Genomic DNA, 72089 nt, shown 5'->3' with positions numbered 1-72089 from the left:
TCCTCAATGTTATTTTGACAAAAGAGCGACCCAATGTCACAAAAGCGATCCAAACTTTAATTTTTAAGAAATTTATTTTTTATTCGTTTTTCAACTTTTTCGATTTCACACACTGACACCCAGTTGACCAAGTCCAAATTAATGACCCTGGACAGCTGTTTGACCTACCAAGTCCAAATTAATGGCCCTGGTTGATCATATTTATGAAGTACTTTGTCGTTTTGTTTCAAAAATAGTTCAAATTAATGAACTTTTCAACGTTTCAAACATTTGCACATTTTATCTTTCAAACATCATACCAGATCTATGTTTGCAATCACAGCTTACCCAACCCTCATCAGACATCAACATGATCTGCACACAGGCTTTGAACTTCCAATCCCCAGTATCAGTTGTCGAAACTAAAATGAGAAAAGAAAATCTTTTTGGGTTTAATGCTGTACAAACTGAAATATATACACACAATGTTTTTTTTTCGAGCGTGTTAGGGGATCATATCAGCTGCTGACAGAACACAAGCACCGTTAAGCTTATTTCATTTTACACATTTAAGCAATTCGCGTTGATTGTCGGTATATTGATCCACTTTAAATTCTCACAGAATTTTTAATCTGTTCGGGATACGTTATTTAGTGTTTTAGAGACTTAAACGTCAACGTGTGTTCCCACCTCAGTATATACTCCCGTATCCGGATCCCAGTATTCAGTCTTACAGGTGAATATACCACAGCTGATATCTGTTGGGGGTAGATGCGAAACCGTGAGAGCTCAGGTCAGAACTTCCGTTCAGAAGAGAGATGACGGCTCGACTTTTCGGTGGGTCCCCTTTAGAGGATCTTTTGCATTTCAACAGCAGCGACTATCAATTTTATTGTTTCATTAGCATGCTGAGGGTGAAGCTTATTTTTCAAAGCTTTTTGTGTAAAGTATTATCCGGGGACTAGGTCAGTATTTCCATACAGCAGAAGTCCCGGGATAATACCCCAGATATCACCGAGTATAAAGACCTAGTATCTCAGAATACGGGACCTTTCAAACAGGATTTCAGGGGTTACCTATATATCCTGGAGGTGTTCCCCACGAAAACGCAAGTTAAATTTAGTTTATATCCCAAACCAATCTACTAATTCTGTAAGAACCTACCGGCACATCTTTAGCGAGACTGCTTAATTGCATTTTTACATTACATATCACTAGCGTACTGTGCCCGTCTAGCTGATGTACTATCATTTCCCCTATACTACACAGCTCTTTTTGCATTTTTTAATGTTTTTGGATTTTTATGATTTTATCATGTTTTTGTATTTTTCTGCGAATATCTCCCCCTAAAACTAAAACATATTTTTGTGTTTTTGTTTTTAACGAAAAACAGGAAATACAACTGTACAAACAAAAGTTGACAACTCGATACGGTTCAAGTCAGATCGCCGCCCAATTCGGCTTCACACTCGATAACCCTCCCAGATTGCAGATTTTTTAACCCATTTAACCTTAAAAGATAATAAAATCTCTTTTTATCAAACGGTTTTGTGTAAAAATCAGCTTTCTGATCATCAGTGCCCACAAGTTAATCCGTATTAGTTTCTTTTCGTAACAATCTCGAATAAAATGGTGACGGATTTCTATGTGTTTCGTTTTTGAGTGGTGAACCGGATTTTTCGTAACATTGATGGCCGCTTCATTGTCCACAAATATTGGTGTATCCAAGAATTGCAGACCGAAATCGCGCATCTGCTGTTGGATCCAGAGGATCTGCGAGCAACAGCTAGAGGCTGAGACGTACTCAGCCTCACAAGTTGAGAGCGCGACTGCAGTTTGCTTCTTGCACTGCCAGGTAACGAGCCGAGTTCCGAAGAACTGGCACCCAGCAGTCGTGGACTTGGCGTTCTGCTTACAACTACCGAAGTCTGAATCAGCGAAACCAGATAATGTAAAATGACCCGAGCGAGGGTACCACAAGCCGATGATTGGGCATCCCGTCAAATACCGTAGAATTCGTTTGACGATTGTCAGATGTGATTGCTTCGGGTTTGACTGATATCGTGCGCACAAACATGTCAGATACATGATGTCGGGCCGGGAAGCTGTAAGATACATCAACGAGCCGATGATCGATCTGTATAACGTTTCATCCATCTTCACACCTTGTTCATCCGGACAGATACCATGATTTTGTGCGAGGGGGGTTGATGTAGGACTGCATTCTGTCATGTCAAACTTATCCAACACGTCCTTTACATACTTCGATTGATGAATGAAGATTCCGTCGGGTAGTTGTTCAACTTGTAACCCGAGGAAGAACTTCATCTCCCCCATAGAACTCATCTCGAATTTCTTCTTCATCACAACTTCAAACTCTTTGCATAGCTCGTCGTTGGTGGAACCAAAAATAATATCGTCGACATAGATCTGCACAATCAGCAAGTGGCCAGCTACTTCTTTCGTGAACAAGGTGCTATCTACTGTGCCTCTTGTGAACCCGTTGTCCAGCAAGTAAGTCGATAGCGTCTCATACCAGGCTCTCGGGGCCTGGTGGAGACCGTATAAAGCTTTATCCAGCAGATACACCTTATCTCTGTTTAGCGGATCTGCAAACCCCGGTGGTTGCCCCACATAAACTTCTTCTCGAATCTTGCCATACAGGAATGCCGATTTAACGTCGAGTTGATAGAATTTGAAATCTTTCCATGAAGCAAAGGCTAGAAAGATGCGGATTGCTTCAAGCCTTGCAACCGGCGCATAAACTTCTTCATAGTCTATTCCCTCCTGCTGGCTGAAGCCCTGGACCACGAGACGTGCTTTGTTCCTCACCACGACTCCTCTATCATCACGTTTACATTTAAACACCCATTTTGTCTTTATCAGCTTATGATTCTTTGGCAGATCGACCAGTCTCCAGACGCCCAGTTTTTCAAATTGTTGCAGCTCTTCCTGCATTGCATTAACCCAGCTGTCTTCGGTCAAAGCTTCTTTGTAAGTCCTGGGCTCTATCTGCGAAATAAAACATTTGAATGAGACTTCTTTCTACATATCAGCAATATCTGAATAAAAACATGTAAAAGCTTGGTCTATCTGATGTCTTGTTTTGACACCACTCTGTAAATCGCCGATAATTTGTTCTGAAGGATGGTAAGACAGTGTCCGTGGCATCACAGTATCAGGCACCACAACTTCCGATTCCAGATTTGAAATGTCGAGATCAACAATTTGATCAACAGCCTCCTCTGATGTCTCATTTGGTTCCTCGTCAAAGGTAGGAGCGGGTTCCTCCTCTGAGTCATCAGAAACGTCAAATGACGGAGCTGGTTCCTCTGGTTCCTCTGGTTCCTCTGGCGATATATGAACAGTTCCACTTGGTCCTGCTTCATCATCGTGAGTACCCACGGTGGGCGTAGGAATATCTAGCGGACTAGATAATGGCTCTTGCGACTGACTTTGTTGATACACGTACATAAGAGCAATTTCCTCCTCACTCGGCTCGGACGGCAGATGAAACGATTCCCAGAGTTTGTCGTAATCAAATAGGAATCTTTGTCCGGGAAGTTGTTGCGACTGTGTGTGCTTCTGACAATCCACATGAAGGACCTGAATCACCTTCCCCAGACACGGTACAAATACCCTCTTTAGTGGGCTGGCGTATCCTACGAAAAATCCTTCATTTGCTTTCGTTCCGAATTTACCATCAGCATCGATGAACGTACACGGAGAGCCAAAAGGTTCCGAGAACTCAAGATTTGGCTTATAGCGATGCAACAACTCAAAACAAGTCTTTTTATCTTTTTTCACTGTCAGAACTCTATTCAATGTATAGCAAGCCGCTGATACTACTTCACTCCAGAAGAAAATTGGAAGCTTTGAATCGGCCAACATAGTACGTGAAGTCTCGATTAGGGTTCTATTCTTTCGCTCAGCCACGCCGTTTTGTTGCGGTGTATATGGCGCACTGAATTCGTGAAGAATCCCTTTCTCATTGCAGAATTCGTACATTTTGTTGTTTTTGAACTCAGTTCCATTATCGCTTCGAATTCTTCTAATCGGCAGCTTATACACTGTTTCCATCTTTTTGAACAAAACCATTAAAGCCTCGAACGTTTCATCCTTCTTCTCCAAACAAACGACCCATCAAAATCTTGTATAATCATCCGTTACCACCAAACAGTAAGAATCTCCACTGATGCTTTTGACGTTGACCGGCCCAAAGAGATCTATATGCAATCTCTCGAGAGGTAACCGGATGGTGTTGAGCATCTTTGGCGGATGAGACTTCCGTACCTGTTTACCTTTCTTACACCCAACACAATCGTCAGGTAAATGAAAATTTTTAACATTCACACCTTCTACTAAATCGTTGTGCACAAGAAAGTTCATTTTACGAATGTGTATATGACCCATTTTTCTGTGCCACATAACCGACTCTTTTTCAGTTGCTTTAGATTTTGTCACAAAGCATTGTTTTTGAGGAGTTGTTGGTGTTGCAGCGCTCATGTCTAAAATGTAAAGATCATTAACCCTAGGGGCGCGCAACAGAACCAACTCATCAGGGACTTTAAACCCTGGTTTTAAAACCAAACATTCTGTTTTTGTAAAGTGTACGCTAAAGTCTTTGTCGCAGATTTGCGAAATACTTAACAAATTGTTCGTCAATTCAACAATATAATTCACTTTGTCAAAAGATATGATGCCGTTCGTGAGCATTCCCTGACCAACAATCCTTCCACCTTGGTTACCGGCAAATCCAACGTAACTTCCATTAATCGCTTTGACATCATATAACAGTGCTAAGGATCCCGTCATGTGTCGCGACGCTCCGCTGTCCATTATCCACCTTGAGAGCATAGACTTGGGCAGCTCCTGCAATCAATTCACAAACACATCAGTTAAACAATGATGCCCACGACTTTTTAACTTCCGACACTGTACCAAAAACCACATTGCATTTCTCAGTTGTTTTCGGAAAGTTAAATGTGACATTTGACTCAATTTCCTTTTTATCTTGTTTCACATTGTTATGAAGTTTGGGAAATTCCGACAAAAACTGATCAATTTCAGACTCAAATACAGCAACATCATCTTTCACAGACTGTGACTCATTTTTCAACACACTTTCCATCTTTTTAATCTCACCAGATGGTTTAGATTTCGCGATCCATGACTGATTTTCAAAAGTTTTTGCTTTAGGGTAAAATTTCGAAGTCTTGGGGGACTTAGAAGACTCGCCAATTTCGAAAATCGATTCTGGCTTATCCTCCGACTTCAACTTTTCACCTCGTTTGAGAATTCGGATCGGCGAAACCATCACCTGTTTATCTTTTGCAACGACCGGTGATTTTGATCGAGGTTTTTGAATGGTCTGTTTTGACACATTTTTGTTTTTAACCTTAGGTTTTTCAACCTTCGGTTTCTCAACCACTTGTTTATTAACAGCTTTTACCACAACCGGTTTTTCGATCACTTTCTTACACTGCTTCGCCATGTGACCGACTTCATTGCAGCGATAGCATACACGTTTGTCATACTCGACAAACGTGCTACTAACAGTTTCTGCTTTCAGCTTCTGCGCTGCATTGAAATCGTCCACAGCCTTTTGACTAAAAATATAATCTTTTTCAGTCTCAGTGCTCGGACCACAAACAAATACATCATCAATTCTATCTTTTGGCTTTACCAACTTCTTAGTCATTTTCTTCTCAAAACCAAGACCTTTATTCTTTAACTGATTTTTCTTGTTTTGGTTTTTACCCACCCCCTCTACATTTTCTGGACTAGTAGGACGTGACGAACAAACTGACTTATTTAGTTTTGAAAAGAAATCATTTTTCTTTAACTCATTTACGCTCAGCTCAATCAGCTTAAACACTTTCTGAACATTCTCAAATTTAACATCCTGAAGCGGAAACTCGGTGTTGGAGTAAAGTTTGTCAGATCCAACCATAGTGTAAGCCACCATAATTGAATCATCATCCACACTTTTATCCGTTTTTGTCAAATAACGATCTAAAAAGTTTCCGTCCTCCTCAGAATCACTACCGGACTCCACTGATTTTGCCTTTTCAGATTTCTCACTATCATCGTCCAACACCTGATCAATAACATTTTTGATTACCTGGGATTCGTTGTCAGTGTCAGATGCAGTGAAAGTTATATCAATGTTATCAGGTAAATCATTCTCAAGTGTTTTTAGTTTGATGTTTAATGCAGCTTCCACCCCATCTAGATATTTCTGTGTATAATGATTCCACATTGGGGGTGGAACGTTGTTGAAGGCAGGTGAAGCATGTGGCTGTTGTGGTACTATTTGCTCTAACACATATGATGATGCCACATAACTCATCAATTTCTGATCAATTCTATCATTTTCAATTTTAGTCAACTCAAGCTCTTTTCTCAAAGATGCGATTGTGTCTAAATGAAAATTTACTTCTCTTTGTTTGTCAAATAAAGTTGATTGTGCCAGCTTGGTTGCTTTATTGTTTTCAAGACTTTCTTTTTGGATCATTTTTATTGACCTAGACAATGTGTCGTACGCCTCTTTTACTTGCCCTAAGTCAAACAAATTGCTCGTGTTGAATCAGCCGGGAGATTCGGATGAAAGGTTCTCGAAATGGAAGCTTCATCAGATCTGCATGTTGTTTCAGTTCCTGATACATGGTGTCTTTTTCAAGACACTCCGTGCATGGTTGTGAACAACGTTGACACGGTGTATCAGAGATTGAAATTTTTTCTACTATAATCTCATTCTCACAAACAATTTTACCAACAGGATTTGACTCCAACTCAGACAACTTGACCATGTTGACTTCTAAGACTCCAGATTCTTCTCCTAGATCTGACACTTTATCGACTGACTCCTGAATGTCTGAATCTACCTCTTTTAATTTGCTCATCACTGCTTTATCTGCAATCTCCTTTAGAGTTTCTTCAGTCATTTCCTTCGACACATCAATCATCTCCTCGACTTCTTCTTTCTCTGCTTCGAATCTCGGGCACGTTCCAGTTCTTGGATCTTCAAAATAATCTGCAAAAGAACCGAAGACGTTAGGAGGTAAAATTGATTTCATAGTATAGACAAATTCCTCCCGTCGAGATTGAAAACTAAGAACATCAGATATAGATTCCTTAGTTTTTGCAGAATCTTCAATAGAAACATCTTTAACGACCTCCGGAACCTCCTGATCAACAACTTCAATAACCTCTTCAACCACGATCTCAGAAACAGACTCAACAGCTTCAGTAACTGTTTCCTCAACTTCTTCACTAACATTCTCTGTAACTACCTTTTCGAAAACTTCTGACTCAGCACCCGTCTCGGTAATCTCTACAACTTCAGCCATCATCGCTTGATCGTCTTTTCCTGGAATATACTTGTCCCAACTAAAACCAGACGCAACCTTCTCATCATCTTGGTTTACGATCAACGCCTTCTCAGGTTTGTTCTCGATCTGAGGTCTCTGAACTGTAGGCTGTTGGGTCGGGCGATGATATATAGCTTGTCTGTAATAATCATTGGTAAACGGATTCTGATGATTTTTCACCTCATGATTCGGACATTCGCGCTTGAAATGACCTTTCTCTTTGCATTTAAAACAGGTGACCTTGGACTTATCGAACCCTAATTTCTGATCTGGACCCGACAAACTGTTTCTACCAGTGATTTCCATAAATCGTTGAGCTCTTCTAACTAGACTGGCCATACACCACTTTATGTCTATCAATTCCAGTTCTTCCGGATCGATCTGATCGTAATCCTCTTTAGTCATATCGGGATTTCCGATCCTACCAGCGACCAAACCTTCATATGCTTCCAGAACTGAACCCAATAACGCGATGTGCTGCTTGGCTGCATTTTCGGTGATTTCATTTCCATTCTTGATGTTAATTGCAATATTACATTGCACTCCTGACACAACTGTCTGTTGATTTGACCCAGTAGAGCTTTGAGGAGAATTTTGATCTGAGACTTTGACATTCGGCTCGTAATTGGCAAAAGGAGTCGATTGACTTGACTGATAGGCATTTGGAGCAACAGATGAAGTGTTGTCTGCGCTAAAACCAGTTTGAATTTTCAGACTCTGAACATTCGATACTACCGGACTACTCTTGTAATACAAAGATACATCCTGTGGCATATTCGCTGAATTCATCTTCTTGATTTTCACCAATTCCAACTCATGAGCTTCAATTTTCTCTATGAACACACTCAAACTATAATTCACGAAATCCGAACTGTTTTTCAACATCATCACGTACGTTCCCCATTCCCCATAGGGAAGTGCATCACACAATTTGTCTATCCACTCCTCATGTGTTTTCTCGATCTCCAACCTTCTCATCTCTACCACCAGATGACAGTACCTCTCGATAAGCTGCTTCGTTGATTCACCCTTAATCCCTGTGAAGATGTCAAACTCTTTCTTTAACAATGCCTTTTTACTTTTCATCATTGACTCGCTGCCTTTGAATTTTTTCTCTAATGCTTGCCATATTGACTGTGAACTATCCTTGTGCTGTAGTAACACTAAAATATCTTCTTTTATCGCTTGTTGTAAGATGCTGACCATCTTTTTCTCAGCTTTGAATTCGACCTGCTCTGCATCTGTCAGACTGGCAATTGTCTTTTTTATATTCAGCCCGTCTACTGGAGGAACATACTCTCTTTCGATTTTTATCCAACTCTCTAAGTGATTTGCCTGCACCCAATTTTTGAACCTCTCGGACCATCCTGAATATTCATCTAAACTCATCAGTTTCGGAGGCTTATACATCGTTCCAAGTTCATTTTCTAGACTGACATTTTGCATGATACTTGCTTGACTTTGAGTCGCACCCACACCCGAAAACATGTTATAGAAATCCTGGCTTTCCATTTTTAGTCGTGACGGAAAAATCTTTCAAACAGTCTGTATAAGCGATCCACAGAAGCTGAATAAGCGATCCACAGCAGTAGCTATGAGCGAACCAACACAGGACTTTGGAGCGAACCAAAAATTTGCACAAAAAGCGGACCACAAAAGAAATTTGGAGCGGACCAGAACAATTCACTTTTAAGCGATCCTAGACCCTGGCTTTCGAGCGGTCCACAGATGATATTGGAGCGGTCCAGAAGATTTGTCCTTGGGGCGGTCCTGAAAATGCACAAAGAGTGGACTAGAAAACTATCGTTCAGGCGGACCAGATGAGCGAACCAGCACCCAAAATAGTCATTTCGAGCGATTCAGAACTGAAAATTACGAGCGATCCAGCATAAAATGTACTTTGGAGCGGTCCACAAAAGCGATTCAGTGATGACGTCAGAGCGAGCCTACTTTCACGAGTGTTTTTAGGTCACTTTTAGGCCGTATTTTGATCCGAAACTTTCAAGGGTTTGTTATTACTGTGTTTCACACCTACTGTCCAAATCTCAGTCCATTTCCACGGCTAAATCATTCCAGATCTACAAAAGTCCGTGAAAACCACTTCGTATCTAGCAACTAACTCGCAACTGGCTCTGATACCAATTGTAGGATCAGTTTTGACCACACGAATGAGTCAATCAGAGCTAGTGCTTACTGAAAATGTGGCGGAAACACATTTTCAGCATGATACAAAGATAAACGTAACAGAAAGGAGTAGAAACAGATGAATTCACACTTTAAACACTTTTTCTTCACTTGATAACGATTGCCACACGGTCAGCAGTTCGACGTAGAGTACAAGACAACGTTACAAATGAAGTGAACATCAGGGGTATTTATAGATGTCTTGGTCCGCTCATGTGACATGTCCACAAGAGCGGTCCAGACTACAAACCTGGTCCGCTTTTGTGGACATATGTCACAAAAGCGGTCCAACATATTAACTTTCATAAAATTACATATAAACCCCCTGAACTTTTACAAAATAACCTATCTAGACCATATACATTAAACTAGCATTACAAAGACGCAGGCTTTAGACATTGTACACCAACATGTTCTCAGGCGAGGTGTCACCAGTTGCTTCATTCACAGAGAGAAGTGGATCAGCAGACGATGGAGAGAAACGGGTAGTGAACGGAGTTATACCAATGTCTGAAGAGTCAAATATAGGTTCAACCTGAGCATCTTCAACAGGTTCTGCTTCTGGAGCATATTCTGGAATTTCAAAGGTATTGAAAATCACACCCACATCATAGAACCAATCAGGAGTACTTCCAGTGTTGGTATAGTTTCCTTCTTGAAAATCAACATAATATGATTCAATCACCATCTTCGTTCTTTTGTTGTAGACTCTGTAGGCCTTCTGTGTGGATGAATATCCCATGAAGTAGCAGATATCACCCACTGCTTCGAACTTGATGAGATTTTCTTGAGTGTTTAGAAGGGTGCATGAACATCCAAATGGTCTGAAAAAGTCAATAAGCGGCTTTCTTTTGAAGAGAAGTTCATATGCTGTTTTTCCGTGAGGCTTTAAGATGAGAGCCCTGTTCAAAACGTAGCAAGTTGTATTTACCGCTTCAGGCCAAAAGATGATTGGAAGCTTTGAATCTACCAGCATGGTTCTCGAGGCTTCGATCAACGTTCTGTTCTTTCGTTCAGCAACTCCATTTTGTTGAGGAGTTCTGGCTGCACTGTATTGAAGATGAATACCCTTTTCTGCACAGAATGATATGAACATTTGATTTTTGAACTCGGAACCATTATCACTTCTGATAGACTTCACTTTTAATCTGGTCACGTTTTCAATCATCGAAATGAATGACTTGAGAATATCAGCTGTCTCACTCTTTGCTTCAAGAAAATAAACCCATGAAAAACGGGAGAAATCATCTGTAATCACCAAACATTTTAGCAATGCTTTTAACACTTATTGGACCAAAGAGATCCATATGCATTAACTGAAGAGGTGCAGAAATCGTGTTCACTGCTTTGGAATTGTGTGATTTCTTGTGTTGCTTTCCTTGGGTGCATGCTATACATTTTTCAGAAAAAGGAAATTCTTTTACAGGAAGACCTCTTACTAAGTTTAACTTAGAGAGTTTGTTCATATTCTTGAAGTTTACATGCCCCAATCGCCTGTGCCAAAGCAGTGACTCTGATTCTCAAGCTTTTGAAATTAAACAGGTCAGGCTATCATTTGTCTTGGCGTTTTTCATGTTGAGCACGTATGTGTTGTTTTTGTCTTGGAGCAGTGAGCATAATCATTTCTGCAGGAACGACATATTCAGGCTTGAGAAATAAGCATTCCATGTCATTGAAAAGCACCGATATTCCTTTATCACAGACTTGTGATACACTCATGAGATTGTAGCACAATTCTAGAACATAGTTGACATTTTCCAACGTGAGGGCTTCAGACACCACATCTCCTATTCCAACGATCTTCCCTCCCTTCTCGTCTCCAGCGAAAGACACGAAATCGCCATCAATAAAGCGAAAGTTCTTCAGAAGTTCCTTCAAGCCTGTCATGTGTCTTGAGCATCCGCTGTCGACATGCCAGATGTACTCCATGAGCATACGGAGCCATTTCTGGAGTTTATTATGAAATACAAGAATATAAACAAATTAGTTAGATTTGGGAACCCAGATTTGCTTTACTTTGGATCTATTGTGGTTTTGTCCCACGATATCTTCTTTTTGCTTCCAAAAGTAAGCTGTTGAATTGACCAGATTTTTAACAGATTTCTTAAGATAATCAAGTTGATCTGTGAAGTTCTTAACAAAATCATATTCTGGTTTAGAAAAATTCTTGTTTTTACAATGTTTCGCTGTATGTCCTAAATGACCACAGCGAAAACAGCTTTTACGTCTGGGTCGTTTGGTGTTAGAAGATGATGTATGTGATGAGAGTCTTGAGCTTTCTGCTTTCTTCATTTTCTTGTCAACTCTGCTTTCATCTTCTGAACATTCTTCATCATTGTCGGAATCTGATGAACTTTCAGACGTTTGGTATTCACTTGAGCTTTGCTCTTCACTTACTTCGTAACTTGAATCATTGCGGCTTTGATCTTCGCTTGAACTTTCTGAGTCTTTGTCTTCAAATGTCTCAACACTTGAACCTTCGGAGCTTTCATCGAATGTTGTTTGATCTTCACTTGAGGTTTCTGAGGTTTCTTGTTCGTCATCAAGACTTGAAGTCTCCTTTTCTTTTTCTGAGGCAGCAATGCTTGAGTCTTTATTGCAGTGATCTTCAATGACTTTCTTTTCTGAATATGTCATACCTGTTCGAGATGGAATAAATTCTGGAATTTCCTCTGTGAGGAATTTTCCAAAGCTATTCTTTTTCAATTCTGGCACAAATACAGGAGATTTACAAACAATTTTATCATCTCAAAATGCAGAATTTAAATCATGACATTCAGACATAACATGTTCATGATCACGGGTCTCAAATGTAGGCACATGGCCCTTACAGTCATCCGAAGATTTAAATTTAGGCACACGGCCATTACAGTCATCCGTCCTAATTAAATTATTACATTCATCCCGAATATTGTTTTTCTTAGAACAGTTCCAGGCGAACCAGTTAACAGTGGAATAACTGTCGCCTGAATAACCTATTCCTATTTTTGAACCGCTGCAGTCTCCATCCTCATCGCACACATCTTCTATACACACAATTGGATCTGCATTACTTTTAGAAAAGTTAGCGGTTGTTTCGTTTTCACAAGAGTCATTTTGTTCTACAGAGGCCTTTTCATCGATGAGATCATTTTTGGGATGAGGAGTTGGCATAGGCACATAGTTTTTGCCATGTGGTGGAAAGAAGAGTTTTCTTTCATTTCCTTGCCTGTCCTTATACCCGATCCCGTCTTTCACATACGTTGGTCGTTGGCAGTTTTTGATGTCAGTAAAGGCCTTTTGACTGACATTCCATTTGTCTATGATAATTTGCAATTTATTCTTTTCGTTCAAAGCTTTTTCTAGTCTATCTGTGAGATCGTTAATGATAAAATCTATTCAAAACACAAATTCTTTTAGAGTTTGCATTTCAGCTAAAGTTGAATTCAACTTTCTCTGATATGCGGCCTCATTCTGTTTAAGCTCTTTGTTAAATTTTAAAGCTTTGTCTTTTTGTCTCTCAAATTCAAGATTTAAAGACTTGTAATGTGCCACGACATCAACGCATGCAGGTGAGCATAACTTTACTTTAAAGCTATGTGGAATACTATTTACCAAGTCTTTGTCAGCTTTTTCTTTTGAAGATTCTGTTTTCATTGCTGCTGCTGAGACTTTTTCTTTGTCTTTCTTCTGATCAGATGCCTCCTTAGGAACATGCTCCTCTGCTTCTTCAGACTTCTTTTCTTTCTCAGGCTTCATGGAGGTGAGAATGCTTTTCAGACCCTTGTCAGCAATGTTGTCACCTTTTGGAATTCCAGCTGTCGGTTTCTCAAACTGCTTTGATGAGGACCCGCTTGAGATCTTTGCCATAAGAGCTTTGTTGACTTGTTCCTTAGCTTCAGCAATTTCTTCACTCCAATCATAATCTTCAATGACTAAGGCTTTTGGCGTGCTAGGAGACGCGTTGTTTTTGTTTTCTTCATTAGTGATTTGTTTTACCGCAAGAGTTGCTTCAATGTTTCCTTCTTTCAACAAGGGGCAGTCATGCTTGAAGTGGCCCAGATTCTTGCAGTTGTAACATCTCAGTTTGGATTTATCAAAACCAGCCTTTCCAAGACCCAAACGCTTTCCGGTCTTGTCTTGAAATTTCTTCAACCTTAAGGTGATCATGGCCATCTGCCATTTCAGATCCATTTCCTCCATGTCATCTGGATCAACCTGATACATGTCTTCAGCAGTGAACATCTCCTTCTTCAGCTCTCCTGACATTAAGGCCTCATAGCTACTCAGAAACATGTTAAAAAGTGCCACGTTTTCAGTAGACACTTTCAACGCTTGTGTATCAGCAACTGTGACAGTCTTCTCACTTGGTTGTGGAGCTTTTGATGCGCTTGCGGAAGCGTTAGCGTAGATCAAGTCAGAGGCTTGTTGACTGATGCCACCTGAAGCAAGGAATGCCACATTCTTCAATCCAGCAGAAGTTTGATTGGTCTTTGGTGGGTAGCCAGCAGTGTTCATTTCTCGTTTGTTAACATCCATTTCAAAAGCTCTTAGAGTGTTAATTAAGTCGGACAGAGTGACATGATTTGGATTATTGAGGAAATCCTTCTTGATCATCATGCATTGCAAAATCCATTCCTTAGGGAGTGAATCCAGTAGCTTCTTTATGGCAGCACGGTTTGTGACAGATTTCCCGCCTTCTTCATTTTGGTCATCATATTCAGAAAGCGACTGATGTGATCGGAAAGATTTTCTCCACGAACTCCACAAAACATGTCATATTGCTTCTGCACCATGTCCCTCTTGCTTTCAGTTAGCTCTTCATTTCCCTCATAATACTCAATCAATGCATTCCAGAGTGCATTTGCAGTTCGGTGTTCTTCAAACATGTTGCAGTCATCAGTTGACAGTGCCATGGTTAAGGCAGCATGTGCATGGTGATCGAATGGATTAGGGCCTTGTCTTCGTCAGTGAAGGGTGTGCGTTATTATTAGCGACTACCGCATCTCCCCGAACCACCGTTGGAATGTGGGGTCCAGCGGTGACTGAGAGCCACAGATTGTAGTCTGTGTACTCGAAGAACGACTGAATACGAGTCTTCCAAGTACTGAACTCTTCAGCTCCTTTCAACTTTGGTGGCCTAGTAGTGGCTCCGGTCTCAAGTTCATCTTGAGCAATTGGACTTAGCTGATTCAACGACATTTTGGATTGTTTTTGACAAAAGAAAGTTGATCAGAGGCTAAATTCGCTAATAGATCTACTAGAGAGCAACTTCGCCGGTAAGAGATGTAACTTCGCCGGAAATCAGAGAAACAAGACCGGTTTCGCTGAAAGTCTTCGCTGGTCTCCTATCTTCGCCGGTACACGGAGACATCCTGCACGAGCGAACAAGCTAGTTCCACTGATACAAGTAGCACACACGTTAGTTTGGCTTATTTCGCCGAATACCGTGATAAGAACGATGTGGTTCTATATCACAGTTCTCGAAGTCGCCTTCGATAATTTCGCTACAGGGTCACTTGACACTATTTCACCGACAATCAATAATTTTGCTCGAGTTTTGATCGTCGAAATTAATGATCATGCGATGTTCTTCAACAATTGTTCGCTATATTCGCTATATTCAAAAATGTCGTCGCTGTATTCAAAATTAATTTCGCTGTCTTCAAAAATTGTTCGCTGTATTCAAGTTAATTTCGCTGGACAGAGGGTTTAACACGAACCAAAACCCTCTAATCACTCAAAAACAGCTCAAAAACCATGTTTTGATGCATCAAAATGTCCAAAATGACTCCCTAATCGTATATTAACAACAACCTATCGATTAAACACACCAAATCAATCCATTTTAAGTCCAAAAATTTGAAAACCTTGAAACTTTGAAAAACCTTCAAAACTTTGAAAAATCTCAACAAGAACACAACAACCAAGAGCACAAAGGCTCTGATACCAAATTGTAGATCCCAATATCAATCCGGATCACAGTGGTTGGTTGTTTTAGTCCAAAACACCTATTGATTAAGTGTTTGAACTATGAAAAAGTTAAGAACAATCAAGAATAAAGATGAAGCTTATGGATTGATGAATACAACAAGTGTTGTATTGAATCCAAACAAGTATATAGATCAATAAAGCACCTTGGAATACAGATTTGAGCACAATATCAAAGATTTAACGTAAACAACACTTCATTCACCAAAGAGCCAAAAGCTTGGTTAGAGTTACAATGCTTGGGCTATATATAGTGCCTGACTTGCCAACATAATTATAATTATGCTGGAATCTTAACTACACCAAGTCAGGATTTCTAATTTCATGAAATTACAAAATAAACCCCTATACTATTAAATTAGCTACCAACAACTATTAAACTAATCCAGTACAAGTATGAACGATCTCAAAAGTTCCAACATCTTATATGAGTCATTTCATTTGGAAGAGTACACACATGATTTGAATAGGGACTTAATAAAGCCACATCCCAAAATCTTAATTTCACACCCCGTATACGGGCGGCCGTATAACGTTATACGACCCATATAGAATAGTCTGACATGACAAATATTGGGTCATATAATGTTGTACAACTCGTATAGATGGAGAAAATATTAGGTCGTATAACATTCTATACAGGTTGTATAACATTATATGGGTTGTATAACATTATATGAGGTTTGGGCCATATAACGTTATATGGGTCGTATAATGTTATACGGCTCGTATACATGGAGAAAAAAAATTCCCTGAAATTTTTTTGTGCAACAATCAGTTATACGGCCTGTATAACTCTATACTAGGATGTATACATGTTAGGAGGTGAAAATAAGATTTTTTATATGTGAGAATAGTGAGAGTCTTTGAATATTTATTCTTTGTGAAGAAACACATGTTTTTAACCCCGTGTTTAGTTTTGGATGATAAGTTCTTTTCAGAATTCAACAACAACAAAAACAACAACAACAACAACAACAACAACAACAACAACAACAATAATAATTAAATAATTAAATAAAAAAATCTGAGCTACATAAAAGAGACTTTGAAAATTAGTTTCTTGTATAATAAGATTGTATATTTATGGTCAGGTTATAAAATAGAACACGCATAATCTTGCTATACTTATTGAATTATGGTAACTTGAACTTTTTTCTGTTTGATAAAGACATGGTATAGGATGTGGCATGTTCCGCTCCCTTTGTTCAACCATGTTTACACAAGGATTATATATTTGAAATATTATATTTAATATATATTTAGATAATTCATCTTATGGTATAATATAATTATATTAAAGAAAATTGGGATGGGATGCAATAGCAGCCCACAATATATATTTAGATAATTCATCTTACGGCGTAATAATTATATTAAAGAAAATTGGGATTGGATGAAATAGCAGCCCACACGTGAGGACCAAAGAAGAAAACTTGTCTCTTCCCTATTAACTAGCTTCCAAAAGAACTGCTTCACGTGTCATGCTTTGTGGGTGTTTTTTCAGATCTCTTCTCCCTGTCGATTTAGACAGGAAGGTATGATGTGGGGAGGATGTGCCGTCACGTTACTCGTCACGTTACCGGGAGTAAGGATGGGTCTAAAGGGGATAGACCAAGGGGATGGAGGATGGGACTATATATATATATATATATATATATATATATATATATATATATATATATATATATATATATATATATATATATATATATATATATATATATGTATGTATGTATATCTATGTATGTATATATGTATGTATGTATGTATGTATGTATGTATGTATGTATGTATGTATGTATGTATGTATGTATGTATGTATGTAATGTATGTATGTATGTATGTATGTATGTATGTATGTATGTATGTATGTATGTATGTATGTATGTATGTATGTATGTATGTATGTATGTATGTATGTATGTATGTATGTATGTATGTATGTATGTATGTATGTATGTATGTATGTATGTATGTATGTATGTATGTATGTATGTATGTATGTATGTATGTATGTATGTATGTATGTATGTATGTATGTATGTATGTATGTATGTATGTATGTATGTATGTATGTATGTATGTATGTATGTATGTATGTATGTATGTATGTATGTATGTATGTATGTATGTATGTATGTATGTATGTATGTATGTATGTATGTATGTATGTATGTATGTATGTATGTATGTATGTATGTATGTATGTATGTATGTATGTATGTATGTATGTATGTATGTATGTACGTATAGGAACGGGATCAGGAGAAAACGCTCAAAAGTGTGAGAACGGTGAGAACGCTTCCTGGCTTAACACGTGTCACACGGCATATAGAAGGGCGGAGGGGCTTTTTTGTCCTTTCATATTTTCTTTTTTTAAACGCGTGTCACATTCCGTTTCCATTTTTTTTGCGTTTAATAAATACGCCGCGTCTTATTGTTTGTAGATCAGGATCATAGTTAATATTTTGGCGTTTTAATTATGTTTTGGCGTTTTTATTGTTTTTAATCAGGATGCATGTCTATGATGTAAAAAACATCAGCAATTTTTCTTGATGTTTATTATATCAAGTAGGATACAGGTCTATAATTTGACAGACAATTATAGCGTTTTGAAAAGATAAATAAATTCAATTTTCCATTTAGTGGCTTTTAATATAATAAGTGTTTAGCAATAATGTTACCGTCTCTTCATTTTACTGTTTAGAAATTACTGTTTCGTCCAATTTCTTCGGTGAATTAGTGTTGATTTTTCAGTAATACCTTGTTTGGCGTTTTTGGCATTTTATAGCAACATCGTGCTTTGCTAGCATCTGTTCTCTCAGTTTTCACACTATCAGTCGTTTTGATGTTTTTGGCGTTTTATATTAATTTTTTTTAGTAAAGAATTAGAGTATTTTCCGGAAATACGCAAGTTACATTTTAGAGTTCGCGTTGTAAAAACAATACCGATGTAACTTAAACATTTATTTGTGAGGGCGTTGGTATTATTTTGGAGTCATATTTTCATGATATTTCAAAGTAATATTATTTTTATCCTAAAAATAATATATCTCTAGTTCACAAAATAATCACGTAAGCACACAAGTGTTTTATTATGAAATATATATTCTCAATATATATATTTAACAAGTTTTCATTTACGAAAATCCACCTCCGACACTTGGTTATTTTGTAATAAAGATCATGGCGAATTTTATTTGGAAAAACAAGTTAAAAATATATTCATAAACACTTGTCACAAAAATATTTCTAAGTGTTATATTTCTAGAAAAATTTCGCCAGAGTTTCCTCTGTAACTGGAGGTGGCCACGCTTACTAGCGTATCATTTCTTTTAAAAAAGATTCAATCAAACAATTCACCAACCATCAATCAATAATATTTAAACATCAAACTTGACAAAACAAGTTTAAATCACCAACACATGAACTTGGAACTTTGGTAGAAATATGTAGTAACTTTCTAACATATTTAGTGGACCTTGTCATCTTTAAAAATAACATTAGTTCCTTAAAAACTTTACTTTTAAGGAACTTGAAGTTTAACAACTTCTTGTCATAATTTACAAAAATATTTCTTTATGAAATTCCATTTTTACACAAGCGTTTACACCCTTGTCTATTCACTAAAATGCTTTTAGTTTATGTAAGATCCGGGTTTTAAACAAGACTTGCGTCTTTCACTTGGTTTTTTCGAAAAACCACTTGTAGATCTTTAGATCTACTAGTTTAGAACCTTATTTTACAAGAAAAATTATATTTACACAAGTTCATGTTTCATGAGTGGAAGAGTTCATCCTCTTCTACAACTTTTACACTAACATACTACTAGTTCATGTTCTTGAACATGATCTAGTATGGTTAAATGATGATCCATCCCACTACTAGCAACAAACAACATAAAATAATCACAACTAACCAATATTTTCATGATTTACACCACTAGTTTCTCTTTATCCAACTTATTCATCTCACTTTCAAGACTTTTAGTTATGATCTTGTGTGTTCTTGATTTTTAACCGTTAAATCACTTATTAACCACTTTAAACAAGATTAAGAGGATGTTTAGAGGCACTTACTACTAGCTCGAGGCTAGGGAAGAAACAAGACGTAAACAAGGTGGATAAAAGAAATCTAGAGAGGTTCTTGAGTTTCCGAATGCACCGGGCTTGCTTGAATGATCTCTTGCACACTTGTATGTATGTAAAATAGATGAAGAAGTTCGAATGATAGTGATGGTGGTGATGGTTGTGTTCGGTCGAGACCAAACAAGGGGGAAAGAAGATGGGTTGTTGTTGATGTGAGGAATGAAAGAGAATGATAATCTACCATGCTTACTTATAATCCATTTTCACCAATATCCAATGAATAATGTGTCCTCTAGATACTAAACACTAGGGATTAAAATATTCAAGAAATCATGGGGTGTGTCCCCACTTCACTTAACCGGCCGAACTAGGGGGTGGGGGGGGTAAGGGGTTGGGATGCAATGTAATGGTTACACTTTAGTTAGGACCTAGTTAGGCTTTTTAGGTGTTTAGATAAAATATAAGTGTGTTATGTAATATAAAGGGTGTCAGGGTGTTCGGGGACCCTAACTAGCTCAGAAAAGTAAAAGCTAGTGTTTGGCAGTATTTTTATGTTCCGGGTAAAGTCCGGTTGTTCGGTTGGATATTGATCCGTTAAAGTGCTAAGTAAAGCTTTAAAGTACCTTTTATATTGTTTTTAGTGACACATTAAATTCCCAATACTTTGTAAAGTGTCTAGGACCATTTTACCAAGTTTTTGCATTTTACTAGCTTTGTTAAAAGCCGAATTTTTGTATAAAGTGCAGAATTTTGCATTTTAAGTATGTTTTAGGCACATCCGGTCACTATAACTACCACCCAGTGACGCAGTTTTATAATCCTCATCTCCCTACACTCCCTACTAGTGTAGTAATCTATTCCCGGCTCATACTGGCCTCAGAGACAATGTCTGTCTAGTGCTGGCAATGTCAGCATGTTTACTGGGTTACCCGCTCACTGTGCTAATCGTGCTTTTGTGCATCAAGTTTGTCACTATTGTTTGTGTATAAAAAAAGGAGTGATGGTAATAAAATGTGATGCATGAGTATGTATGTATCAGTAAACAGAAAGCAGTTTAATCATAATTGTAATCAAGCACAATCATTAAGCATAAATTAATTATTAATTAAGTGTACGGATACCTGTAAATGTGAGGGTTGTCACATTCTCCCCCCGTTAAAGAAATTTTGTCCTCGAAATTTGTACTACCTTAACCCCTTATGGTTTCGTCACACGTGTATGTATATAAATAATATCGAGGTAGATAATCATCAAGTCGAATCAAACCTTACTCACATTTTGGCTAGTCCAAGAATATATAACAACCCGAATCCTATGGTTAAAAGGTGTGTGCTTTTAGCATTTGTTGTGAAAGGTACAAGTCGTATTTGACGTATAGTCTAGTGTGATCCAGCTAGCAGGGGTTTCACAAAAAGAGGAGATCTGACTAATAAGATTCTCAAACGGTCGATCGCAATATGCAAGCAAGTTTTCACGAAACATAGCATCCGACATATGAATTCAAAATCAACAACTCAAATGAAATAGTAAAATGATCTGTCAACTCCCGAGTAGATGAATGGTAAAGTTTAGTGTGTTGAAACTTTTGAATTGCGAGAATAGGCTGAGTGAAAAAAAGCGAATCTGGTGTATCCTTGCCTTAATTAGTAGTTGCATCAGATATGTTTGAATGATAAGTCAAGCAAAGTACATGTAATCCTGTGTGAAACGGTTGACCATGATTAGCACAAGCTACAAGTTTGTAATGACACCATAAGGTGTCGCGATGACATAATTCCATAATAGCGGTGACTGAACAAGTTCACCGTGTTTGAGATCAGATGAAAGTGTACCGAAACAAGCCGGAAGATTACAATGTCATAAAGTTTTCGGTTGAATACGGAATCATCAAAGAGCCACTGTTTTGATCGAAGATGAAAAAGTATTAAGTACTATAAGGCATTTGATTGACAACGAAAGAATCGTTAGGAGGTACTTTGTGCTTATGAAATGAATATATGTACCATTGCCTCAACACACAATTGTGTTAAGACTGCTTTGGTCGTGGATATCAAAATGGATTGCTAACAAATAAATAGGCAATTAAATCCGTGTATGAAATGAGTAACCCAATTAGTGCAAGCTTCAATTCTGTGAAAGTATCACTGCAAAGTATCGAAATCAATCAACGATTTAGTGGAGTCATAGACCAACCGAATCTACTATGACTCGAAATGAAAAGATCTTTGCGAAAATATTCAAATATGATGCTCTCAATACATCATATGATGTCTGAAACTGGACATGCGAAGTGGATAAGTTCAAGCAATCGAACTTAATCTCAGTGTAGCCCGGCAATAAACATATGTATCAATAAAGGAAATATCGGCATGGTAACAAAATGAACCATGAATGTAATTTGTAATAAAAAGTTTCAAGAGAGTGTGTTGACTTGATAGCAAAAGAGCCAATAATTTCAATAACGTCGGTTACTCGAATCACAAACCAGTAATTAGATTTAGCAACGTAATATTTAAATTTCAATGACGCGTTTATTCGAAATGAAACCGCATATGTAGCAAAAGGTGCATGGGTTATATATAAGTTTTCAAGTGATGAAGCGATGTGTTTCTACCAAAAGGGAGAAGTGACCAAGTATACGAAGCAAACGTGTGTTCGCTCTCAGCGAAGGAAATCAACGTGATGCAACTACTTTGAGGGGAGTAGAAATGCAAATATCTACTCGTTAGAAGTAAAAGTGAAGACTTCAATGGAAGAAAATTTAAGTACTTTCGGTTTTGTTAACTGCAATGACAAGTTTGTCAAGTTAATGATGTTTGATTGAGTTGACAGATATGGTTCCTAAGTAAAACCCTTACGAGTTTGGTCCTGGGTTCCCAAAGGTCCTAGATATAAGTTTTCTAGATTCTCCAGATTTCGTATCCCATGTGAATCCGGTTTGTACATTGTGTAGGAAGCACCATTTTGTCTACGTCTAGAACAAGTCATTGTCCCACAATTTCGCCCTGGTATACTTTCTTCCTGAATTTCACCGCTAACGACGCTCTATCGTCGACCAGTCATGTAGTAGTAGTTTGGTCCTCATAGTCAGTTATGTAAGAGGTTCGTTAACCCTTAGCAAGAGTCACTGACTCTCGTGCGTTAGCTCGTTCGGATCCAGGTAGTTGATGTTCATTTGAAAATCATCGTCCCTCCTCTTGATGAGCAAAACTGGGGTTACCCAAAATGGAAATTTTGATCTGTTATCTTCCTTCTCTATCCACTACTGGAATTACACTGACAATCCTTGCGTTTCCAAAGGTGAAATCCGTTAGGGTGCGTTGGTTGCAGGCGCGATGCCTGGAATTAAACCGATGCAAAAATTCGACTTGTCGTTGAGGAGATTACTCTGCAAGTCTTCGAGGAAGACTTCAGGATATTCTCTGATCACGGGGGTATCTTTAAGTTTTAGTTCTTCAGCTCCCTTGTCCCCGACATGAGCCAGGAAACAACACATCCTTCCCACAATAACTTTCGTGCCTTAAGCAATTCGTGATCGGTGGTGGCGTATCCTGCTTCGTGAGTCACGATCGCTCCTTCATTAGTCATTGAGGTGCGGAAATAAACCTCCGCTCGACCGCTTGGCAATTAATACACCCCAATTACCTCGTCGAAGCTTCCCAACTCAACTGGAAGTAGATCTATCGTAAACTTACGCTCTCCGGTTTTTATCTTGTCGCCCCCAGTTACTGCATTGGCTTCCACTAGCTTCCCCTAAGCTAGTTCTAATGGGTACTGGAATATCTATTTACTCGCTACTTAAACCAACTATACTCTCGAACTTTAGAGGTGCGAATCGTAAAATTTGCAAGAGTATTTGGCAATACAGATGCATAACATTGAGTAATTCGGGACGTACCGATATCCATGCTTGAATCCCTGGCGTATCTCCCTAGCTCCGGTGGGGAGCTTTCATCCTTGTTCCTGATTGTTTTTAGGGCAATATTTTCTTAAATGCTTTTTGCTTCCACAGTTAAAACAACCTCGAGCACATTTCTGTTTATCACTCATTCTGCCTCGACAATTGTCATTGTCGTTGTCCATTTCGTGTTTCTCACTACCGTCTTGGCCCCCATTACCACGTTTAGTATCTTGCCAACAAGTTTCTTTAGGATGCCCCCTCTTTCCACAGTTAGCACATTTTCCATATCTACATCGCCCGACATGATAACGTAAACAATTGTCGCACTTAGGTAGGATACCCATGTAGTCTTTTCCCTTTTTGGCCTTCTTCTTGCTACTCCCCCGAGTAACCATCTTGAAATTTGCGAGCTTTCTCTTGTTATCCCCAGATGCCTCTATAGCAGTCTCCTTTTTCTCCTCCGGAGTGGAAAATTCTCCTCGTCTAACTGCTTCTTCCGTGAGTGCCATGCTTATGTTGATAGCCTCGGTGATCGTTGAAGGTTTAGAAGTTGTTACCAGGCTTAGGATCTGAGGTGCCAATCCCCTTATGAACTGTTCAATTCTCTTAAACACTGGTCCCCCCAAGAGTAAGGCAACTTGTGATAATTCGTTAAATCTTTGCACATACTCCGCTATCTTTGGTCCTTCCATTTTCAAGTTCCACAGATCTGTTTCCAACTTCTGGACTTCTGCCCTCGAGCAATATCTCTCACGCATCAGATCTTTAAGTTCGTCCCACGTCATAGCATACACAGCGGTCTCGCCCATTGTCCGAACTTGATGGTTCCACCATGACAGAGCCTCATCCACCAATAGTCCAGCTATATACGTGACCTGATGTTCGGGGCACATTTGCTCAATCGTAACACAGAATCCGTCTTTTCAACCCAGCGCACGAAGGCTAAGGCACCCCTAGTGCTGTCGAACTCTCGAGGTTTGTGGTCCAAGAACTGCTTGTAGGTGCAGCCTGCGATGTAAGCAACATTATTCGCGTAAGGCCTTAGCAAGGCACTTGTGGAAATGTCCAAACGTTTTGTAATGTGTCTTAAAGGACTAGACATTACCGTTGGGGGGTTATTTCCTGAGATACCTCCGCTGAAATCGGAGCGACGGGCCTCGTATCGTGCGATGGCCTGTAAGAGGCGCTCTTGCATTTCCGCCTCTGTTGTAGGTAGAGGGTGGTTGATATCGGTGTTCCCTTGACTCAACATCCTCCTAGAAGAAAGTCGGTTAGGCCAGGTCTTGTGAAGGACGCGAGCACACAAGTCTCTATTCAACGAATAAGACCTTAGGGGTGTATTACATATATGCATATACGCAGTTGTTATAACATTCAATCACATATTATCACATGTATTGCACCACTTGTAATTAGGAATGTAGCAAGTAAGCATGTAGCATTACAGTTATAGCACAAATACGTAGATCAATAGTGTGCTTAGTAGGGACATAGCGACGGAGTTTTTCGTTAGTCATTAGTCATAAGTATTGTCGCGTGTTTAAAGATGATCGGGCTTTCATTATCCTCCGGCCACAATCGCTGTGTCTTACAAATGCATCACATCAGAAGGAACACAGGGTCACCCTACCCCTGTCCAACAAGTATATTAGTGCATCAAAATTTCGTAGTCAGAAGTGGTCCTCAGAAGTCTCCGCAATCCCTGTGACAACTCGAGTTTCCGAGATTCCACTTTTGCATTTATTGCACATTCACTGCCTGTTTAGTGTTTACTTGCATAATTGGTTTGCTTTGTAACTGTATACGTTGTGACTTGATAAAATGTATTTTGATTATTGCATGTTATGTGTTATCTTTCGAATGATTTGACAAATACATGAACTTGGTGATGAAACTATAAATTGTATTGAGATGGGTGTGTTTTATGTAAAAGATGATACTTAGGGGATGAGTAGAGCAGTTAGTGAAATCTTAATCACTCATAACCCTAATCATCTTCACTAATCATTCACTAATCTTCTCACAAACCATCATACGTATCTTCAAGACTTCTCTACAACCCTCCCTTGCAATCATCTTCTTTCTCATTGACACAAGTTCTCTTGCATCAATCTTGATCTTTCATTCCATTTTGAATCAATCCAAGGTAATTGTTTAATGATTGTTGTTGTTATAGATTCTTGATTATGTGATTCATGGAAACCCTAGTTCTACATGTAATGGTTCTGTGTTTATTGATTCTGATTGTTGTGAAATGGTTAATGATCAGTTGTGTAATCATTTGTTGAATGTTAAGATGCCTGTTATGATAGAATGTTGATTGTTGATTTGATTACTGCAATACAAAAGCATGAGATTAGGGTTTTTTGATCGTAGTCTGTGAAAACGTAACTGTCCTATTGATTCTGTGACATGATCTTTGGGATTCACGCCTGATTGAAAACTCTGAGTTTTAAATGATAAATGGTCCGACCTTTTGATGATTGTTTAGTCCGAATTTCATGAATACACTAGGTCCGAATTTGTTATGATAACATAAGGTCCGAGTTTTGTGGGGAATGCATAGGTCCGACTTTTATAAGGTTACAAGGAGTCCGGACTTTGAATGATATAAGGGGTCCTAGTTTTAAAGGTTGCTTTGTCCGAATTTTATATCAAAGAGATCTTTGTCCGAATTTTTGTATCAAAGAGATCTTGTCCGACTTTTGTATCAAAGAGATCTTGGTCCGACTTATATGATTGAATGTTGGTCTGAGTTTATGCATGTGTTTGGTCCGAGTTTTAGGCTTTAAAGCCTTGTCCGAGTTTTGGCTAGTATAAAGGTGATCCGAACTTTAGTGTTAAATCAATTGGTCCGAGTTTTAATCTAAATCAATTGGTCCGAGTTTTAATCTAAGGCAATTGGTCCAAGTCTGGTTAAGATATTAACCTTGTTAACTTTGTTAAGTAGATTACATTATTAGTTATTAACTCAGTTAAGTTGAGCTGACGAATTCTGTTTGTCAATTAACTCTGTTAACTCTACTGACTCTGTTAAAGTATGCAACTCTGTTAAGTGTATGATTGGATAGTTATGTTAGAATAAACCGTTAATGACCGTTATGAATTGCATGCATGTGATTAGCTCTTGTGTAATGCATGATGTTAACTGCCAAACGCACCTTGTGGTATTAATTGCATGTGAAACTTTACCAACATGTACTGATTGAGAATACGTGCATAACTATAGGATTTGACTGATTACTTGCGAGCACATAGTTTAGCATACCGAGCAAACCAAGGTGAGTTCACACAGCCAAGACATGGGATCCCCGGGTTGGGAATTGGGTTGGAAGATTTGAATTGGACAATTACTCATACTTACGCTATTGCTAGACTATATACCATCGTCCTCAGGTTAGTCAGGACACTTACGTAAAACCTACGTAAACTAGTATCTACCGCTGTCTCCCGGGTCGGGAGGACACTTACGTAAAACCTACGTAAACTCATACCTACTATTGTCTTCCGGGTCGGAAGGACACTTACGTAAAACCTACGTAAACCCCACGCGTACCACTGTCCTCGGGGAAGGGCACTCACGTAAAACCTATGTGACCTTGTACGTATTCCTGTTCTCGGGTTAAGAAGAACACACATGGTTACAATAGTCTAGTAAGGATAAACATGGGAAGCCCCCACTAGTAATAAATATAATCATGGGAAACCCCCACTAATAGTACATACATACATGGGAAGCCCCCACTAAATGAACATACGATTTGCTATTTCAAACTTACTTTCTGTGAACTCGCTCAACTAGTTGTTGACTCTCTGCTGCATGCCTTGCAGGACCTTAGGTACATATGGAGCTTGCACAGGGAGGAGCAGGTCGTTGTGGAGCATGGATCGTGGATGCCATGTTAAACTTTATAACACTTGAACTTACTACATACATTGAGTTTTCATATTATGCTTCCGCTACTAAAACTATGTTGGTTTGAACATCAATTGTATTGAGTTGGATTTTTATGAACTACTTTAATTATTATATGCTATGTTCAATATGATTGGTGGCTTGATCCTGGTCAGTCACGCTCCCAAGCGGTGATACTCCGCGTGTGGATTTTGGGGGTGTGACAGATTGGTATCAGAGCCATTGGTTATAGAGAACTTGGTTTTAATATGGGGAAAACGTTTTTATTAAAACCAGACTATAACCAGAACAGTGCTCTCAACGATCCACAACGACCATTCTCACTTATTCTACTTTTACTATGAAGATCATGTCTAGACGTGTGAACATGACTCAAGCCCAGTTGACGGCTCTTATCAACGAACAAGTAGCTGCGGCACTTGCAGCTGCACAAGTAGGTAGTATACCATGTGGATGTGATTCACACTAGGATCTTTAGATCCTACATTAACTCTTGTGTTTAACTTTGTCCTATTCGTACACAATAGGTCAACCCGCACAACAACCTGTCTACACATTCAAGAACTTCATGGACTGTCGTCCAAGCACGTTTAGTGGCACGGAAGGAGCAGTGGGACTACTCCATTGGTTTGAGAAGCTCGAGTCCGTATTCGAGATGTGTGAATGCCCTGAGGCTCGCAGGGTCAAGTACGCCACTGGCACGTTGGAAGGGATTGCGCTAACCTGGTGGAATGTGCAAGTTCAGATTCTAGGGCTGGCAGTTGCTAACGCCACCCCTTGGAACGAATTCAAAGAACTGATCAAAAGGGAATACTGCACACGCGATGACATCCACAAGTTGGAAGTGGAGCTTTATCATTTGAAAATGACGGGGTCGGAAATCGAAGCTTACACGAAACGGTCGAACGAACTGGCCATCTTGTGTCCAACCATGGTGGACCCTCCAATCAAGCGCATTGAGTTGTACCTCAAGGGTCTAGCCTCAGAGATTCAGAGCCATGTGACATCGGCTAACCTCGACAACATCCAAGACATCCAGCGTCTTGCTCATCGCCTCACGGATTAGGCGGTGGAACAGAACAAGTTACCCAAACGCATCAGTGCTACCACTCCAGCTGCTACTCCTACTACCCCCAGTGACAACAAAAGAAAGTGGGAGGGGGATTCTAGCAAAGGTTCAGCAACAGTTCAGTCTCAGGCTCAGCAGCAGAAGACTGATCACTACCAGAGTCCTAGTCAACAATCTTCTGGTGGTCATAGGCAGAAACGATATCAAGGATTTCACCCCAAGTGTCACAACTGTAATAGGCATCACAGCGGCCAGTGCAACAAGGGTCGTTGTCAGAGGTGCCTCAAGATGGGTCACGAGGCCAAAGACTGTAGGAGCCCATGGCCTGCAAATCAGAACCAGCAACTGCAATTACCAGCTCTACAAAACCCGCAACAGCAGCAGCAGCGGGGCAACAGGGGATGTTTTCAGTGTGGGGCTGAAGGTCATTTCAAGCGTGATTGCCCCCAGTTAAACCAGAACCAGAATCGCAACAACAACAACAACAACAACCAAGGCAATGATAACAACAATGGTGGGAACAATAACGGCAATGAAGCTAGGGGTCATGCTTTTGTACTGGGTTGAGGTGACGCAAGGAACGATCCTAACGTGGTCATGGGTAAGTTTCTTCTCGACGACTTTTACGTTACTGTTTTGTTTGATTCGGGTGCGGATACCAGTTATGTGTCTTTAAAAGTTAGTCAAATGTTAAAACGTGCACCAACACCCCTAAACACCAAACACGTTGTAGAATTAGCGAATGGTAAGAGTGTAGAAGCCGCACATGTAGTCAGGGGTTGTAGTATTGTCTTAGCCGGTCAAGCGTTCTCTATCGATCTTATTCCCATAGTTTTGGGTAGTTTCGACATCGTTATTGGTATGGATTGGTTATCCCAACATCACGCAGAGATTTTATGCAAGGAAAAGGTAGTTCGCATTCCTTGTTCTGGCAAGGAACCTCTCGAAGTTCAAGGCGACAAGAGTGGTGCTGTGGTTGGCATCATCTCATTCTTGAAGGCTCAGAAATGGTTACGAAAGGGTCACACCGCCATTTTGGCACTTGTCACTGATGCATCAGCGAAGGAAAAGAAATTGGAGGATATTCCAGTTGTACGCGACTTTGCTCAGGTGTTTCCTGAAGATTTGCCTGGGCTACCGCCTCATCGCCAGGTCGAATTTCAAATCGAGCTCGCTCCAGGAGCAGCACCTATAGCTCGTGCACCATATCATTTAGCTCCAACTGAACTGGAAGAACTGTCAAAGCAGCTACAAGAGCTCTTGGAAAAGGGCTTTATTCGTCCTAGCTCTTCGCCTTGGGGAGCTCCAGTGTTATTTGTGAAAAAGAAAGACGGTACCTTCAGGATGTGCATTGATTACCGCGAACTGAACAAGGTCACAATGAAGAACCGCTATCCTCTTCCCCGTATTGACGACTTATTCAACCAGTTGCAAGGGTCGAGCTACTACTCCAAGATTGATCTGAGGTCAGGTTACCATCAGCTGAGAGTCCGGGATGAGGACATCTCCAAAACAGCATTCAGAACTCGCTACGGCCACTACGAGTTTCTTGTCATGCCATTTGGGTTGACAAACGCGCCTGCAGTTTTCATGGATCTTATGAACAGGGTGTGTAAACCCTACTTAGACAAGTTTGTGATTGTCTTCATCGACGACATTCTGATTTACTCCAAGAGTCGGGAGGAACACGAGCGGCATTTACGATTGATTTTGGAACTCCTTCGAACAGAGCAGTTGTACGCCAAGTTTTCAAAATGCGACTTCTGGCTTCGTGAAGTCCACTTTCTAGGCCATGTGGTAAACAAGGATGGGATTCATGTCGATCCATCCAAGGTAGATTCGATCAGAAACTGGCCGGCGCCTCACACTCCAACGGAAATACACCAATTTTTGGGTTTGGCGGGTTATTACAGGCGATTCATTAAAGACTTCTCCAAGATCGCACAGCCGCTTATGCTACTGACACAGAAGGGTGTTACTTATCGTTGGGGTAATACACAAGAAACGGCTTTCCAGTACCTAAAGGATAGGCTTTGCAGCGCACCTATTCTCTCATTGCCATAGGGCACGAATGATTTTGTGGTCTATTGTGACGCATCGATACAGGGGCTTGGCTGCGTATTGATGCAGCGGGATAAAGTTATTGCTTATGCTTCGCGCCAACTCAAGGTTTACGAACGGAATTACACGACGCACGATTTAGAGCTGGGAGCTCTTGTTTTCGCGCTTAAGATATGGCGACACTACCTGTACGGTACCAAGTGCATTATTTACACCAATCACAGGAGTCTCGAGCATATCCTTAAGCAAAAGGATTTGAACATGCGTCAACGAAGATGGGTCGAACTTCTGAATGATTATGAATGCGCCATCAAGTACCATCCAGGCAAAGCCAATGTTGTGGCTGACGCCCTCAGTCGGAAAGACACTATACCTAAGCGTGTACGAGCATTGCAGCTCACTATCCAATCTAGTCTTCCTGCACAGATACGAGATGCTCAGGTAGAAGCATTAAAACCAGAAAACGTCAGGGCTGAAGCCTTACGTGGCTCAAGGCAGCGGTTGGAACAGAAGGAAGACGGCGCTTACTATGTAGCGGGGCGTATTTGGGTCCCACTTTATGGCAACTTGTGTGAGCTAGTGATGGATGAAGCTCACAAGTCTCGTTACTCGGTACATCCAGGGTCGGATAAAATGTACCACGACATCAGAACTACTTATTGGTGGCCTAGCATGAAGGCCCACATCGCTACCTATGTCAGCAAATGCTTGGCCTGTGCAAGAGTCAAGGCAGAGTATCAGAAACCAGCGGGCCTACTTCAGCAACCAAAGATACCACAATGGAAATGGGAGGAAATTTCCATGGATTTTGTTACAGGCCTACCTAGATCCCAGCGCGGGAACGATACTATCTGGGTGATCGTAGATCGACTCACAAAGTCTGCACACTTCTTGGCAATCAAAGAAACAGACAAGTTTTCCACATTAGCAGACATCTACTTGAAAGAAGTGGTCTCGAGGCACGGGGTGCCCACGTCTATCATTTCGGATCGCGATGCACGATTCACATCAGAACTATGGCAAGCAATGCACAAGGCTTTTGGCTCTCGGTTAGATATGAGCACGGCTTATCACCCTCAGACGGATGGGCAGTCGGAGCGCACGATTCAAACCTTAGAAGACATGCTTCGGGCATGTGTTATCGATTTTGGCAACAGCTGGGAAAAGCATCTCCCTTTAGTGGAGTTTTCATACAATAACAGTTATCACACCAGCATACAAGCCTCTCCATTTGAGGCATTGTACGGGCGTAAATGCCGGTCACCTCTCTGTTGGGCAGAGGTGGGGGATAGTCAGATCACGGGTCCAGAACTTAAAGTGGACACCACGGAAAAGATTGCACAAATAAGGCAACGCATGGCGGCAGCTCACGACCATCAGAAAAGCTACGCGGATAAGCGTAGGAAGCCATTGGAATTTCAGGTCGGGGACCGGGTTTTACTCAAAGTCTCACCCTGGAAGGGTGTGGTTCGCTTTGGCAAGCGAGGTAAACTCAATCCGCGGTATGTCGGACCATTCGAAATCACAGAAAGAATAGGCACAGTGGCCTACAGACTAAACTTACCAGCTGAACTCGGTGCAGTTCACAATGTTTTTCACGTGTCGAATCTGAAGAAGTGCCTGTCAGATGAGACCCTCATAGTTCCTTTGAAGGAGCTCACTATCGACGAGCGGTTGCAGTTCGTCGAGGAACCTGTTGAAATCACGGACCAGGATGTTAAGGTCCTCAAGAACACGAGAATAACTCTTGTTCGAGTTCGATGGAATTCCCGTCGCGGCCCAGAGTTCACCTGGGAGCGAGAAGATCAAATGAAACTCAAGTATCCCCAGTTATTCGGAACCAATACAACCACTACTGAGGCGGAAGCTACTACTGCAGAATTTCGGGACGAAATTCCAAATCAACGGGGGGATGATGTGACACCCAAGGAAAACCAGTAAACGATACAACTTACCTAGCTTCCTCAGTAATCGCATGCTAAATTTCGGGACGAAATTTCTTTCAAGTTGGGGATAATGTGACAACTCGAGTTTCCGAGATTCCACTTTCGCATTTATTGCACATTCACTGCCTGTTTAGTGTTTACTTGCATAATTGGTTTGCTTTGTAACTGTATACGTTGTGACTTGATAAAATGTATTGTGATTATTGCATGTTATGTGTTATCTTTTGAATGATTTGACAAATACATGAACTTGGTGATGAAACTGTAAATTATATTGAGATGGGTGTGTTTTGTAAAAGATGATACTTAGGGGATGAGTAGAGCAGTTAGTGAAATCTTAATCACTCATAACCCTAATCCTCTTCACTAATCATTCACTAATCATCTCACAAACCATCATACGTATCTTCAAGACTTCTCTACAACCCTCCCTTGCAATCATCTTCTTTCTCATTGACACACGTTCTCTTGCATCAATCTTGATCTTTCATTCCATTTGGAATCAATCCAAGGTAATTGTTTAATGATTGTTGTTGTTATAGATTCTTGATTATGTGATTCATGGAAACCCTAGTTCTACATGTAATGGTTCTGTGTTTATTGATTCTGATTGTTGTGAAATGGTTAATGATCAGTTGTGTAATCATTTGCTGAATGTTAAGATGCCTGTTATGATAGAATGTTGATTGTTGATTTGATTACTGCAATACAAAAGCATGAGATTAGGGTTTTTTGATCGTAGTCTGTGAAAACGTAACTGTCCTATTGATTCTGTGACATGATCTTTGGGATTCACGCCTGATTGAAAACTCTGAGTTTTAAATGATAAATGGTCCGACCTTTTGATGATTGTTTAGTCCAAATTTCATGAATACACTAGGTCCGAATTTGTTATGATAACATAAGGTCCGAGTTTTGTGGGGAATGCATAGGTCCGACTTTTATAAGGTTACAAGGAGTCCGGACTTTGAATGATATAAGGGGTCCTAGTTTTAAAGGTTGCTTTGTCCGAATTTTATATCAAAGAGATCTTTGTCCGAATTTTTGTATCAAAGAGATCTTGTCCGACTTTTGTATCAAAGAGATCTTGGTCCGACTTATATGATTGAATGTTGGTCTGAGTTTATGCATGTGTTTGGTCCGAGTTTTAGGCTTTAAAGCCTTGTCCGAGTTTTGGCTAGTATAAAGGTGATCCGAACTTTAGTGTTAAATCAATTGGTCCAAGTTTTAATCTAAATCAATTGGTCCGAGTTTTAATCTAAGGCAATTGGTCCAAGTCTGGTTAAGATATTAACCTTGTTAACTTTGTTAAGTAGATTACATTATTAGTTATTAACTCAGTTAAGTTGAGCTGACGAATTCTGTTTGTCAATTAACTCTGTTAACTCTACTGACTCTGTTAAAGTATGCAACTCTGTTAAGTGTATGATTGGATAGTTATGTTAGAATAAACCGTTAATGACCGTTATGAATTGCATGCATGTGATTAGCTCTTGTGTAATGCATGATGTTAACTGCCAAACGCACCTTGTGGTATTAATTGCATGTGAAACTTTACCAACATGTACTGATTGAGAATACGTGCATAACTATAGGATTTGACTGATTACTTGCGAGCACATAGTTTAGCATACCGAGCAAACCAAGGTGAGTTCACACAGCCAAGGCATGGGATCCCCGGGTTGGGAATTGGGTTAGAAGATTTGAATTGGACAATTACTCATACTTACGCTATTGCTAGACTATATACCATCGTCCTCAGGTTAGTCAGGACACTTACGTAAAACCTACGTAAACTAGTATCTACCACTGTCTCCCGGGTCGGGAGGACACTTACGTAAAACCTACGTAAACTCATACCTACTACTGTCTTCTGGGTCGGAAGGACACTTACGTAAAACCTACGTAAACCCCACGCGTACCACTGTCCTCGGGGAAGGGCACTCACGTAAAACCTACGTGACCTTGTACGTATTCCTATTCTCGGGTTAAGAAGAACACACATGGTTACAATAGTCTAGTAAGGATAAACATAGGAAGCCCCCACTAGTAATAAATATAATCATGGGAAACCCCCACTAATAGTACATACATACATGGGAAGCCCCCACTAAATGAACATACGATTTGCTATTTCAAACTTACTTTCTGTGAACTCGCTCAACTAGTTGTTGACTCTCTGCTGCATGCCTTGCAGGACCTTAGGTACATATGGAGCTTGCATAGGGAGGAGCAGGTCGTTGTGGAGCATGGATCGTGGATGCCATGTTAAACTTTATAACACTTGAACTTACTACATACATTGAGTTTTCATATTATGCTTCCGCTACTAAAACTACGTTGGTTTGAACATCAATTGTATTGAGTTGGATTTTTATGAACTACTTTAATTATTATATGCTATGTTCAATATGATTGGTGGCTTGATCCTGGTCAGTCACGCTCCCAAGCGGTGATACTCCGCGTGTGGATTTTGGGGGTGTGACAATCCCAGCTTATCATTAGTGTCCTTACCCAAGCGTAATGCAATCCGCATAACCCAGAAACCAACTATACTGGTGACTGAGGTGGAGGAGGAAAGAAAAGTAAACTGTTAACATGCTTGAGTCCCTCCTCGAGCTTGTATATACGTTGAAGTAATTATCTGCTCTGCCGCTCGATAGTAAAGAAATGAGCATCAGAATCCCGGGAATGGTGAAATAGCAAAGGTCAAGAGCACAAAGGAATCTTGATGTATGTGGCGGATCAAAGCATGCTGGTGAAAGACAGGGTGGAGGACGTGGTGTTTTACATAAACTTTGGAGACAATATGCTGTCTTGTGATGTAGACACTCAAATCATGTTTTCGGTTATGTAATGTTTTGCATTTGAAGTTGCCAATTGGGGCGTCAGCTCAAGCTCCCGCATTCTGCGACTCGTATCCTCAACTGTAGTTGATGTTACAGGAGCAACTCATCTCGTATGTGGCTTCCATAACGTGAGGGATGGTAAGGGTCTAAAATTATCATAGTGTATTATAGGAATCATCGAAATGGCTCGTCCGGCTGTGTTGAGGTGGAGATAGCAAACGGTTCGGCCTGTGAGGTCGGGGAAGGTGCTGCTGTAGCAAAAGGATCGTTATGCTGGTGCCGACATGGAGTACTCTTCCAGGGTGCGGGTATGTCCTGAAAGATAGTGATAGGCACGATGGCGCAATGGATGTCGGTCTTCATAGGGGAAAGGAGCAATGTCAACGGTTGCGGGTGTAAAAACAAACATCTCAACAAATGAGGAGATTGCCCGATACAGGTAGATATAAGGGGTGCAATGTCTGGCAGACCAAAAAGAAACAGGATCGTGATCACGTAAAGGTGTAGGTTCAGCAGGCGCAACATCAAGCTGACCCAAAAGGTGTAGAAGCTAGCTCAAGAGCAGGCTCTGAGTCGTGTAACGGTGTGGTGTCTCGAGCAGGTGATAGAGCAGCAGCCATGTCATCATCGTCTTGTGTCAGTAGTAGAATGCTGTAATCCAGCTGTTTGTAAGGCTGCAGGTATCACAGACTCAAAGGAGTCTGATTGAATGCTAGAATCAAATGATGGCTTGTTAACAGGGGTCTTAAGAAGTAAAGTTGGTAACAGTGTTCTCGTCTAATTTTCTATCGTTATGGGCGTCGGCAGGAGGACCATCGATAAGCATGCCAACGTAGTCATATATTGTTTGTCGAGTAGCCAACCTTCAGTAGAAATGTCAGCAGGAGGCGCATCATCGAGGATTGGAGCCATGGTGTGTCCATCATCGGGATGACCAGTGATGGAGTGGTCATGGATTGAAACAAGAGTGACAGAAAGATTCTTGTCAGAAAAACCATCAGCAGAGATGAAGTATCACCAAAGTCTGGTAGCGCGGACTGTTAGAAGTTGTTCTCGTCATTAACATATCAGGATCACTCTCAGTATCTGACGTAATTGTCTTTGGCGCAGATGTAGTCTCATTATCTGTGGCCTTGGTCGTAGGGTTATCAATGTCTGATAACTCGTTCTCTAATTAGAGTGACATGTGTGCCGGTGCGTAGCAGGTATATTCATAGTAATTACTAACAATTAGTGTATGCGAACAACTACCACATATGCACGTACATCAACCTTAAATCAAATAAGCATGTAAGTCTCAATTAATGTAAGCAAGTAATCGTCCTAGTATTCCCCAGACTATCCTCCCAGCCTCTCAGACTGAACTTCCTAGTCTCTCAGACTATCCTCCCTGCCTCTCAGACTGATCCTCCTAGTCTCTCAGACTACCCTCCCAGCCTCTCAGACTGATCCTCCTAGTCTCTCAGACTATCCTCCCAGTCACTAAGACTGAATCCCTGGTCTCCCTGACCAACCTCCCAGTCACTAAGACTGAATCCCTGGTCTCCCTGACCAACTTCCCAGTCACTAAGACTGAATCCCTAGTTTCCCTGACCAACCTCGCAGTCACTAAGACTGAATCCCTGGTCTCCCTGACCAACCTCCCAGTCACTAGGACTGAATCCCTGGTCTCCCTGACCAACCTCCCAGTCACTAAGACTGAACTATAAACATGAACTTTGGAAAGTGTATTCGTGCCTTTTGTTTGTAAAAATGTTTTGTACCCTGGATCTGGACGTTTAGTGTATGCAATGTAAAAACGTTTCGAAAATATTTTCGTGAGAGCCCTAATGATCGTAGTCTAGACTCAAGAGAGAATCCTAGTTCGCTACGATCGAAGCTCTGATACCAAGTTGTCACACCCTGGCTTTTGCGGAAGCGTGGATTATTTTGGTGTGACTTCTCAATACCATTGCATACGATCATAACAACACTATATGATAAAACCAGTAGATGTACATCCATTAATTTAGATTAAAAAAAAAGTAGTACAACATAATTTTCTGAAATGTCAATACCAAATTCAAGTTACAAACCATAACATATTTTTAAGGAGTTCAAAAAGACTCAACAAAAGATTTTAAAAACAAACCCGAGTTTAGGACCACGTATCTCGTCCAGGATTAAGATACGTCTCCTAAGCCCTAATGACTTGGATGACATCTTTATTCACAACGCAGCTTAAAAACTCCAACGCCCGCCAGATCCATTTACTAATTTCCTAAAATACATGTAGTTTGAAAAATCAACATAAAGTTGAGCGAGTTCATGTAAAAGTGAGTATGTATAAACCTTTGAAAATGTTGTAAGTATGTATAAAAGTCCCTGGTATGTAGCAATTAAGGAAAAAGAGATCACCATTGGGTTGCAAATCCAATGATATGTGTGAAGTGATGCAGGAAGACTCAAACCTAGCGGATTTGTGCGTCGGGAACTTAGTCACCACCTGGTTCACTCAGCGGACTCAGGAGTGGGGCTCGCTACACCCAAATAGATCAATCACTAACACTGTGTTCCTGAGTTTTATTAAATGAGAGAAAAGAAAAGATTTGGAAGGAAATAATTTTTAGTTGTGTTCCAGAGTTTCATTAAAGGAGAGAAGAGAAGAGAAAATGAGAGGTTTTTTGCCTAAATTTAATCTTTCCAATTTGGAAAGAAACGGAGAGAAGAGAAAAGAAAATGAGAGAATCATTTCTTTTCTCCCCTTAACTTAACTCGGGAACACAGCGTAATGTCCCTCAGTCCTACGATGAGGATTAATGATCTCTAGTTTCCGCCTACCCACTCACATGATCTAAGTAGTAACCTTCCTTAAGCTAACCATACCATGTATAAAAGTATCCGTAATCATTGTAGCATGTATTTCACCCCCGAAGTATAAAAAAACTGAAAACAGTTAAGAGAAAGGGGGGGACATGAACTCAATGTATTGCGTCTTCGCACTTGTAACCCAAATCTCCGCGTCAAACACGACTACCTACAATGGTCTAACGTCTATTAGACGAACGGGTCGTGCCTTGTCTTAGTATGTATGTTTTTGAGTTACGATTCTGGTATTATTCCAAGTAATAATAATTGTATTTAGTTTTGGAATAATTGTTTATACAGTGCTTCTGTATTAATACTTTTCAAGTATTCGTATTTGTATATCTTGGCACGTAATGGTGCTGTATTTCGGTGTATGGTTTTTAAATAAGGATACGTTAATATATTCCCAATATATATATATATATATATATATATATATATATATATATATATATATATTTCCAAAACCATATATTTCAAGTCTCACTTAAATATATAAATAAACCTTATTTTGTTTAATCATGTATCTTTCCAGAAAATATATATTTTTCTCAAAAATTATATATTTTCTAAATATACTAGGACAACATATTTTTATCTCCCACTTGAAAAATATGATCAACTCATTTGTCCAAAAATAACGTATTTCCAAAATATATGTATTTTTCCCTAAAATAACACATTTTTATTTCTACAGTTTCCAAAATAATATTTTACCAAAATATACGTATACGTTATAATTCCGAAAAATATATTTTTAAGTCTCACTTGAAAAATATATTTTGATCACTAGTCTAAAATATTTTAATTCCACAACATACATATTTTTCCCAAAAATATTATATTTTACCTCATACAATTTTTCCAAAATAATACCTTATCAAGATACACATTTAAGAGTATTTTCCGGAAATACGCAAGTTACATTTTAGAGTTCGCGTTGTAAAAACAATACCGATGTAACTTAAACATTTATTTGTGAGGGCGTTGGTATTATTTTGGAGTCGTATTTTCATGATATTTCCCAGTAATATTACTTTTACCCTAAAAATAATATATCTCTAGTTCACAAAATAATCACGTAAGCACACAAGCGTTTTATTATGAAATATATATTCTCAATATATATATTTAACAAGTTTTCATTTACGAAAATCCACCTCCGACACTTGGTTGTTTTGTAATAAAGATCATGGCGAATTTTATTTGGAAAAACAAGTTAAAAATATAATCATAAACACTTGTCACAAAAATATTTCTAAGTGTTATATTTCTAGAAAAAAATCGCCAGAGTTTTCTCTGTAACTGGAGGTGGCCACGCTTACTAGCGTATCATTTTCTTTTCAAAAAAAAATTCAATCAAACAACTCACCAACCATCAATCAATAATATTTAAACATCAAACTTGACAAAACAAGTTTAAATCACCAACTCATGAACTTGGAAGTTTCGTAAAAATATGTAGTAACTTTCTAACATATTTAGTGGATCTTGTCATCTTTAAAAATAACATTAGTTCCTTAAAAACTTTACTTTTAAAGAACTTGAAGTTTAACAACTTCTTGTCATAATTTAAAAAAAAAAATATTTCTTTATGAAATTCCATTTTTACACAAGCGTTTACACACTTGTCTATTCACTAAAATGCTTTTAGTTTATGTAAGATCCGGGTTTTAAACAAGACTTGCGTCTTTCACTTGGTTTTTCCGAAAAACCACTTGTAGATCTTTAGATCTACTAGTTTAGAACCTTATTTTACAAGAAAAATTATATTTACACAAGTTCATGTTTCATGAGTGGAAGAGTTCATCCTCTTCTACACCTTTTACACTAACATACTACTAGTTCATGTTCTTGAACATGATCTAGTATGGTTAAATGATGATCCATCCCACTACTAGCAACAAACAACATAAAATAATCACAACTAACCAAGATTTTCATGATTTACACCACTAGTTTCTCTTCATCCAACTTATTCATCTCACTTTCAAGACTTTTAGTTATGATCCTGTGTGTTCTTGATTTTTAACCGTTAAATCACTTATTAACCACTTTAAACAAGATCAAGAGGATGTTTAGAGGCACTTACTACTAGCTCGAGGCTAGGGAACAAACAAGACGTAAACAAGGTGGATAAAAAGAAATCTAGAGAGGTTCTTGAGTTTCCGAATGCACCGGGCTTGCTTGAATGATCTCTTGCACACTTGTATGTATGTAAAATAGATGAAGAAGTTCGAATGATAGTGATGGTGGTGATGGTTGTGTTTGGCCGAGACTAAACAAGGGGGAAAGAAGATGGGTTGTTGTTGATGTGAGGAATGAAAGAGAATGATAATCTACCATGCTTACTTATAATCCATTTTCACCAATATCCAATGAATAATGTTTCCTCTAGATACTAAACACTAGGGATTAAAATATTCAAGAAATCATGGGGTGTGTCCCCACTTCACTTAACCGGTCGAACTGGGGGGGGGGGGGTAAGGGGTTGGGATGCAATGTAATGGTTACACTTTAGTTAGGAACTAGTTAGGCTTTTTAGGTGTTTAGTTAAAATATAAGTGTGTTATGTAATATAAAGGGTGTCAGGGTGTTCAGGGACCCTAACTAGCTCAGAAAAGTAAAAGCTATGTGTTTGGCAGTATTTTTATGTTCCGGGTAAAGTCCGGTTGTTCGGTTGGATATTGATCCATTAAAGTGCTAAGTAAAGCTTTAAAGTACCTTTTATATTGTTTTTAGTGACACATTAAATTCCCAATACTTTGGAAAGTGTCTAGGACCATTTTACCAAGTTTTTGCATTTTACTAGCTTTGTTAAAAGCTGAATTTTTGTATAAAGTGCAGAATTTTGCATTTTAAGTATGTTTTAGGTACATCCGGTCACTATAACTACCACCTAGTGACGCAGTTTTATAATCCTCATCTCCCTACACTCCCTACTAGTGTAGTAATCTATTCCCGGCTCATACTGGCCTCAGAGACAATGTCTGTCTAGTGCTAGCAATGTCAGCATGTTTACTGGGTTATCCGCTCACTGTACTAATCGTGCTTTTGTGCATCAAGTTTATCACTATTGTTTGTGTATAATAAATGGAGTGACAGTAATAAAATGTGATGCATGAGTATGTATGTATCAGTAAACAGAAAGCAGTTTAATCATAATTGTAATCAAGCACAGTCATTAAGCATAAATTAATTATTAATTAAGTGTACGGATACCTGTAAATGTGAGGGTTGTCACAGAATACCTTATGTAGATCCCTTTTTTTCCTACATAACGCCCATCTTCATTAAGGGGTAAAAGTCTTTTTTTCTTCGTTGTTTCATGATAATTTGTCCATCTCATTCAGCAAAAGCTTATAGATATACCCACCTCAGAGTAGAATCCATTCAGTAAAACTTCATTCTGAACAATACTCAATAAAGAAGAAATGGCGTTCCGCATCTGTGGCTTTTTAAGTATCTTTTTGGCGTTTTAAAGTGAATGGTTTGTTGGAAAGATGGCGTTTATTTTTTTGGTGGTGTGATCAGTTGATTGTGCAGAGACGTCTCTCTTATAGGATGTTTTTGGCGCGCAGTTTAGGCGGGATTTTTATTTATAATAAATGATATTAATAAAGTAGCCGTCTTTTCAGTTACTGTGTGTATTTTTTACTGATTTTGTTCAGATTTTGTTCAGATTTTTATGAGTTTTTATGGTCTTAGACATTCCATCTTCCAAGTTTGGCGTTTTTAATGGCTTTAAGTAGCTTTTAGCGTTTGTTTCCATTTTTAGCTTTTATTAATTCTTCTCTAAATTACTTTTATTATAGGTTGGGAGTTTTTGGCGTTTTACTTCATTATAGCGTTTCACAATAATTATGACTTTTGGCGTTTTATTAATATAATGTTATTTTTTTATTATAAGTTGAAAAATACATAACAAACAACAGAAAAAGAAAATTAAAAAAATAAAAATAGAAACAATTCATCTTTCAAATCTTCACTGTCGTCAGTCTCTTTCTTCTTTGAAACATGTTCACTGGCGGTTTTGGCTTTGTTATGCTTGTGTTTTTTTGGCTGTTTGGAAAGACAATATGACATGAGTTTTTTGTTTGAATATGTATCTACAAACCACTTTTGGAAAGTTTTTGGAAAGAAATGTCCATTTTTTGGAAATTTTTGATATTTGAAAGATTTGACGTTTTCTAAGATGAATGGTATATAGTAAAATATGGCGTTTTTTGAGTAGGTGTATTTGATGTTTTGCATTTTTTGGCGTTGTAAGATGAATGTTATATAGTAGAAATATGGCGTTTTCAGGTTGGGGGAGGTGTGTTGTGTATGAGAATGTTTTGTTTATATAGGGATGTGTTTTGGCCAGTAATGGCGTTTTATTCATTAGTTGGCGTTTTGCTATAGAAGTGTAAAAACCTTTTTACCCTTAATGAAGTGCGTCGAGTCAATAGAATTCGTGTTATTTACGAAAACGCCACCGCGCCAATCTAGTCCATAGATTGTTTTGATCGGACGATCGATAAGCCTTCTCACCGTTCTCACACTTTTCATCGTTTTCTCTAAATCCTGACCCTGTATGTATATATAGGTATGTGTTTGAAGGAGGGGGCCGGCAAGATCGTCCAAAACCAGACGAAGACGACAGGGACGGGCCAAGGGGGGCGGTGTTCCGGGGTGGCGCCGTGCCTAGCCGGCCCTTGACCGTCCCCCATAGCGACTAGTCTTATAAAACGTTTTCTTGGAATATATCAAATGCATACCATTCACCTAGTGATAAAAGAGATTTTGCTTCTTGTAAAAAATACCAAAGTTTTATTTGCCTCTTGTAAAAAATACCCAAGTTTTATTTCAGGCATCAACTAGATTATGATTAATTAATGTAATTTAGGAAATAACATTTGTTGTTCTCTCTCGAGAGAGATTTTTTGATAAAAAAATAAACAGTTTAAGTTTTTTTTTTCTAAATCATGGAATTATTTTTTTTAGTGTATAAAAAGAAACGGATATATATTCATAAAATCATATATGTATTTATAAAATGGTATTGTATTCTTTGTGATTTATAGTAATAAATAAGACTAGAAAATATAAAGAATGAAAATGAATAAACAATAATCTAAAACTTTCATTTTCTTCGTATCAATGTCACAAAATGATAAACCAAAAAAGTAGGAAAAATTCTCCAAAATTCCTTGGATAGATAAAAGATAATTCATATGTTCAAATGAAAACGACTAGTTATTGTGAAAACTCGAAAACTAATTAAAAAAGCAAAAAAAAAACATACCAATTTATTTTTTTGTTGATACCAATTTTCGTCATTTTTATATATAAAAAAAATTAAAAAATATTATAGTGCACATGTGTAATACTACACATGTGTATGTGTACTACAGATATGTACCACAATTTTTTTTTTTGAAAAAAAGTTTTTTTCATATAAAAAAATCTGCGATTTTTATAAAAAAATTGAAAAAAAAAATTGGTGTGTTTCTTAGGCTTTTTTTACTTAGTTTTCGAGTTTTCACAATAAAAGTGGTTTTCATTTGAACAATCCCCTATATATATATATATATATATATATATATATATATATATATATATATATATAGGGTGGGGTTCTAGAGTAAACACTAGTGTATTTGCGAACTGAGTGAACAAATCCTGGCCATTGATCTACACACGTGTATGGCCAGGATCTCATCATCAAATCGTAAAATACACTAGTGTATTTCAACATCAAATCTTGGTCATTGATCTACACACGTATATGGCTAGGATTAGTTCACTCAGTTCGCAAGCAAAATTAGTGTTCACTCTTGAACCTAATCCTATATATATATATATATATATATATATATATATATATATATATATATATATATATATATATAATATGAAAGAGAAAGGTCGGTGGCCACAGTGCCACCAACCTAACTCTAAATGCTTTCACATATGCAAATATACTCCATGGGCCCACAACCTACACCATCGCATAGCCACTCCACATTCAAATATTATTATTATTATTTATTTAATTTACTATCCATTTCCTTAACTGCCACTATTCTCATTTTCCTGATCTTCCAAGAAACCTTCATGGCTTCAAGTTTGACAAAATCACCCCTTAACTTTTTCAAATATACAGAATTCACTGCTCAAATTTCTAACTTAACAAAAATGACCCTCCTATTTTCCAACTTGACAAAAAAGACCTCCATACATTTTAACTTCTCTTTAACCCTCAAACTTTTAACATGTAACCCATTCTACCGCCAAACGTTGCTATAATGTCAGAGGTAACCCTCTAAACTTTGAAAATTCATTTTGACCCCCTTAAGTTTCTAAAGTTTCAAGCTTACCCTAAAACTAATTTCTTAAGTTTTTATTTTTATGGACATGTCGGTATAAAATTCGAGTTCGTCTGCGCATTAGCGTAATTTTTGTCTGAAAATGAGCCGGGTCAATTATAAAATGTTTTTTATGTATGTTTTGAGTTGAACTACGATTTGACGTAAATTCTATTTGGAAAAAAATCGGGTCAAATGTAATACGTTTTGATTCGAATGTATAAATCTGAGTCATCATACGATTTGACGTAAATTTAGTTCGGAAACAAGTCTGCTTAATTGTAGTATGTATGTTATCATTTCGCTTATGGCGCCGCCGCAACGCGTGGCGGGTAAAAGAACTAGTATATATATATATATATATATATATATATATATATATATATATATATATATATATATATATAGGGTAAGGTTTGTTTGAGAACCACCCTTATTGCGAGAACCGCGAGAACCAATGTGAACACAAAAAAATACCTAAAAAATCCAAAAAACCCACAAAAAAAAAACATTTTTTCATAATTTTTCTAATAAAAATCGCTATATTTTGTTACAAAAAAACGTTTTTTTTTTCGAGTAACAGTTATGGATGCACATGTGCGTGCATATGTATCATTTGTTGCACAAATTCCATAATATATTACTAGTAGCAGAAAAATGCACTTTCATTTACACAACCATATGTAATATACTACTTTTTACATTACCAATATTAGAAATGCACATGTGCATCTATATGTATCAACATGAAATAAGGTGTTTTGGTACAAAAAGTTGGTGATTTTAAATGTTGAAGTAGGCCCATATATATGTGTTTTGGTTAATTATATCTAGTGGTTAATGGTTTGATTATATTTGTCACTTTATGATGTAATATGTTTTTTGGATGGTATAAATGGTGTTGATGTACATATAATAAAGTGAAATATTGGTAATAATATTGTATTATGGATGGTAAAAAGCAATGGTATTGTATTACGGATGGTAGGAGGTAATGGTAGTGTAGTATGGATGGTATGATAGATGAAAGGGAATGTGTATTCAAAATGGTGTGCTAAAACACGTTATAAAATGTTCATATATATTGATGCACATGTACATTTCTGGTGTTGTTAATGTTGTAACAAGTTCATACATATAGATGCACATGTGCATTTCTATTATTGTTAATGTAAAAAGTAGTGTATTATGAATGGTAGTGTAAATGAAAGTGCAATTGTCTGATATTTGTAATGAATTACGGAATTTGTCAAAGAAATGATACAAATGCACATGTGCATGGATAATTGTCACTCGAATTTTTTTTAAAATTTTTTTGTTATTGACGAAATAGTAAAAAAAAAATGGGTGTTTTTTAGATTTTTTTAGGTATTTTTTGGTTGTGTTCACATTGGTTCTCGCGGTTCTCGCAATAAAGGGTGGTTCCTAACGGATCCTTCTCCAATATATATATATATATATATATATATATATATATATATATATATAGGGAGCCGCTAAAATAGAAACCACCTTCAGTTGTAAGAATCGCGAGAACCCCTCTCCACCAATCATAATATGGGGTATTTTGGTCATTTACCCCAAATGTCTAATCTAACTTCCAACACTTTCTCTCTGTCACTTCAATTTATTAAATATCTTCTCTCCTCTCTCTTCAAAATACACAAAAGACTTCTCTCCTCTCTCTTCAAATTTCACAGACCTTCAACATCAAAATCCACCTTCAACATCAAAATTCAGAGGTTCAAAATTCATATTTCTCTCATCTCTTCAACCAGACGACACACCCACATCTCTCTCTCATCTCTTCAAAATTTATCTCTCTCTCTCATCTCTTCAACCGACTACCGGCGCTCCGGTGTTGTTTAATCCAACCAGACGAAGAGAGAGAGACGCATGGGAGAGGAAATGGTGGACCGTCGACGGCGCCGCCGCTCACGGAAGCGGCGGTTGTGGGTTCTACAGTGAGCTAGGTGGTGATGTTGATGACAAGGTGAGGTGGAAGATGACTGTGGTTCGGCTTTTATCCGTCGAATGGTGGTTTCAGGTGGCGGCCAGCGGCGGCAGTGGTCGTGGTTCAGTTCGTTTCGACTTGATTCGGGTCCGGGTAAGATCTTTCGCCTATTGGTTTTATGTTCGTCTTAGTGAAATCCCTTATATTCGAGTTTTAGATCTGATATTTTGGTTTCGTTTGAAGTTGTTGATAGTTCGGGTTCACAGTGGCTCGACTCAGTTTTCGATTCAATTCTGGTTCGGGCTTGCAGTAGATCGGGTCAGAACTTGGTTCAAGTTAGATTTGTTTCGCATATCGGGTTTGGGTCAAACCCGGTCAAGAAAACAGGGCAGTGACACAGTTCAGTGGCGGCTCGGGTTTCGGCTCGACGCGGTGCAACTTGGGTCGGTTTTCGGGGTTTAGTTTGGGTCGAAAGCAGTCAACGGACCCGGTTCGGGTTAGCAGCAGAAAAACAAGTCAGAGACGGTCAACTGAGGACCGGTAAAGTTTAAACGTAGTGCTTTATTATTAAGTTAGTTTAGTTTTTATTTAGTTAACGCGCACCGAGCTCGAACCGATACTTTAGTGACTTGTTACGTTTGACATTTTGATAGAAATTTTATATATTTGTATTTATATTGTTGAAAATTGTTGAGTTTGGAAAATATAACGACAACTTGAGTTGTCGGCTTATTCCAAAAACAGAGGAAACTCTGTCCGTTTTCCGTAAAAACGTAAAACGTAAATAGTTTAACATAAAACGTAAAACGTAAAACGTAAAAAGTTTAACGTAAAACGTAAAAAGTTTAACATAAAACGTAAAAAGTTTAACGTAAAATGTAAAACGTAAAAAGTTTAATGTATAACGTAAAAATTTTAACGTAAAACGTTAAAACTTTTACGTAAAACGCAAAAAGTTTAACGTAAAACGTAAAAAGTTTAACGTAAAACGTAAAATTTTTAACGTAAAACGTAAAACGTAAAAACTTTTACATAAAATGTAAAAATTTAAAAAGTTTAACGTAAAACGTAAAACGTAAACTTTTTAACGTAAAACGTAAAAATCTAAACTTTTATGTAAAATTTATTTAACGTAAAACGTTAAGAAAACGACGCTTGAAAAGCCGAGCGTAAAAAACTGCGTGCAAAAAGCGACACGTTAAAAAACGATGCGTGAAAAAACCGGGCGGAAAAACGGCGTGCAAAAAAACGTGTAAAAAACAGCGTGTAAAAAACGACGCTTGAAAAAACGGCGCGTTAAAAAAACGACGCTTGAAAAAGCCCGGCGTGCAAAAACTGTCGCGCAAAAAAATTTGTCTTGTTAAAATTTTTGAATTTAAAAATTCTTTTAATAAAAATATTCTTTTTAAAAAATAAAAGCTAATATAATAAAACAAAAAAGTAATAAAAAATAATAAAGATAAAAAGACAAAAAAGAGTAATTTTACTAAACTACCCTTTTGGATTAAAATATTAAAGACATAATAAGACAAAATTTATTTAATATTCATTTTATTTACTTTTAATATCATCCATCCATCTTTTTGATCTAATGGTTAGGAACTGGTTCTCGCGGTTCTTACAACTGGAGGTGGTTTTCATTTTAGCGGTCCCCTATATATATATATATATATATATATATATATATATATATATATATATAGAATTGCGCTAAAATAAGAACCACCTCGAGTTGTAAGAACCGCGAGAACTTTTTGATCCGGGCCTTGGTGGACCAAAATTTTTTTTCAGAAACGTAGATGCATGTATAAAAACAACATTTGTAAAAAAAAATTAAAAAAAAAATGTCGTGGGTGTAGTTTTGAGCAACACAAGTTTGTGTTTACAGGACCCGTAAATTTTCCGACCAGATTTACATTTACGGGTCCCGTAAACACAAACTTGTGGCGCTCAAAACTACACACACGACATTTTTTTTTGAATTTTTTTTTACAAATGGTGTTTATATACATGCATCTACGTCCATGAAAAAAAAATTTGGTCCACCGCGCCCCCTACGATGTAGTTCTCACGGTTCTTACAACTCGAGGTGGTTCTCATTTTAGCATTCCCCTATATATATATATATATATATATATATATATATATATATATATATATATATATATATATATATATATATATATATATATATATATATATATATATATATATATATATATAATATGAGGTTCATGAGTGAACAACATCCTTGTTTGTGAACTGTGTGAACCGATCTGAGTCATTGATCATTTTTTTAGCTGCAAAGGATATGATGGTAATTAATCAGTTTAAATTAGGAAGTTATATATTTTTGTTAACATTACACTAACTACCCCTTATGATCTTTAAATAGTTATATTTTTTTTCATACGTTAACATTTGTTTTATTTAAATACACCATAAAAACGAGTTTTTTATTCTCTTTAATTTGAGTATGATATTGCTATAGTTTATTTTTAATAAAAAGGAACAACATATGCATTTTTCATTTTCCAGTGTTTTATTGTTTATATACACAGGTGTACATCAGTGTACAGTGTACGAACAATAGCCTATACACTTGTGTACATGAGTACAATACACATATGCACAACAATGTACATTGTAGGAACAACGGACTGTACACTTGTATACTCATATCTTTAATTAATAACTGACATCTATGGTTTAAAGGGATTTGATTTTGTTATATTTAAAAAAAACAATATTCGGTTATGATAGGATACCAAAATTACCAATAGTACACATTACGTGAATGCCCCTATAAGCCCTATTTCTTTCGTATATTTAATTTAATATTTACAAGTTTGCCATTAGCATTAATTTTGATCATCTAAGAAATGAATGGCCAAAATCTGTTCATTTTGTTCACAAGTTAACCATTGTCAACTTTAGAACCCTACCCTATATATATGTGTGTGTGTGTGTATGTGTGTGGTTAGTGTTAAAAGGGGTGGACAAAATGATAAAACCAAAAAAGTAGGAAACATTCTACAAAATTCTTTCCATAGATAGATAAAGATATGTACGCGTTCATCTCAGTCGTTCGATCTGGTGCGAATTCAAATTTGAACATGTGATTTATGCTGAAAAACCAACATGCGAAATTGCTTTATATACCAACATGCGATTTGATCAAAAATACCAACATGCGAAATTGCTACAAAAAAAACAACATGCGATTTCATCAAAAAACCAACATGCGATTTCCAACATGTTTTTTATAACATGCGATTTCACAATATCGTACGTATTATACGTTAAGGGATATTGTATTTTACACTTTTACTATATATATATATATATATATATATATATATATATATATATATATATATATATATATATATATATATATGGGTTAAAATGAAAAAACCACCCCGAGAACCATAGGAACCACTTTTCCACCATTAATCTTTTGTGTTAGATTTTTGATATTAAAAGGATATATAGCACATGCCAAATTCTTTTTATCTTATTATTTTATTAATATTTTATTGTAATAAGGGTATTTTGGTCAATTGTCTATTGTCAAATCAAATCACAAAGTCTTTGTCACTCTACTCTTTATACAAATCAGATTTTTTTTTACAAAATATTTTTATATAGATTTTCACAAAGCATATTTTTTATAGATTTTTTTACAAAGCAGATTTTTAACCGGTTATAAACTCTTTTTTACACACAGGTTGTAAATTTTACGCCCCGTTTATAATTTTTTTAACCCCCATCCCCGGTTGAAATTTTTTTACGCACCAGTTTTAAACTTTTTTTACGACCCGGTTTTAAACTTTTTTTACGCCCAGGTTTTAAACTTTTTTTACGCCCCGGTTTTAAACTTTTTTTACGAACTGGTTTTAAACTTTTTTACGACCCGGGTTTAAACTTTTTTTACGCCCCGGGTTTAACCATTTTTTACGCCCCGGGTTTAAACCTTTTTTACGCCCCAGTTTTAAACTTTTTTTACGACCCGGTTTTAAACTTTTTAACACCCCGGTTTTAAAATTTTTTTAGGACTCTGTTTTAAACTTTTTTACGACCCTGGTTTAAACCTTTTTTACGCCCCGGTTTTAAACTTTTTTTAGGACTAGGTTTTAAACTTTTTTTACGACCCGGTTTTAAACTTTTTTACGCCCCAGGTTTAAATTTTTTTTACGCCCCGATTTTACACTTTTTACGCCTCGGTTTTAAACTTATCCTCATAGACATCAGAATCAAACAAACATCAGTAAAAAACTCCAACCCGACCTGATTTCGGATTTACGAAATTTCAGAATCTTAACAAACAAACTCAACCAAAATCACGACTCGTAGATGTCTCAGATAAGTTAATACTTATCATCATCGACTGAAATATAAAAACCAACAACAAAAATCAAATCCTTCTGTGGATCTTGAAAAAACATGGTTTGACTCAAAGTTTCCAAAAATCATGGCTGCAAGTGGGTTGCAGGTCAAGACCTACCCTCCACCACCCTTGCCTCGCCATCCTCATCAATTGTCGGAAAAAGTTTTTCAACTATCACTGCCAAAGAAAAAAACCGATGACAAAAATTTAGAACTAATCACTTGCAATCGGTGCCCGTCGCAAAAACAAATCAACAATCAAAAGGCTTGAACCCGGAGATGCCTTAGGTCGCCGGATTCATCATATTGAGTTGCAGGACATGGGTGAAAAGTCATCGGTGAAAGTCACCTCGTTCACTACCAGGTCCGACGCTCAAGATTTTGTTTAACCCACCCCCGGTTCAAAATAACCAAGTACCTTATCACTGAATCCCAAACATCACAGAACAAACATCCTCAAAAGGGGTTTGAACCCCGGAGATATCGTCATCGGCACAAAAGATGCCGCTGAAGATGCCGTCGCCACCAACCCCAACGCCACCACCACCAACACCGTCACCCACCTTTGCCCCACACCACCACCACCTTGACGCAGAACCACCACCCCGTCATAGTTTCACCGTACCCACCGATCTCTACCAACCCCCCACCACTCAACGTCGCCACCAACCCCAACCCCAACCCCAACGCCACCACCAACACCGTCACCCCGACTCTGCCCCACATCTATCACTACTAGTCACAAAACCACCACCCCCCTCATAGTTTCACCACACCATCACCCACATCTGCCAAATTTCAAACCAAATGTAAATAGTACATTTAATATATCCAAATGTGATTTAAGAGAACTCACTTAATAGGGCCTTTTTCTCCTCTTCAACAGGCTTAACGTCAGGAGAAGAAATTAACTGTTGAGTTAGATTTTTCTCAAAAACACCATTAACCCCTTTACACAAATCAGCTTCAGACCCACCATTCAAAGCCCGTCATAGTTTCACCACACCATCACCCACCTCTACCCACCACCACCTAGGGTTTCGGTAAGTAAGCGGATGTTGGCGGCGGTGCCGGAGTGGTGGTGGAGGGGATTTCAATTTTGGGATCAGATTGGGTATTGAGAGAGAGGGAGAGAGATATATGAGGGGATTTCAATTTTGGGGTTGTGTGTGATAAAAAAATCTATGAAGAAGACTTTAAAGACAGATGAAAGATTTTACAGCTTTGAGTAAATTACTAAAATACCCTTTAGGGTATAAAATAATAGTGTATATGTGTCATTATCTGATTAGTGGAAAGGGGTTCTCGTGGTTTTCGCAATTGGGGGTGGTTTTCATTTGAAGTGGTCCCTATGTATATATATATATATATATATATATATATATATATATATATATATATATATATAGGTACGAGATCAGGAGAAAACGCCCTAAAGTGTGAGAACGGTGAGAACGCATCCTGATGGAACACGTGGCGCGGATGTAATCAGGGTCTGAGGGGTTTTTTTGGTCTGAGGGGCTTTTTTGTCTTTTCAATATTTTTTTCCTAGTTCGTGCATCACATGCTACTTCAGTTTTGGGGTCTAAGATAATTTTGGCGTTAAGTAGATTCATTAATTACTTGGCGTTTTACTGTTTTTTTATCTGTCTCGTTGAATTATCTGGATGTATGGCTTGGTATTTATATATTATGGCGTTTTACGTTTTATGGCATTTTTGTAGCCTAAGACCTTAAATAAAAACACAGAAAAAAACTACGCAGTGATAAAATTGGCGTTTTGTATTTACTTGGTGTTTTATATTTCAATGGCGTTTTATGTAAGAAACGATGTTTTACCTTTTTACCCTTAATGAAGCGTGTCCACGTAATAAAATATATGTTATTTACAAAAACGCCACCGCACCAATCTAGTCCATAGATTGTTTTCATCGGACGAACCATAACCATTCTCACACTTCTCACCGTTTTCTCTAAATCCTGACCCTACATATATATATATATATATATATATATATGGGCAGGATCTGGAGAAAACGTCTATGTTAGTGCATAAATGTCTATAAACTTTGTCTTGTATCGAGTCATGTATGTATTTGATAAATCAGGGCACAGAAATCGAGAAAAACAGTATTTTAGGGTAATTCCGCATGAAATGACATTGAGGTCATTTCATACGAAATTAGCAGTTCCACACGAAATTACATCAGAGGTAATTCCACACGAAATTACTTAATTTCGTTTGGAATGTAATTCCGCTTGAGATTGTAATTCCGCATGAGCGTGTAATTCCGCTTGAGGTAGTTCCGTGCAGAATTAGCTACCCTATAAATACTGGACTTGCTGATTCATTTGTAACTTTTCCGATTCAGAGCCGAGGTGCTGCCCGTTTGTCATTTGATCTGTAAAAGCTTTGGAATCGATAATAAGAAGATAATTAGAGGAAAACAAGCTGTTACAAGTCTATTTCTCTGATTCCGCCTTTGAAATAGATATATAACTCTTCTGATTGACTCGTTCGGGTCACACGTCGATCCAACAAGTGGTATCAGAGCTCAAGAAGAAGAGTTCATACCAATTCAGCTTGATTCTATCACTTCTACTCCTTCTTTTCAAAATTAAATGAAATTTAACGGTCAAAATGGCTTGATTTTCACATATAATAAGCGAAACATAGTGCTAATGAATCCTTGAAAGAATTGGACCAAAATTCGGACAAAAATAGGATCAATTTGACAAAATGGCCACCGAAATGCTGATGTCATCATAATTTCGTTCGAAATTGTCATTGTAATTCCGCATGGAATTACACTTTGTTGATAATTTCGTTTGAAAAGTGTTGACAATTTCACACGAAATCTAGTTTCGTTTGGAGAGTTCATACGAATTACTAATTTCGCACCAAATTAGCTAATTTCGCACCAAATCAGCTTAATTTCGTTTGAAACTAAGCTAATTCCGCACGAAATTAGATTTTGCTTGATAATTTCGCTTGAAATCACTAATTTCATTTGAAATACGTAATTTTGTTTGAAAGCTTATTTCGTGTGAAGGCTCTATTTCGCTTGAAACTCTAATTTCGCGTGGAAGCTGATTTCGTTTGGAAGTCATTTCGTGTGAATTGATTTCGCTTGAAAGTATTGTTAAAATCCAAAAAAAATTTCTAAGTGTTTGTTGATTGTTTCAGGTTCTTGAAAGATGGATGAGTTTATGAATCCTTTCAGTGACGTGTTTGCGTTTACGAGTGGTTCGGGTGATAGCACATCGAATAACACGAATGAAACAACTCCAACACCGAGTGGAAAGAATATTCTTTCTGATGCTATGAGTGTAGACAACGCATATGGAACATACAATAAGCCGCCCTAGTTGATGGCAATTGAAGATTACAACAGGTGGGCTTCAAGATTTGAAGAATGGCTTAAAGCGTTTGCATATACAAGCTGGAAGAGCTTGAAGAATGGTTTCAAAATGGGAAGACCAGATTGTGAAAATATAACAGAAAGTGATGATATAGAGAGTTTTGTTGCTGAACAAAAGTGCATTGCTTTTATTCATCAGTCTGTGAGAGACGACATAATATCTTTGATTGAGTATACAAATGCTAGAGATCTTTGGGAAAAATTGAGAGTGAAATGTGTGGGTAGTGCTGAGATAGTCAAAAACAAAAAGAAGCTGTTAAGAAAAGAGTTTGATTTATTTGGTTGTTTGAAAAATGAATCTGTTTCTAAGATGATTGAAAGATTTGGGCATCTGAAGATGGAGCTGGCAAGACACGGAATCATATACACTCGAGAAGAGCTGGTTGACAAATTATTTGATTCACTACCGAATGAGCAAGACTAGCAATACTTTGCCTTGATGCAGAAGAACACAAACAAGTCAGAAGATTTGACAGTGGATTTGCTTATTGAAAGACTGGAAAGTCATGAGTTAGAGATCAAGAAATCCAGCAAAGTCAACAGCTCATCTTATCAGCAGAATGTGGAGCTGTATTACAGAGGTAGCATGATCCCGAAGACTGTGTCTCCAAAAACAGCATTTTCTGCAGAGAGTTCAAACACAGTGAATCATGAAACTCCTAGTAGTAGCTATCATGGTGGTTCATCGTCAAATACTTCAAATCAATCTGCACCAAAGAATCTGTTCCAATGCAACATTGCTGTGGATCTCAAAAATGCACAGAATTTCAGTGAAGATTCTGCAAAACAGCAAATGGTGTTTTTAGCTTCTGTGTTAGAATCGTACGAGAGTCTCGTGGCAGGGAAGATTGGAAACACTAACCTGACTAAGGAGGATTATGATCAGATAGATCCAGAAGAGATGGAACTGATCGATATCAGGTGGTGTATGGCAAGTGCAGTTCGAAGAGCACAACGATTCATGGAGATTACTTGAAGACAGTCTATTGGTGGACCGTCTACCAAGTTAGGCTTTGACAAGTCGAAAGTCACGTGTTTCAAATGTAAATAGAAAGGTCATTTTAAAAGAGAGTGTCGAAATGCTTATGCTGATGATACTGCAAATCCGTTCAGAGAGGATTATTACAAAAGAGCGATTTATCATCAGAACAAATATGAACCCCCCAGAATTAAGCAACTAGAAGATAACCCCAAAGAAAAATCAAGAGCTCTTGCTGTTATTCATGATGACGAAGGTTTCGATTGGAGTGAACTGCTACCAGAAGAGGATGCAGTGGGCTATGCATTTGTAACAAAAATTGTTCCTTTCAAAGGTAGCAGAACAGAAGAAGAGAAGTTCGTCAACAGAAAGATGAAAGCTCAAAACCGGATGATCAGAATGTCTCCTACATTCAAAGAAGCTAAGAAGGCGAAGAGATGGGATGCTGATAGAGAATGTTATCTTGATCCCATAGTAAACATTGTTGTTGATCCAAATTCCATTAGTCTTGATACTCTCATTCAACAAATTGCTGAAGAAGAAGAAGGCTGGCAAAGATTATGGTGGGGAGGAGGAGAAGCTGATGAGAAAGAAAAAGAGAAAGAAAAAGAGTCGCAGCCAAAGAAGATTGATGATGGGATTATTCATACGTCACAAGAATTCACCGCTGAAAACTTGAAGAAGATGGCTGACAAAGTTCTTGTTGCAAAAGAACTAGAGGTAGTTTCTGGTTCTGGAACTGAGTTCAAAAACAAGGTCAGTTCAAATGATACATATGAGTCAGGTAAGAAAGTTAAAACTGAGAATGACTGCAAAAATTGCATGAAAGAGTGCAAAGTTTGTAGTACAATTGCTTACCTAAGCGGTAAGAAGGTTGAAGAACTGACTGGTAGAGTCAGAAGTGTTGAAGATCAGATCTTAAACCGTGATAAATTGTTGAAAGCTTCGAACGACAGATTAAAAGAATTAACTGAGAAAATTGAAACTGATAAAAATGACATAGAAAGAATTAGGAAAGAAAATGAAAAACTAATTCATGAAAATCGTCAACTCACAAAAAACTTTGAGAAGCTAAAACAAACGGTAAAAGATTCTGATGAGAGAAATGGTAAGACACACAAAGAAAATATGCAACTAACAGGAGTTCTTAGAGTGAAAGAAGAGTTAATCAACCAGCAACTGGATGAAATTGCTAAGTTGAAGCTTCAGTTTCAAGAAGCTAAAATTGAAAATGAACGCATCTAGTTGAAACTGAACAGTTACAACTCCGCAAGCTTTGTTCTTCAACATATCGTCCCCAAACCAATTGGAAAGAACAAAGCAGGCGAAGATGTATACTCTGATGGAACCGGGGCGGGGTATCATCAGGTTCCACCACCAGTTCTAAACAATTTTTCAAAGAAACAATCAGGGTTGGTAACTGATGAAGAAAATGAGGTGAAACTTCTAGACACAATTGATGTCACATTCACTTCATCGTCCGATGAAGATAGTGTCCAATCTGAAGTTGTGAAAAGCATGGTTGAAAATGTGTTAAAATCTGAAAGTGACACTACTAAGGAAGATGAATGTTTCTTGGACAAATACATTCCAAAATCTAAATTCGAAAACAACTTAAGTGAGGAACCTAATCTTGTCATGTACAATATGGAAGGACCTGATAAGTTGTATTCGGATCTTGAATTTTCGTTAGAGAATGTGAATGTGAACAAATTGAAAAATGTGTTTAAATTGGTTGAAATTGATCTGTCAGAAATTAAAGGTTTGAAACAGACAAAGAGACAAATGAATTTTGAAAAGGATAAAGCTTACTACAAGAAACCTGTTGTTCCACCACGTTTTTATAACAATAATCAAAACAGATGGTCGGGTGGATATCAGGGTGGTAAGAATTTTCAAAGAAGAAATGTTCAAAACAAGAAGTTTGTTGAGAAGAAAGTGTTTGTGAGAAGTTCGAGTTCAAGTTCACTTTCTGATGAGGAATCTAAATTTTTTTCAAAATCAAACAAAGAGTTTTTTGAGAAGAAGGCCTCACAGCCTCAAACTGAAGGTACAAGTCGGGTAGTTGATACTCGAACATGTTTCAAATGCAATCAAGTTGGACACATTGCACGAAAGTGCACCAACTCAAAGCCTAAGTCTGAAGTTGTTGAGAGTCAGAAAAAGAAAGTTGATGCAAAAGGAAAAGCTCCAATGGTTGTTGAGAAGAAAGTTTTGAAAAATGAAACCACCAAAATCAAAACTGAACCTGTAAAGAATGTGGTAACTAAAAATGACAAGTTTTATAAACGAGTTGCATCGTCTCAACAAACATGGAAGCCAAAAGTTGTTGAAAAGACAACAAGTTCTCCAAAACCAAAGGTTTCGGAGAGACAGAAAAACAATCATCTTCTACCACACCGGTAAAGATGAATGTTCCTTTGGATTATTATGAGAAACTTGAAGAACAAATGCTCATTTCTGAAAAGAAGTGTGTTTCAAAGAAAGACCAACCATCTGGTCAACCTCCTAAAAATGAGTTTTTCTTATACAAAGAGGTTGAGGTTGGGTCTGAAGAAAGCCTGAAGATGAATGACAAGAATTTTCCACCATTGTTCACCAAAAGAACTGTTCTAAATGTTGGTGCATATTCTGTGACAACAGCTTAATAGTTTGATTATTTAGTGTTTGGATATTTTGTATTGGGCTTAGCATATTGGTTAGTGAGTTTATTATTGTAATGGGCTTGGAAAATGTCCTAGTCCAAGTAGGAAGCCCAGTTCACAAATATGTGGTATATAAACATGTTTTTGTGATTAGGGTTTTAGGTGTAAGAGAGTTTTAGAGAGAGAAAGTCTAGAGAGAGAAAAAACGAAATTAGGGTTTAGAGCAAGATCACAGAGATAGGCTGTGAGGTTGTGAGGTCTTGAATTGATTGTAAAACTTCTAGTTTGGATAATCAATAGAAGACCCGTTTGATTGTGAATTCTGTTTTCTACTCGTTTATGTAACAAATCTGCTCTAGAGGATTCCGCACTCTAGGTTAGACATACAATTCTGTGACGATCCATATACATCAAGGGGACCTACAATTGGTATCAGAGCATTAGGCTCTTGAAGAAGCTCGGTTCAGAATTTGTTGCTGCAGAAAAGGGTGGATTTTCGGGTTCTTTTGGAGATTTTCGAAAATTTTAAAGGAAACTGTTAGAAGAATCTGGAAAATCTGCTGAAAATTCGATCAGATTGAGTTTCCAAAATTTGCTAGCAAATTTAACAATTTCGCAGCAAATTTAACATCTACACTGACAAACCGGTGAAATTAAGTCCTAGCAACTCGGTGACCGGTGAAATTAAATCCTAGCAACTCGGTGACCGGCGAAATTAAAATCCAAAGGCGACTTTGGTGACCGTTTTAGTTGTCCTCAGTGACATTATTACGGTGATCGGCGAAGTTACTAGACGTCGTGCTAGCGAAATTATTTACCAGCGAATTTGATCAACTAGCATAATTACCCAGCGAATTTAATTGATCAGAGGAATTACCCAGCGAATTTAAGTGATCAGAGGAATTACCCAGCGAATTTAAGTGATCAGAGGAATTAATCAGCGAATTTGTTCCAGCGAATTTAAAAAATCAGCCAAAACAGAGTTTGAGAGACATAATTTCGTGAGAGTGCTTGCTTGGACGAAATTAGGGTTTGAGGTTAGGGTTTGATTGATTGTAATCAGTCTTGATAGATAATCAATAAAACCCGGTTTGAAAGTGATTTGCTGTTTCTGTTTCCTACACGTTTTCTGCTAATTCTGATCAAGAGGATTCCGCACTCTTGATTGGAAAGACGATTCCGTGACGATCCATAAGACTCAAGGGGACCTACAATTGGTAGCTAACTGATCTACAACGAATGAAAGTTTTGGAGATTGGAAGCATCAGCTAAGGGGGAGTCTGTTGATGTCAGAAGTTGTGTAGCTGACGCTATCCAAAGACCAAAAGAACACAAGATGTTTGAAGACAAAGTTACACTATGAAGCTATTGTCAAGGGGGAGTCTGTTGGTGCATATTCTGTGACAACAGCTTAATAGTTTGATTATTTAGTGTTTGGATATTTTGTATTGGGCTTAGCATATTGGTTAGTGAGTTTATTATTGTAATGGGCTTGGAAAATGTCCTAGTCCAAGTAGGAAGCCCAGTTCACAAATATGTGGTATATAAACATGTTTTTGTGATTAGGGTTTTAGGTGTAAGAGAGTTTTAGAGAGAGAAAGTCTAGAGAGAGAAAAAACGAAATTAGGGTTTAGAGCAAGATCACAGAGATAGGCTGTGAGGTTGTGAGGTCTTGAATTGATTGTAAAACTTCTAGTTTGGATAATCAATAGAAGACCCGTTTGATTGTGAATTCTGTTTTCTACTCGTTTCTGTAACAAATCTGATCTAGAGGATTCCGCACTCTAGGTTAGACATACAATTCTGTGACGATCCATATACATCAAGGGGACCTACACTAAATTTCCAGTTACCTGAGTCGAAAGAGGCTTGGGTGGCATCAAAATCTAACTAAGTGTTCTTGACATGTGCAGGAGCTTCCAAGATCCGTTTCACGTTGGATTATGGATAGTGGAGCTTCTCGGCACATGACAGGGAAAAAGACCCTGTTGTACGATGTTAGAGGGTTTAATGGAGGATATGTAGGTTTTGTAGGAAATCAAGGAGGTCGAATAGTTGGTGAAGGAACTTTATCTAATGGAATTGTCACGTTCGAAAGAGTGAATTACATCGCCGAGCTAGAGAATAATCTCCTGAGTATTTCTCAAATCTGTGATATAATGTATACAACGCACTTCACAGACAAAGAATGTTTGATCTTGAAACCAGGATTTGTTGTTCCCGAAGAGTGGGTTATCATGAGAGCACCTAGAGTCAATGATCTGTACATATTGGACATGAGTGTAGCTACTACTACCACGGGTCAGGCTCATTGTTTGATGTCAAAAGCTACAGAAAAAAAATCGAAATTGTGGCACCGAAAGATGGGTCACATTCACCTACGAAAAATGAATCACTTGGTGCACAATGACTTAGTAACTGGTGTTCATTTGAAAAGTTTCCATCTAGAAGGGGAGTGCATTAGCTGCGTCAAAGGCAAGCAGAAGAAGAAATCACATCCTCAAAAGAAAGTCAATTCAGTCTCAAGACCTCTAGAGAGACTTCATATGGATCTTTTTGGTCCAGTGAACGTCAAAAGCATAACTGGTGATCTCTATTGTCTTGTAGTAACTGACGATTATTCCAGATTTTCGAGGGTATCATTTCTGAAGTCGAAAGATGAGACGTTTGAAAGTTTGAAGGCGTTGTTCAGAAAAATTGAAAACTTGTACCAGACTCGAATCAGAAGAATCAGAAGTGACAATGGTACTGAGTTTAAGAACAACCGAATGGAAGAATACTGTGATGAGAGAGGTATATTGAAAGAATTTAGTGCTCCTTACAATCCACAGCAAAATGGAGTAGCTGAACGAAAGAACAGAATGCTAATCGAAACGGCCAGGACGATGCTTGCTAATTCAAAGCTACCAGTCAATTTTTGGGCAGAAGCAGTGTCAGCCACTTGCTATACACTCAACCGGGTTCTCACTGTAAAGAAATTCAACAAAACATGTTTCGAGTTGATCAACAATCGCAAGCCGAACCTGAAGTATATAGAACCGTTTGGATCTCCCTGCACTGTTCTAGAGCCTTTTGGTAAATTTGGTCCAAAGAGCATCGAAGGGATATTTGTGGGTTACTTAAGTTCACTAAGACGTGTCTTTGTTCCAATCTTAAAGCGGATCATCAAAGCATCGAATGTTGAATGTCAAGGTTACTCAATGCCGCCACAGAATCCAGGCGTCTCATGCCGATTAAATTACGACACTTTGTGGGATTCGTTTGACATGGAGGAAGAAACAGAGGAAGAAACGGAGTTCTCTGATGAGTTGGATATTCTAAGAGAGTATGAATCATCACAAGAGTGATTTCCAGTTGAGTATTCTAAACGTCAACGACAAACTTCAAATGATGATGAAGCCGGTCCAAGCAATGCTGGTGAACATGATGATATTCAGCAATCTCCAGAACAGGAAAATGCTCTTGATAATCAGATGACAGTCAATGAGAATTTAGAATATGATAATATGCCAGTATTCGATCGTGGTGATTCAGATTCTGAGGGGGAGTAGATCCAGTTTTCAAGTCAAACAAATCCAGTCGGTGAACAAGATGTAAACCAGAATATCACTAATTTGGAAGGCAAGGTAGATGTTCCAGGCGAGGTGATGCCAAGAACTCTTTCACACCATCCAGAGGAGTTGATTATTGGAGAATTACAATCAGGCGTTCGCACTAGACGACAAATTGACCTAGGGCTTACTTGTTTTTATTCTATAGCAGCACCTTTTCAAACTGAGTTTTCACTAAGTTAATTTATTTCGCAGATCGAACCACGAACTTACAAAGAGGCGCTAACTTAAGATTCTTGGGTCAATGCTATGCAAGAAGAGTTGAGTCAATTTGAGAAGTTAGGAGTGTGGAAATTGGTAGACTTGCCTGATGGTCACAGGAAGATCAACACCAAGTGGGTGTTTAAGTGCAAGAGGGATGATCGAGGAGTTATTATTCGAAACAAAGCTCGACTCGTAGTCCAGGGCTTTAGTCAGCAGGAGGGTATAGATTTCACCGAAGTATATGCTCCCGTGGCTCGACTTGAAGCGATCAGAATCTTCCTAGCATTTGCATCTTGGAAAATTTCAAAGTATATCAGCTAGATGTTAAATCGTCTTTTCTCTATGGGAAGGTAAAAGAGGAGGTATATGTCGGACAGCCACCGGGCTTCACCGACCCAATCCACAAAGACAAGGTTTACTTACTGGATAAGGCGTTGTATGGTTTACACCAGGCCCCGAGAGCCTGGTACGAGACATTGTCTCAACATCTGCTAGCCAATAGCTTCATCCGTGGAAAAGTGGATGCCACTCTCTTCACCAAAGAAGTCGACGGACATCTTCTGATAGTTCAAATATACGTAGATGATATCATATTTGGGTCAACAAATGAAGATTTGTGCAAAGAGTTTGAAAGAGTTATGAAGCAGAAATTTGAAATGTCATCGATGGGTGAAATGAAATTCTTCTTGGGACTTCAAGTTGATCAACTGCCTGAGGGAATATTCATACATCAGACGAAGTATGTTCATGATATCTTAGAGAAATTTGGGATGTCAGGATCTACTCCAGCTTCCACCCCGTTAGCGACGAACCATGGAATAAACCCTGATCTCACCGGAGAGAAGGTAGATGAAACGTTGTATCGTTCCATGATCGGATCGCTAATGTACTTGACTGCTTCAAGACCCGATATCATGTATCCTACCTGCCTCGCAGTAAGATTTCAATCTAACCCGAGAGCTTCGAATATGGTGATTGTGAAACGAATATTACGCTACCTGAAAGGAACTCCATCATTGGGGTTGTGGTATCCAAGAGAAGGCGATTTCATGCTCGACTGGTATTCCGATTCCGATTTTGGATGCTGCAAAGTTAACGCTAAATCAACAACAGCGGGTTGTCAGCTTTTCGGACCATGATTGGTCACCTGGCAATGTAAGAAGCAGACTTCTGTGGCTCTATCCACATGTGAAGCTGAGCATGTATCTGCTAGCAGTTGCTGCTCTCAGATCTTGTGGATTCAGCAACAGATGCGCGACTACGATTTGCAATTTCTTAATACCCCTATCTTTGTTGATAATGAGGCTGCGATAAACATCACAAAAAATCCTGTTCATCACGCTAAAACGAAACACATAGAAATTCGTCATCACTTCATTCGCGATTGTTTTGAGAAGAAGTTGATACGAATTGAGAAAATCCACACTGACAACCAAAAAGCTGATTTATACACCCAAGCATTTGATAAAACTCGTTTTCAATACTTGTTAAATTTGAACGGTATGAAGCTTTTATCGGTGTTGGAGGAAATTCTTGGCGTTGATGAAGGTACCACTGTAGATGATGTTGAAATGCAACCTGCAATGGTTTGTCGATTTTTTACTTGTTTTGGTATTTAGGGGGAGTAGGTAGTTATATTTTCAGAAAATACAAAAACAGTAAAAATTCAAAAATACAAAAACATGAAATATGTTAAAATCCAAAAACAATAGAAAATTGAAAAAGAGCGTGTGTAGAAAGGGAAAATGATAGTACATCAGTTAGACAGTTACAGTACGCTAAAGAAATGTAAAGTCTTAAAAGCATTAAACAGTCTCGCTGATGATGTGCCGGTAGGTTTTTACACACTTAGTAGGTTTGTTTGGGATATAAACCTAAAATCATCACTTGCTTATTTCGTGGGGAACATCTCTCAGATATATAGGTAACCCATGAAATCTTGTTTGAAAGACGCTATTTCTGACATACTAGGTCTTTGTACGTGATGATATCTGGGGTATTATACCAGGACTTCTGTTTTTGCGGAAGCAATAGCCTAGTCCTCGTATAATGCTTTTCAATGCTTTGTTCTTAAAAGCTCACCCTCAGCATAAAAAATGATGAAACATTGCAAAATGCTAATCATGTGCTGTTGAAATAAAAGATCCCCAAACGGGACCCACTTAAAGTCAAGCCATCATCTCTCTGCTGAACGGAAGTTCTGACCTGAGCTCTCATGGTTTCGAATTCACCCCATTACAGATATCATTAGTGTGCATTCACCTGTAAGACAGAACATAGTTGTTTGGATACGGGAGTATATTCTGAGATGGTACACACATATAAGCAAAAGTATCTAAATCACTAAATTCGTATCATGAACAGATTGAAATTTGTGTGAAAATTTAAAATGGATCAGTATATCGATAGTCTAAGCGAATTGTTTAATTCTTAGTATGTTATCAAGCTTAACGGTGCTTGTAACTTGTCAAAGTCTGATATGATTCCCTAACACGCCCACCAAAAATATGTTTGTAAATAGTTTACTTTTACTGCATTCCATTTCTATTAAAATTCCAAAACTCAAAAAGATTTTATAGCTTTCTAGTTTAGAATCTTTATTAAAAATCCAAAAATATTTTTCATTTCTGCTTTATTTTCCGACAAACCAAAGTGGAAAACTGATCTTCAGATTCTCAGTCAGAAGAAGATGCAGGAAGATTCTAGCTGGAAGATGAGTTTGGAGCTAATCATGATAAAACCTGAAAGATGAAAATTCAAATCAAGTTCATTAATTTGAAACTTGTAATTTTTAGAAAATGTTTGAGAAAATTTGAGCAAAAACCAGTTTTTTGTTTTGTCTGAGATCAACCAAGGTCATTAAGTTGGACTTGGTAGACAAATTGAGTATCCAGGGTCATTAACTTGGATCCGGAAACTTAAGTGGATTTCTAAAACTGATGAATAATAAAAGAAGTTTAAATGTGAATAAATTGTAATGTTATATTTTTGAGAAGTAGGTTACAGTTTTGAAAGTGTGATAGCAGTAAAGTGAAATCCCCATGGCAAAGTTTTTGTAAAGATTGAACCAGAATTCAAGTCCCAGCTTATCGAGAGGGGGAGTCATCGAAAGGGGGAGTCAAAATTCTGGATCAACATTCAAAGGGGAGTTTGAATATAGTGACTGAAGGATGCTTTCAGTGTCAAATCAATTTACAAAGAGAGACAAGACTGATCAAGACTGAAGACTCGATCCCGAAGACTTCGTCAACATCCAAGGGGGAGTCTGTTAGTGCATAAATGTCTGTTAACTTTGTCTTGTATCGAGTCATGTCTGTTAACTTTCTGTTGCAGACGATTTGGGCCTGGTTGTGAGATAACCAGTCCATACCCAATACTATGTCAAAACCGGCCAATTTAAAGGGAAGTAGAGATAGAGGAAAAGAGTGGTTCTTAATGGAGATCACACATCCATCTAACACAGTGGAGACGGTTTCTATGGTGCCATCTGCTAGCTCTACCTCATAATTCACATTTAAGGTTTTGACAGGCATATTCAGCAAATTGCAAAATTTATGATCTACGAAAGACTTATCAGCGCCTGAATCAAAAAGTACTCTTGCAAAGACATCATTTACAAGGAAAGTACCTGTTATCACGTTATCGTCTAGCACTGCTTCTTTCGCATCCATCCTGAAGACTCTTGCATTCGTCTTCTTGGCCTCTTCAGGCTTCTTGGCGTTTTTAGGGCAGTTGGTTCTAATGTGCCCCTTCTCATTACAACTGTAGCAAGTTGCATCCTTTATCTTTTTGCAATCCAAGGTCTTGTGGTCCTTGGACTTGCATATCCCGCAAGCAAATGACTTCGACTGAGTCTGCGAGTTCGATTCGAGTCTACACTTTCCAAAGTGGTGTCTCTTGCAATTCTTGCACTTGAGCTTCTCACCAGATTGATGCCCTTCCTTCCTTGACTCAGGCCCTCTCTTGTTGTCACCGCTTCCACGGTGCTTCTTGCTCGATCTTCGTGAAGTATCGTCTTCACATTTTCTCTTCTCAGCTTCTTTGTTCCTCAGCGATCTTTGTCTGACCGCATCCAGAGTGAGGGACAAAGAAATATCAGCTACAGATCTAAAGGTAGCTGGCCGAGAGGCCTTTACGCTTGCCTTTATCTCGGGGGCTAAACCACCGATAAAACGAGTATTCTCTTTGGCTCCGGGGTTACCAGATATGGAACCAACCGGGACATTGTGTTGAAGCTCGTGAGGTAAGCTTGACACTCAAGGTTTGTCATCACCAACGATAGAAAATCAGTCTCTATCTTTTCAACCTCATGTTGAGGGCAGTAATTTTCCTTGATGAGAGAAATGAATTCCTCCCACGTCATGCTGTACAAAACAGCCTTCCCCGAGGCTTGAACCAGAGATCTCCACCAAGCCAGGGCTTCGCCTTTGAATGATTGTGAAACAAACTTTACCATGTCTCTTTCTGCAAAACCACTGATGTCCACCACGGTGTCCATCTCGTCTAACCAAGTCATACAATCTACCGCGCCCTTCTCCCCAGTGAAATCTCGGGGTTTGCATGATACGAAATACTTGTAGGTGCATCCCCTAGCGCGAGAGGCATCAGTAAACACTCTTTCCTTAGGACGAACACTGTTCTCATTGGATGAGTGGTTATCATCGTCCTTTTTAGGCTTAGACGGGGGTTTGCTGTGAGATTTTGAGTGGGTTTTTGGCTTTGAGTGTGGTTTAGATATGGTTCTGCTCCGGGACTCAGTGTACTCTTCGTATTGTCGATCCAAGGCTGCCTTAACAGCGCCATCGACTAGAGCTTTTAATTCAGCGCCCGTCAAATGAACCTGGGCGTTATCATATTCATCTTCTTTCGAATGACTATTCACTTCATTAGGATCAGCCATTGTAACTTGAATCTGCTACAGAAGATAACGAAAAAATTTTATTTAGGAGTTTATTATGGAATTATCTTTTATGGCAATTCATTAACCATGGTAAATAGAGACCATATCTGGTTAATTTGTCACTCACTTTTATTTAGGATTTGAACATAACCTATCCTAATTATAGCAATAATGTTAGTGGCACAAAAGCCTAGTCACAAGGATGTTTTATAATATAAGCTGAGATTACAGAGAATCAAGGCATGAAGGTTTGAACCGTAGTCCTTTTACCTTTTCTGACAGGGAGTTATAGACTACAACTGCCTTTTGTCTTATATGACAATAAATGTGGCCCGTAGGCACTACATCACTAATGGATGTTTAATAGGTTTGGCCCGTAGGCACTACATCGCTAATGGATGTTTAAATAAGTTTGGCCAGTAGGTACTACATCACTAATGGATGTTTAATAATCGATCATCTTCATTGACGATTTAACCCATGATTTACAAATCATTAATTTGGGCTTTGGAATCCTTAAAAGGATTCTTATATAAGAATGACGCGTGCGATTTTAACAAATCACATCTGCCAAGAATGTTAACATGTTTACAGAGGTTAACAGGAAATCTGAATCTTTTAATCAGGTCTTACCATCTTGGCCGGGTCTTATAATGACACCTGGCTAGGTTTCACTCTTAAGATTCTTTATTTAGGCAGATTAATTAAAAAGAATGATTTATTTCCTATATAATATCAAAATGAGATTTATAACATATATTCCATTAATCATGATAATGGTTACACACTGCCCTAAACGGGACTTTTAAATACTCAAATACCTACGCAGAGGCTTGCGGAAAAACAAGTCCACGCAGGGACCAAATACAAGATAGATGTCTGCACAGGGACTAAAAGATAAGTCCACGTAGGGACTGAAATACGATAATGTCCACGCAGGGACTAAATTGTAAATACAGCAATACATAAGGAGACTAATGATCTTGTTTCTTCCTTCCTTTTAGTAGGTTTGCTAGGCCCTTGAGGAATCCACGATTACTCTTACGTTCTTGTTCGAAGTCTCGTTCCACACGGTTTAAACGGTGTAGGATTTCTTCTTGCTCCAGTGGAGAAAAACGTGGCTGCTGCGACGGTTGCTGAACCGGAGGTCTAGGAGGTATTGGATACCCATGAGCTGAGTAATCTGGTCTCCAAGAGGTTCCATGGAGGGCATTGTAATTAGCCGCTACCACGTATGGATCGGCATCATAGTTATAGTTGTAGTGCGTGTGAGTCGGCAAACGGATTGTATGCGGTGGAACCGCCGTATGCTGGTATCGGATTGTCATATCCGAAAGGTGGCGGAGGTGGTGCAACTGGTGCAGAATTCACCTCTGTAGGGTGATCCAAAGGTTCACCCGATTGTGGTTCTTCAGGCACTGACGGAAAATGACTCGCACTCGAGTGGCAAGGGGTGCTGAAATGGAATTCCCCTCCTCGGGTGGACATCGTGCGCCTGATCTTCTACGCCTTGGCGGATCTGGAATTACTGGTTGAACCGGTGGCGGTGGCGGTGGCGTAACTGCCACGGACCGCGAATCCTCAGAAGGATCCTGCTGCTGCTGTTGGTCATGAGGCGAGAAGTGATGTGAAGGTGTGAAGTACCAATTACATTGGTCAAACCTCGCCTGATAACTGTCGGGACCTTGATAGGATGTTCCATGAAAGGATGACCCATCAGAGATCTCGATTGGATGATTGGGAGTACCTCTTGCAGGCTCGATGGGGTCTGTATCCTCGTCCATATCCACTGCATTATCTTCAGAAAAGTGATCCTCTGGTCCTAAAGGGTTGTACCCTATTGGTTCTTGGACATAATCCGCTGGGTTGAATTGTCCTACGAAGAAAGGAGAAGGATCGCCATAAGAACGGTGTGAAGCAGATCGCTGGAGAGGTATAAATGATGGTTGAGGGTTATTGGGGTCATTTTTTGAGTTTGGTCCAAAAGAATGACGGTATGAAGGTGTTGAACTATGCGAGGTAGAATGTCTTTCAGGTTCAAAGAGGTTCCTTCTTCGTCTCTGTGGTTCCTCACTTCTTGTACTGGAAGGAGCTCGCATGTTCGAAGGTCCAGCCTCGTGATCATTGTGAGTAATGATCGTCCCTTTGCCTCTTCCTCCTCTTCCTCGTCTAATTGCAGGTGGCATATTTCCTGCTTTCAAAACTTTAAATAACAATAAACAATAAAAAGACAAACTGGAATAACAATTCGAATTTGTCCTATGTTCTTGTCTAGACTCAAGTATGTGCAATTGTGTAACTGAGATTAAACACAAAGGCTAGTGTTTAATTCACTCAGTGTTGGCTCTGATACCAACCTGTCACACCCCGATTTCCACGTGTCTCACCGGTGGGCCCGGTGGGGGATTACCGTGACGTAGTTGGCAACAATATAGTCAAACCACACAATATATGAATGCACAGCGGAAGCATAAAGATAATTATATTTCAACCATTGTTTGTAATATCAAATGTATTATGAATAGTCGAAAAGTATCCACAGGGGATCAAATAAAAATATAAGTAATGTTCAACAGACGAAGGCATCTTAAGCTTGCGAGACTCTTTATGATGCTAAGGAGAATATCCAGCCAATTACGCTTAGTACCTGCATTTAGTCTTTTTAGGAAAATACGTCAGTTTACACTGGTAAATACATTCAACCGACACTTTTGAAAAATGTTTATTAAAATTGATTTGAATGCACAAGGCACAAACTCTTTTATAACTTGGGAGAATTATTTAAATTTATAATCTTGTTAACGGATTACATGTTCCTTTTGCGTTCAGTAGCCCGGATCAAGTCCGGGTTAAAGATCAATAGACACACCACATCAACTATTTATGCACTGACGAGTGTACTACACTCCGCGCTTAGGTCGTGGCCATTTCGTAAAATGATGCCAGGGATATCCAGGACATGGTCATTAACCCCCTAAAGGCTTTAAGTAACAAGACTGTTTAAACGAGCCGATCAAATTCATTCAATTACCCACTCAACGGTGGAGAATTTGATGCCCGATCAAGCGGTATGCTATATACCGTAACCCAAGCCCGTATAACGGAAAATAAGTTAAAAGTATTTACCTTTGCAAGTATAAATCCATAATCGAATAAATTGCAAATAGCTTTTACTGGTCTCCTATTCTGGAACGAAGGTTTAAAATAACCTATTAGAATCCTAACGGGTCTTTAATTTATCCGTAGCTTAGACCGGCCAGTTTCAAAGGATAATTACGGTTTAATCGCGTGAAAGGCGAAAACCGGGAATGGAATATGATTTGGACCCAACAATTTTGAAGACTTGTTTTATATGGGTATAATAACCACACTCTGGATTTTTGGGTCAAAACAATATGGTTTGACCCGTTTCGGCTAGTTTATGTAAACTAGTTACACAAGCCGAACCGTGCGCGCAAAAAGGCGCAACGAGTAACCGTAAGAGTCCTACACTGGTTTCCTAAGTCAATATGCTTTAAAGAGGTTGTGGTATCAGTAGGATACCTTCCATAATGCCCGTAACGAGTTTTAATCCATTTTATGCCCCGTAGGGGTATTTCGGTCTTTTTAAAGATTATAAAAGAGGTTTCTGAGTTCTGCAGAAAATCTGAGTTTCCGAACAGTTTATAAAGTCTAAAATACTTTATTTATTATTTAAAATCAGTAGCAACTGGAATCGGGTCAAAAGACCTTGTAGAACTCAAGTTATGGCCGAAAAGGGTATATTCGGTATTTACCGAACCGTTGCCATAACCGCAGATTATGAGCAGGTTAAAAATAATTAAAAATCTTTAAAAATCCCAAAATATTATTTTACATCAGCGTGTAAAAGGTTTGGTGTCGAAATCTGGGTTTAGATAGGCGTTATGCTAATTGCGCTATTTAATTACTAAAGTTTCCGTAATTTGCGCTATTTAGCATAACTCCTATTCTGGACCTCGGATTGACGTGAAATTTTAGGGACATGCTTAGAAATCCGTAACCAAGGTTAAGATCCTTTCATGTGTCCGAAATTCTCGTTTTAATTTAAAAAGGGCGTTACGGTCAACTTTTAAGCATTTAACGGAAAGGTGTAAAAGACTCGGACAAACAACGAACCGGTCACAGAGGGTTATACCATCATGTAACCTGGTCCTAAGAGAGTCCTAACGCATATCTAAATCATACTTTAACGGTTCAGAACTGAAGTCAAAGCAAAAGTCAACGTTTTGCGACTTTCGGCTCTGAACCGGGTCAAAACAGTAAATGGTCGGATCAAACAAGCTTAGACTAGTTAATATACTTATTATCATGCTTTATGAGTGTTTAAACAGATTACACACCATCTACATTACTGGTTATGCATGAAATCGCAAAATAGTATTTCTGTTGACTTTTTCTAAGCACGTTTGACTCGACATTCGGACTAGTTAGATTGGGAATCAGAGGGTCCCCTTTTAGGGGTTTAAAGCCCACATGATTACCAACATATAACTACCTTTGATTCGACAAACCACTGGACCATTTGTGATTTATCGTAAAGTCAATCGTTAATTACGACGGATTGACTTTTAAGCTAAACTATGCAAAAACTAAGCCACAAAAGGGTAGGCATACTTACAGAAGCTTGGTGCACGACTAGTGATGTTAGAAGAATGCTTGAGAGCTTCAGAAATGATCAAGAAGGCAGGTTTGAGGTGTGTTGAACAATGGAACACTACCTTGCCTTTTATAGTGAAAAACTTAGCTCAAGATCATTACAACTCAACCTACAATGGTTCATGGATGATCAGCAGGTGTCCCTGGGTGCTAGGGGACATGTAGAGGGCGCCCATGCTTCAATTAACGCATCAATGATCGTTCACAAGCTCAAACATTGAATCTGTCCAAACTTTCTGCATCTGTATGTCGTACGCGGCGCGCATTAGAATTCAGGTAACATGGACGCGGGCCGCCTGAATCTTCATGTCAGTAAACGAATCAACATAAGGCGCGCGGCCTGCATCAGCTTGATGGTTTCACTCACGCGGCCCGCCTGAGGTCTGATTTCCAAGATTTTCAAATCTTTTGTAATCATTAACCTGACCTTTCGGTTTCGAAGGGGTAACTTTGCGATTTGGCCCTCGATTATTTACAATTAAGGGCCTCGTGACTTTTCCCCGCATTGTTAAGTCCCCGGTTAGTTTAATTACTATCCGAAAAGCCTTAACTTTTATTGTTGACGCTTTTAACCCCTCGCATACGAATTTGATCAAAACTTTCTCGTTTTAAAACGGAACTTAGCGAAATTTATATCGTATATTCTAGTGAGCGTATTTTACTGTTACAAAGCCTCGGGTTCGTCAAAGGGTCACTCAGAGGTATAAATTAAGCATGTTGACACAATTAACCCCTGTAGCTTGTAATCTCTCACTTTCTCCCGCATTTCGCT

This window comes from Helianthus annuus, chromosome 15, assembly GCF_002127325.2.
Source record: "Helianthus annuus cultivar XRQ/B chromosome 15, HanXRQr2.0-SUNRISE, whole genome shotgun sequence".
NCBI classification, from domain to species: Eukaryota; Viridiplantae; Streptophyta; class Magnoliopsida; order Asterales; family Asteraceae; genus Helianthus; species Helianthus annuus.
The sequence above is the reverse complement of the archived record's forward strand: the minus strand, read 5'-3'. Positions refer to the sequence as shown.